A 61,750-nucleotide genomic window follows, 5' to 3' on the forward strand; every position below is an offset into this window, starting at 1 on the left:
ACAGCTATGTTAGTCCTGATAAAAATATCCAGGAGGACGGCACATTGCAGATGGCACTTCATAATGCGTTCACTTAAAAGCAGTCATTCGCTACCTCAGAGAGAGTGCAGCTTGATGAAGGCCATAGGACACTTGGTTCACCCTGTAAAAGCTGCTTGATGAGGGCATCTTTATTTAGTTAGTTAGTAACTTATTCATTCATTCATCTGATGCAGAAAAATTTGATGAAACTTGAAGGAAAAATCATAGCCTTGCACCTTCTTTGTGAAATTCAGAATTCAGAATCTAGTTCAAATAATGTCTGCTTCTCTGAGAATTACAAGTGTGAAAAATGGGTTAAATTGCCCTACACTTTCACCTCTGGAAACATGAGCTCAAACCTTACTTCCTATAGGCTACCATCAAAATTATTGACTATTTGTCAGCGCCACAAAGCCAATAAATTACTGGGCAACCTGATAGGACTGGTTGTCAAAAGATGCCCAGGAATGGAATATCCTGTCCAGGATAAGGTGCCTAAGCAAAACCCTCTAAGTGACCTTCAGGAACAGTCCATCTCACAGCCCACCCCGCTCTTATCTCCATTTTGCTTTTCAAAAGAAAAACTGTTTGCCTACAATATCATACAGAGATGTTAATAAATACCAAGTACAGAATATAATTTTCTTAGCAAACAAGATGTCAACTCAACAGCACAAATGTCATATTTACATTCATCTTATTAAGATTTATACCATTTAATGTTGGGCCTTAAGAATTACACTATAAATGGAATATAATTTTCATATAAAAGGGGCAGTATATTTTTAAATCAAGCCTGTAGAAACTCACTCATCAGTGGTTTGTGAAACTTGAGTACACTGATGCTTCAGTACTCAATTAATGTCAGGCAATATGGATTTCAATCTGGCTTGAAATATATTTAAACAAATGAAGTAGATACAAATGTTGGCTCTTTGGCCAGCCAGAGCTAAAAATCCATTTTCTACCCCATTTATAATAAGAAGTAATCTGAATGTAATTTATTTAAAGCACAATATGTTTCCTTAATTTTTACATGGAACCATTACTTATAGTTAAAGTAATAGTTATATCCACAGATCCTAGTGCACTTAATTGAAAATGCATGGTGTTAAAACATAAGACTCCATCCTTCAAAAATAAAAGCATTATTCTAAGAAATAATTGAAGTGGAGGAGCAGGGTCTGGGAAAAGGCAAAGGAAGGGAACGTTAACAAAAATCCTTAAATGCAAACATTTCTTCCCATTTATGTTATATTAGGATTGTTTTTGAATAAAATTAGTCTCTCTCAGCCCCATATTTCAGTTTAGATTACAAAATTCTCTCATCTGATTGTCACATCTTACGCTGAAGTCAAATCCTTCTGCAGCAGAGTGACATGTCAAGGGTGACAATGACAAATTGTCACTAAGTAAGGAATAACACATGACAGGGCGTTCGGCCATAATGAGATATATGCATGCCTCGAGAGCGTTTGCAGGCATGAGGCTGAAGGGCGAATGCTCCCAGCACTCATAATGTTGCTAGGTCTCATTAAGACTTTACATGCACTGGAATAGATTTCTAGTGATTAAAAGAAAAAAAAAAAAGATTTATGAATGAGTAAATCATGGCAGCAAGTTTTATTTTTATTGATACTTCCCTAGAAGTGTGTGTGGTTTATAAGGCCAGGTTGAAAAAGGAGAAAGGGTCTTTTATCCCTCTTTAAATTTTTTATGTTACTGTCCATCATGGCAACATACAAGTTCCATCCCCTCTAAATGAATAGCAACAGTGAAATCTTTGGCCTAATGGACTTGATGGTGCTCCCTGACACGTATTCATTTGTAGCCATAAACTTTACATGGGCAAGGTGTTACTCTTCAAATATATAATGATTTTATTAATGTCTCTTTTTGTTGGTGTGGGTTTAGATGTAATACAGGGGCATGTCAAAGTTCACAGAAAGGTTTTTAACTTATCCTTTGTGATTTGATTTCTAATGACTTTTAAACTTAGTACTTCTTAATTAATAATAAGCACAACCGGTAAATCCTGACAAGACTATCATAAGATAGAAACTTTTATGTAAAAGGTCAGGCCTGTGGTTAAAAGGACATAGGAAGTCATATATTCAGCTCGGTCAGTGTCTCTCACCACCAAGGAAGGAAGATGAGAAGATGTTGTTATGGGGTTTATTGTAATCCTCACACTATAGATCTGCTTGACCCGGGATTCAGGGCAAGATATAGGACAGTTGTTTGTGCAGAAAAAAAATAAGTCAGGTAACAAGAAGTGTGTAGAACTTATGGTCCCCTCACTGTCAAGAGCAGGTTGACTGACATTTCCATGCCCCATTTTCCTTGATTAGAAAAGGCTGCCATGAAATTTAATTTCTCCACCATCTGTAGAGCATAGAGAGCTTTTGGGAATAAGAATAGCCCCAGTTCAGAGTGCAAAACCTCTTGGTATTAATTTCAGTGTATGTGAAGTTTGTCACCATAAGCAATAGCAGTCAATAATTTTCTCCCCATTCAAGAGGGAAAAAAAAATCTAATTTTTGTCTAAATGTGAAACCAAAGTCTCAGCCCATTCTCCCCTAAAAAAACTATGTTGTCTCATTTTTTTTTAAGAATGAAGAGACATCAGCAACTTTGTGGTTACATGTCAGAAGTCTCAATATTTAGAAAACAGAAGTGTAACTCTCAGAAGATTTTACCATTGAAATAAGCAAGCTGGTGATAGTACGTTGTACCTTTTGTCCAATCTATGCAACATTAGGAGCATCTTATTCTAAACAGAACTCCTTCATCTCTCTAAAAGAAGGGAAAAACTATCATGACAGACAGTAAAATGGAAGAAAGGGTCACTGCTTTGGAAAAGAGAAAACAAAGTGAGCCCCAGAGTCCTGGCCCTGAGATTGTGTCCCTGCTTGATGCCTGACACAAGAGCACAGGCTTGTTAAAACAAACCTTTGTGTCAAATCATTTAGTTAGTCACAGTAATACTTAGCATCGGTCACTTACGAGCTTCACAGACCCTTCAGAGAAAAAACTCTTTCCATTTTGCTATCAGATATGCATCTTCAGAAGTTCTAGGGTAGTTATGAACTCAGCTCAATGCACGACAGAGCAGCAAGAGAGAAAACAGATTTCCCAGATGTAAGGACTTTTTCCAGCATGATATTCTTATGGGTATTCCAAACTTGTTTCCCAAATCTCAGTCACAATAATGCATAAAACCAGAACTGACCTTGAAAGCCTTGAAAACCTTGAAAGCCTTTAAGTTTGTATTTGAAATAGAAAAGAATCTGTGGGTGCTACCACAGTGCTAGGAATGAGGCAAATCAGAGACTTTCCATTCGAGAAAACAGAGCCTATCAGATTGGCCTGAGGCTTCGGACTGAAACCTCTACCCACTTGAATCACTCCTGCTGAGGTGTTTTTCTTCCTGCCAAAGAGAGAAGTCTGTGCCCTTACCTCTCATCCAGCATGTGCCCAGCCATACATCCCAGCCTCTAAGCAGCAGTGCCAGTCACCAGCCCCAGCTCTCCCATTCAAGCAATAAAGTCACAGGCCTCTTGGATCAGGGAACAACCCCTATGGCTGGAGCTGACAACCTTGGATTCGTTGCTCTCACAGCAATAAATGAGTTATGCAAGTACATAAATTTCAATTACTCACTGCTTTGGAAAGGGATTTCTGGATTGTATTATCTGTGGTTATATCCTTGGCAGTGGGGCCACCCAGGCATTTTTCAAACAAGAGCGACACCTGGGTTGTGGCATTCACTGGAATGGGCTGGTTTATACTTGCAACCCTTAACTGTCCCACAGAAATATGTTTCACAGATGGGATGGTCATTGAAACAAACTGGGAAGTGAACATGATGATGGCAGTTTTATGCATTGGCAACTTGTCTGTTTTAATTTTAGACTTTCTTGATGGCTGTGTTGGCCCTTGACAGCCATGGCCCCCGGATATTGCAGAACAGATTTTTTTTTTTTTTTTGGAGTGTACCATTTATACTTGTTATATCCCAGCCTTTTACAAAACAATGCAATTGCTGCTGCTATTTATGGAGAAAAATTACAACAATGAGCCTAATTTTCAATTTTCACCCATGAACTCTAATCTGCTTTAGCATATGGACGTTGTTGTTTGCAAGAGGCCTGTCCCAGAGCAAATACACAAGGAGCAGTCCACGTTGAGTGCAACAGAGTAGGGGGACTTGCCCCAAAGACGCTCACAAATGTTACGGTGTTACACCTTTCTGACCTCTCTCCCTACAGGGACAATATCTTCCTCTGCATCACAGGAAGCACATCAGGCTCTAGGAATTTTCCAGGTCTCTTGAGAAGACACATTAATGTCCAAGAGAAATGTTGTAGGCAGAAGTGGATATAGGAAATATGCCCAAATAGGTTTATATGCAGATCTGGGGGCAGGTCAGCTTGGGTTCAAAAGTGAAGGGAAGGATCTCCCGAGAGCTTTCCAGCTTCAGGAGTGTAGGACCTGGTGGATCCTCAAAGAGAAACATTAACACTAGATGTGGGAGGCCAAGTGCTTCTAGAGATCCAGTCTGCTCACTATTTACCTCAAAAAAACCAAGAATACTAACCAAAACCTCAGGAAGCTAATTGGACTCAAATAAATGAAGCTGCAGTAGCCAGAGAAATTTGAAGCCAAGGAGGCTGTGGATCGCTTCTCAAAAGAACGAGCAGAAAGAAGAACACAGGAAAAAGCGGAAAATGAAATTACAGCAGGAATACACATAGAGGACCTCAAACCACGTATAGATGAGCATATTTTGAACACATTTGGATACCAAAATATACTGAGAAAATGCAGTTTGGTTTTGATTATTTAACATTCCTTTATGTTGCCAAGTGTAATGGAAGAATTTTCCTATTCAAGTAGGGAGTACAGACATCGGTCTTAGTTAAGGTAAGCACTATAAATGGCTAATCAAAAAGAAAGTGGAAAAGACCAACATTCTGAAATGAAAATGTTTTGCTTCTCTTGAGTGACTTTAAAACATGTCTGGAAAGTAGATCCTAGACTCTTTCCACCTGTTATAGTTTTCCATTTTTGTAGTCTATGGTAATTGTGTAAAGCTTACACTGAGGTGAGAAAAGGCTCACTGAAATGCTCAACAAGTTTCTAATGGCTATTTTCTGCACTCACTCCCACCCTGTTCCCTGAATCTGAAACAGCTGCCTGGGAGAGTGGGTAAGGAAAAGTCCAGTCTGCATAGATGACTTTTCCAGATTTACCAGTCTTGTAGCTGAAACTTGAAGCTAAAAAATTTATGTTCGACTACAGTGCAGAACATTGTGGATCTCTAAAGACGAAGGAGGCCTGCAGGGCTATGCTGTGCCTTGTCCATCTGCTGCTGCCGGAACTTGCCCGTCACTCTGCCCAGGGATTGCTAGCTCAGCACAGACAAACAGGCAACAAGGGGAGAAAGGAGCATAGCAAAGGACTCTGCAGACCAGACAGCGCCACATTTGAGCCCTGAAGTTCAGCAGTACTCAGGGAACTACAGCATTCCTTGCGACAGGCAGGAGGAAGCCCACAGCCTTATTACAACAGTAGTTTCAGCCAGGCCAAGTGCAGGGAACAGGAAAAATGGTATGAAGTGATTTTCCCACCACCTCCAGCCAAGCTTAAAATTTTGTTTAAATGTGAATTGAGTCCTGAGCCTTTAGACAGAAACCTCTTTGAGCTGAGAGTGAACCAGAAACAGTTCTAGGGTTGTCTCTTTTTTTAGTTTGGATGTGTTAGTAACACAGTGTAACGCTACAGTCAGCTACACATCATCCCAACTGTAAAAATTAAGAAGAGCTGTTGAATGTCAAGTGATGAAGCACAAAGTGTCACAACTTCAAAAGTCCTGTTTTTCTGGCAATATTTACTTATTCGCATGACACATTAACATATGTAATAAGTACATAAAAGAACAAATGTCATATGGAGAAGTCAATGTGTACCCATAATTTACTGAACAGGATTAGGAAAACCTTAGATTTTTTTAATTTCATGATTTATATACCTGAAAAGTAATTCCTATGCTGCAACAGCAGCTTTTCCTCCTATGACTGTAGAAAACTTTACTTTACCAGGCTTCATGACTATTGTTCGTCTTTTCTGCCTGAACACACATTATAGAGAAGAGTTTCCTTTTCACTGAATTTGTAAAGGAGTTATGGGGAAGAAAAAAAAATTAAGCTATAAAGAAGAGCTGTTCTTTAGGAAGTTATCTTGAGCATTTTTAGCTCTAGCTTTGCTAGCAAAGGCTCATCCCATCAGTCCTTACCTTCTATAAACCGTGCACACTATTAAATCATGAGGTTGACAACGAATTATTGTGTAAGATTATGACCAGATCTTGAAAGTTCATTTTGTCTCAGCTCTTTCACTGACATACACTTAACTGCTTTGCTTGCTTCCAAATTATGTCTAATGTCCATTGCAAGTGTCATATGGCAAACATCAGCCAGTTCTGCAAAAGCTGTTTCTAAACATGTTTGGTTAGATTGTTTTTAAGGCAAGTTCATTTCCTCTGCCAAATTTGAAGAATAGACAGCCTGACATGTATGCAGCTTTTCAGCTTCACGGTCAATAGTCTTCATTCATTATTTGGGTGTGAAAATAAAGTGTAAGAAATGAAATGCTGCTACAGCCTTCCCTACATCTGATACTAGTAATCAGTTTCTCCAATTGGTGCATGTGCAAAGAAAATAGAAACACAAAGGCAAATGATGCAAATATATGAGCCAGGTAAAAATAAAACAAAAAATTAAAAATAATTGCAGTATATCTTAGGCTGGTACATCTTAAATCTAAACTCTTTTCTCCTCCAAAAGAATAAAGATTTTATTGCTATTCAGCTACTAAGCTACAACAGATACATTTGCCATATTAAACTTCTAAAGAGTGTGGAGATCCTTGGGTAAATAAATCTCCCAATTTTTAAACTAGCAGAACAGTAGCAAAGATGCTGACTGTGTGGTGTTCGTTAAATAAACTAATACATTTGACAACTGAACTGAGACTCTTACTGTTACCTTCAGTCTTGAACTTCGACTTGACCTAATCCCATATCAACTGATAACAGTTTACCATCTGTCCTTGGTCAGCCCAATGGAAGACTTCAAAGGCTAGATTTAATAGCATATAGTTTGGCCTTGACATACAGACTGTATCTGTTCTTACTTAAAAAACAATAAAACCTTGTATTTAATTTCTTCTTTTTTTTCTTTCTTCTTTTTTTTTAACAGATGGAGGGCTGGTGTCTTATTCCATTCTGTCACCCCATCTGGACGCCTTAAATGTGATACTAAGGGAAGCATGGGGTGAGCCCACCAAAAGCTCAATTCAAGTTGAGATACAGTGAGAAAGGAAAGAAAATAGACTGATACCAATCTTGCATCATGGCAAAATAAAGGCATTTAAGGCTGCCATAGGGGAATACGGAGAAGAAATCAGCACCGACTCCTGAACATAACAATGCAAGATTGGAGTTCACTTTAAGTTCTCAAAGAAGTACAGATGCTTCATTAGCAACACCTAATAGAAAATAAACACTTTTGTCCACCAATTTATGTGTCACATTGCAAAGCAGCAAACCGCAAGCCTAAACATCACAGGAATCATTTTCTGCTTACTATTCCTCCTGAGGCCTCACCACAGGAAAACCTGCCTTTGGGGAGTTCAAAGAATGTGTTTTACTCTCACTGCAAAATTAACTGGTTTTCTCTTTTCTATATGATCTCTTCATTATAATCTAGAGTTCAAAGGGGGGGTTCTTTGTGACAGACTCCAATGCTTTAATACAACAATGGCAATTTTTTAACTCAGAGTAGTAGATTTAGCTAACATTCTTTAAGGGATGAAGGACTCCTAAAATCTGAGCTACTATCTGTTTAACATAAAAAGCACTGAACACAGTAATTCCTATAGGAGAATATATTTTCCTTGCTATGAAAATGTAGCAGAGCACTGCATGATTTTAAATATCCTACCTGTGCTTGCTGACTCCTTAGTCTGCAAATGCTCTGCAGAGACAACTAAGGATGTCTTCTCTTTTCACAACTCTGAAGTAGCTACCATATTCAGCTATAAAATAATAAATAGCAAATGGGTTTATTTTTAGGGGTCCTTCAGAGTTTACATTGGTCCTTTACATAGGTGGACCCCAAAGTTCCCTTGAATTGCAGAACGGTGAAAAAAAAAACCTTATCAGTGGTGGAACACTTTCATGATTAAGTGATGTCCCTGATCCTAGAAGCAAGAGCTTCAGTCCCCAGTTACCTCTAAACAAATACTTTCATCCTAGTACATCCTGACATTAGGAAACTTTGTGGAAGAAATGAAGGATGGCAGGATAATATAAAAGCAAATTATTAACAAGTATTAGGAACTTAACTCTATCCCTTCCTGGGATAGAGTTAAATTCTGTAGAGAATTTAGAGAATAGAGTTAAATGTCTGTATTCATCTGTAGATATGAAAAAATCACTATCATTCCCTTTCGTACTAGCAAAGGAAGTTGGGTTATTCACCATGGACAAAAATTCATTATAATCTTGTCATGTTGATCAAAGCTTTGACAGACAATGCCAAGTCCAGTGATCAAAGCATTGTATGTAAAAGTATGAACAGGTTTCTGCTCAATGAATCTCTGCATAGACCCCTATAAGCATATTTAAGAATATTTTTTACCAAAATAAAAGAAGAAAATAAAATTGATCCAACCCACCTATATTTTTGTGTTTTCTGTGACAAAGATAAAACCCTTGTATTTTGTTTGGATTGAAAAGAATTATTTGTGTAACTTCTGTTTAATTTTTTTTTTAATGAAAATGCAAGTCTAAATCGTTACAATGTTGCTGATGCCAACTTTCCACTTTTTCACCTCTGACTTTTATTCACAAATTTCAATGTTTAGGTAGATCACTTGGAACACAACAACCCTATTTTCAGTCTTCCAGGACAGCACCCCAGCCCTGAAGCAATAAAGCTATTTGAGATATGATTATTTCCTATTGACACCATTCCACTTTGGGAAATAAGCATTTCTTAGATCAAAGACAGAAACTTGAGTGCATATCTTAAACACAAGACTGGGCAATTACTTTATATAAAATATATCTAGCTTGAAAGCTCCAATGTAATCTCAGCTTCAAAATGCACTCTGGCTGGGGAGTTATGTACTCTTTTGACATACAGGAAGGGCTTGATTTAAATCCCTGTCATCAGTTCCTCTGTGAGAGACTACAGGATAGCACTTCTATGGACAGCAGCTCCAAGGAGACAATTTTTCAGGAAATAATAAATGAACATGCATCTGTGTATGTGCTTCAACTTCTGTGAAGTCAAGAACTGGGAAAGGAGGATTTGAATGTGAAAATGTCTGTCCTCTGACAGCACCTTGGGCACTCAGCATGAGGCAGACCAGCCAGCACCTAAACACACAAATCTCCAACCCCCAACTGAATCATGTGGGAAGAGCACCTGCCGGCATTACTACAAAGTGGAAATCTTCAGAAATGGTTTTGTTCATTGGTACAGGGTGTTTCTCCCATGTTTCCTCTAATGGACACTTCTCCTGTTCACTAGCAAGCCTGTCTGCTTTGAGATAAAACCTGCAATGATGCTTGGAGCAGCACCATCCTGGGGGAAGGGGAAGCATTTCAAAGCCCTTTACCAAAGCCTCCGCAGATCTCAGAGACTCAGTCTGCATCTCTTCCAAAGGAGTGAGGCCGGGGGATCTGTTTGAAGGCTCCAATAAGGTAGCGGTCCCGTTTTCTTAATGATCTGTCCTTCCTCAACTGCAGAGGAAAAGCAAGTCAAGTGTGTCCTTATACACTACTTTAGTAAAATGGATGTGCAGTACACACTTCATTACAACCACCATGGGAATTAAAAGTAACTTGAGCAAACGGCCCCAGCTCCATGTAATTATCTTTTGAAGTCACTCGAAGAAAAAAGGAAAAAACCTCACCAAACTAGCTCAAGAATAGCAGAGTTGTCCGAGGGACAGGTGAGCTGACGATGGCCTCAGCGGTTCCCCCATGAGCCAGGCTCTCCTGCAGTGTCCCGGGTTGATGGCCGGGGCAGCAGGTCCCATGAGACCGGGAGCGTGCAGGGGCTCTCAGAGGAGGAGCCCTTCCAAGGATGTGTGCTGGACAAGGCTGAAAGGCGCCGGGCTGTGTGTCTGAGCAATGCTGCCCTCCCATGGCACTTGCTCAGCCCGCTCCCTGCTGAACTCACACCCCTCAAATGCTTCAGCGGGCCCGAGCCCACAGAAAGGGCAAGAGCAGGGCGGGGGTGATGAGCCTTTACTGGGGGTTACTCTTTCAGGCTCGGGGCCTCTGAAACTGTATTCCCAGACGACTGATCCAGCTGGCAGTGCCCATACTCAGCCCCACCACTCACAATGGACCACAGCCCTTCCCGGCCTTCAGGTCCCTTTTTCTTATCAGTCTCCCGGCTTAGTAGCTCATTCTCCTGCTAACTCTTTCAGAGGTAATAAAACGGAGAAACAAGAAGCTGAGAAGTCTGAGAGCATAAATATTCTTTGAAAAACAGAGCTTCAAATAATGAAAAGTACAGGGCTGTGAGAGGCTCCTGATGACATCCAGGGGGACTGCAGCCCGACCCCAGACCTTGGGCAAACCCAGAACTGAGCCATCCTTCTTCTGATGGAACAGTGAGACCTCCCTTCCTCTAAGGATGTTTTTCTTTTGAAAACAGTTTCTAGCTCCTTTTTTACCCACTTACTTCTTTGTTGCCACAGAGTGGCTGAAAACAGCTGTGGTTGTAAGTGGCTGTGAGTCCTGTCAGTAAAACCTGAATATGTGTGAAGATTTTTTAAATAAACACACCACTTGTCTGAAATGGGGATCAGAAGGCTCAAAGGCCAGCAAGTAGTTCAGTAACAGAGGCACCCATGGCCGAAATGTCTTTATGTGGACAAAAGCCCACAGCTACATTTTTGTGAATGCTCTTTGTGTAGAAGGTGACTTGAACTGGGTACAACTCACAGGTTTACAAGCAGCCGCAGAACATTGAAAGTATAAGGAAAAAGAAGTTGTAAATTGAAGAGATTTAGCATGGCAGGAGAAAATGACAATGACTCTGCTCAGATCCAGTTGTACCCTGGATGACAACTGCATATTTTGTGCACTTAATGTAGTTGGCTCCATAAGGCAGTCAGAGGCATAGAGACACTTTTAACTAAAGGGGAATACTACTTCTCCCTCAAATCCCTGGGAAATCACTTCTCCAGCACAGAAATAGGTCTGCCTTAAGCCACGCCAGCCAGCTTTCTAAATCCACTGTGGTCAGAGCTCTGCAGTTCTGAGGCAAACCAGTGGCTTTCATGTTATATAAAAGTTACTGACTTTGTGTTTACCACGTGCCTTCTCAGATGCTTCTCGAATCTGGATTGTTTCCAGTGTACATATATAGTTTATATATGTTTATAACTTTATAAAGTTTTAAAAGCTTTGGCAGTCGGTCAGCCAGAGCTGTGGTGTAGGTCTAGGTGTGTTTATGGAGCCTGAGCTGGGAAGTTTCAAGTGTCTTTATGGACTTGCAGGTGGAGGTAAGTAGAAGCTGTATCCCACATGAAGAGGAGTTCTTCTGTGTATTAAATTTTTTTTTTTCCTCCAACCACAAATTCCTGACTGAGCTTCACTGTAATCACTCAAATCACCAGATCCCAGGAAGTGCACTCCTCCTGGGGACCTGCAGAGCCCCACAGCTCTCTGACTGAACACACAAGCTGTCATCCCCCAGTACCACCCCAGGTCTCACAACCCCCTGGCCTTCCTGCAGCCCACACTGCTTTGCACTTGATGACAAGCCTGAGCTGCAGGCCTGGCCCAACCTCCAGATTCCAGCATGCCTTTGGTGCCATGGCCATGGTCTTCCTCTGCCAGGCAGGAGGGCCCTTTGCATGACTTAGCTCTGGCCTTGCTCTGTGTGAATTGTGGCAAACCCCACTGGGGGGTTGGAGAATGGAGTATCAGAAAGTCCACTACTACCTTTGGATGCAGAATTTATCCTTAGTTTCAATTTTTTGTCCCACATCCCACCCCCAAACTTTCCTGGGCTTTTCCTCATGGGTCCTCCTGCTCCCAGCTTTGCTCTGTCCTTGACCAAAACCATAGGCAGGGATATACCCCACTCTGTGAGTACCTGGCAGTGCTGTTTTTACCACCCCACTATGACATGCTCTTGAAACCTGATACATAGCTTTTGATGGTAGGCCACAGCTGGCTTCCAGCAGGCAACCCAACAAGCAGTGGAGATTTTGCACATAGAGCTATTAAAACACTAGGTAATGAGAAGTGTCAACTTCTTTCTGGGCTGCTGTAGCAAGCACTGAGAAGAGGAAGACAGAAAATGTTTCTGTAATGACCTAATTACACTTAATACAAAAAAGCATGGAACATCTTCTTGGGGAGGCTGTATTCAACAATGATGGATCTAGGAATGCTGGACTCTGTAGTATGTATTCTTTACAATACCTGAGCATCAGTTTCAAACCATTTCCTGACAAACTAATTTCCCCCTCAAAATTTCAGAAGATGGAGGCATCATTTTGTCTTCCCTCATTACCCTCAGAAAGTGAAGCACAGCTATTTTTACTAGCATTACAAAACACCTTACATTTAACCCAAACTTGTAAAAACAGTGGAAGACTTTTACTGCTCTAATACACTAGGTTGAGCATTGTTATTTCCCTTTCTGAGAAAATATCCTCTATGAATATATATTTAGAACTCTTCTTAAAAACTGGTGACCTGATTGCAATCATGGAATTACTAGAAAAATGAGAAATTGTAAATAATTACTTCAAAAGGTAAATATACCTGTTCTTTTACTAATGATGTACTAGAAGCTTCCTATAAAAATAGTATAGACCATTTTGCAAAGACCAGATCCTCAAAATGCAAAGAAAAGTTATGTCTGTTTAGTGTGCTCACTTGTTCCAAGTGGAAGGTTTCAGGAATGTAATGGGAGTTTGCAGAAGTTGCAAATAATTAAGCAATCAGAATTTGCTTTTGCACAGAATTCTTTGTTTATAAAATGCAAAGAACTTCTCAGAAGCAGGCTATGAGTTTCACCATTTCTTAAAGAGAGGTGAGAAATCCAGTCTCAGCAACAGAGACAGGCACTGAAGCCAGCAGCATGTTGACTACCTTGATGGAAGCGTTAGGAAATTTACCTCAGATAAAAAGGCAGAAATGTGCGAACTCTGCCCTCCATAACACCTACAGAGTACTAGCATTATAATTATGTTCTATTATGTTCTAGTCAGTCAACCATCTCGTGTCCACACAGATAATTATATTTTAACTGCTAAAGGGCTTTGGGAAATTAGCAGCCATGTGAATGCTTGGTTGGTGCAGCACATACATTTGCCATCTTAAGGTGATTAATGTAATTCCTAGCACAGGACTGGCCAGATGATTAGTTCAGTGCTACCCCTCATATTTAAAAGCAAACGGACATGAGAAGTAATCCAGAACATACACTAGTCCTTATTTGTGCCTTTTAAAGGAGTTTAGAGAAGAACCTGTATAGTTTCCACTGCAGATAGATAGCTCCTTGAATTTGACTGAATAGGCTGAAGCTGGTTTACTTCACAAGGCCTCTACAGGACATTAACATTGTACCTAAATAATTTAGCTTGACAATTAATCAAGAACAAACACTTTTCAGGGCTTGTATGAGGGACCAGGAGATGAAGTGATATGTGATGTCTGGGAATTTTATATGCAATTTAGTACCTGACTTAGCATGTGATGCTGAGCAAGCTGAACTCTGTTTCTGGTCCCCTGTTTCCCTTTAAGGGGAAGAGGGTACCTAGTTCCTAGATATGAGTTTCTCCTACTGATGCTCAGTGCTTGTAGAATAACTTGGGATCTTTGGAAAAAAGATGTACAAAAACATTATTGATCCCAAATGTTTTGTATACTCTGTTGCTGCACTCAATGAAACAATCAAATATAGAACATGTTTCTGCAAAGCCAGCATGTAGAAAATTCTCTATTGTCTCTTTCTGCTTTACCAAGCAGCCCACAGAATTCTTTAGAGGACCTAGTCAATACTATTTAAAACATCAAGACTCATTTTGCACTCCACGTTCTTTGTAATTTCTCTTTCTCTCAAACAGGTAATATACTACTGGGAAGAATGCCTTCCCTTCATAATTACAACACACAAAGCTTCAGACATGCACATTTCAGGTGAGGCCTAAAATTTTGAAGGCTCTCATTATCCTTCTAACACAAAGAGACTTTCTGGGGGACCACTATTTTGCGAGAAAGGATGTGTGTTTTGTTTCCACTTGATGTTACAGTGAAATATAATGTCATGACCAGCTCACAGACTTACTGGTAATCCATTTCCTGAAAAATCAAATCCACCTATTGTATATGCATGGCTTTATGATAATGCAATGACCCATACAGGATAGTCTAGCAGCAACTGGTTCCAACTTGTCCCTGCCAATCACTGAGCTTCTACCGCATGTCTCTTGCAGTCACAGGGCAAGCATGTGCATCTTGACAGCCCTGGAAATTATTCTAAACCACTTCAACACATTCCAAACCAACACTTACTCTGATTACAAAGTTAATAGCTTTAAATGGACATTCTAGAATTAACCCTGTGACCTGCTAAGTTGGTGACAAGGAGACAGCCAAATGTGATGCAGGCACCAGGCTGAGTGACAATGCCTGATGATGCCTGAGGCTCCACTGCTAGAAGCGATGTTGGAAAATGGAGGTAATTTTAGGGTTTTCATTTCTTCTTTTGGCCTGCAAACATTTGTTTCTCATAATTGACTTTCACATCTGACTTAATGTGTGTATTTCTCAAGAAGAAAATATCGGTGATGAGGCACAATGATGCAGTTTGATTGGATACTTTGCTAATTCTCCACTGTTCAAAGGTAGAAGGGAATTTCTCAGAAAGGCATGTGGAACTCTTGGGACAAAACACGTATTTAGAGCTGCCCAACAACTACTTTTGGCCAGTAGCTGAATGGTTTACATCCAGCCCAGTAAAGGATAATATTAAAGTATTATGAGCCAGGGAAATAGAATTATTTCCTAATTAAAAAGGGGCTTTAAACTTTACTTCAGAAAACAAACAACGAAAAGTCCTAAGCCCTATTTTAACAAAGGGTTGTACATCCAGCAGGTTTAGGTAGTTCACTGCAATGAGCAACAATACTGGCACTGCAAATGGGACAGGAACACATAACCAGGGAGCAGCAAAAGAAAATGGGACTGTGCTACTGACCCCAGATGCCCACTGGATTGGCTTAGTTGAAAAGTGAATCTATTCTCTGACCGATATCAAGCCCATCTATAGAAACATGTGAGACAGGAATGAACCCAATGAGTCTCATTCTCTGAGTAGAAGACTTGACAGGTCTGAATGTGGATTTTAAATGCCTGAACAAGGTAGGAAAGAGATTCTGGTGATGAAAACTTTGCAGAACAAAAATATTCCAACCTGAATCCACATAGTATAAAGCATTAAGGACATCTTTTTATCTTTGGAAATTTTACAGTTATCAGACTAACAACTCTGAAAATAAGGCCTCTTTTAATTCTCTCTCCTTGGATTTGCAATGGGAAGGATTTAAAGAACTATATTTGACCTATTAGGTTGAAGTACTCACAGTACTGTACATTGTTTTAGCGTACTAAATTTAGTTGACTTCTGTCTCTTTCAATTACCCTTCTAAAAAGGATAGGTGAAAAATAATGTCTCTCATTATACAATTTGGTTTGCTGTTGATTAATTTTTCTCTTCTAGTGCTTGCTTATGTTTTGCAGGGTAGGAAGGACAAAATAGCTTGGGGGGGGGGCAGGAAGCTCTTTTTCTGAGTTGGAGCTTATAGATTCTTCCCTTTCATATTTTTATCTCATCAATATAATGTCAGGATCATTGAAAGGAAAAAAAAGTCAAACAGAGAATGGACTGAATCTTAACCTTGGTAAAATAGACCAATTGTAAGATATCCTGAAAGTAAAAATTAATTTCTGCACATGCTATCCTCATCATTAGTATGAAGCAAAACTTACTAAAGTTTTACATGATTAATCCACTGATTAGTCCTCTTTTGGCACAGCAAAGAACTGTAGAGGAATAGCATGCCCTAATTCTTAAAAGAACCATGCTCTGCATCAGAGGTACTCCTCGATATTTCAGAAATAGTTCAATTCCATTTGGTATCACTTATGTGTATTCCCTCTGTAAGCTATGTACAACTCTTAACACCACTCAGCCTCTCTAAAGGAGGTAGAAACCAGGCATGGATTCTGGGGCAGGTCTTGAACTCAGCTGCTGCTTTGCAAAGGATGCAGCAGTGAGAGCCAAAGGGTTTCTGGCTGTGATGTCCTCCAACCATCAAATGGTAATCAAATACTTTGATGAGGAGGAAGCAAAAAAAGATTAATGTATTTTAGTGATCTGTTTAAATTTCAAAAATAGTAATTGTTGAACTCGACTGCTCTAAAAACCTTTGTTCTGAAAACAGAACTAGGCAGCAATGACTTGCCCTGAATTTCTGCAGAGTCTGAATGATCAAAGATCTGTTGAAGTTTTATTCACCCTCCTTGTTTCAGTGTTTAGACTGGGCTGATACTCCACAAAGACAAAAAGAAAACCCCAGGCTTTCAAAAAGGAAGGAAGTGCTCAATTCAGAGAGACATTAATTCTTTCCAACCTTCTTTTCTAACCTTTCCAACCTTCTTGTTGGACTTATAAGTCTCCCTTACTACATTTGATAGTGCTTCATTAATTATCAGGATTAAACTCTCACTAATATTAAATGCAGAAAATCAGCAGTCATCATGTATGTTTGATTGAGTCCTTCAGAGAAACACAGAGTAAGAAATCCAGATGCTGTAATAAGACCTGGAAGAGCTTATGACAGAATGGAAAAACATTCTAGTGCATCCTATGACACTAAATGATAGCAAATGGGTAATACCCTATAGTATCAAAGGCAGAAGTGATGATTAGCAAGCGTACATGGAACTGGGACTTATGACTTCCTGGAGACAAGTGTCCCTGGAGCAGCTTTCCTAAAATTCCTCTTTCCCATCAACCCACCAGATGTTCCTTACCCTTCCTCTTTACGAATGTCTCCTTCAGACATTGGGATGCCACCAGGAAGAGGGGAAGAACAGACCACACCTGCACCATAGCTTGTACAAACATAGTTAACTGGCAGTGCTCACAAATTCTGTTAGAAGGTGTGTAGTTATGCAACTTTGATAGTCTTTTGTGGGCTGACGGCTTAAATAACTTGCCAGCAGATCATACACTAGAAACTTGTCACTGCTTGTGATACAAGAGCACGTGTGTTCTTGCCCATTACTGGAATGCACCTACTGGGGCAGGGTTTAAAATTTACCAGTTCAGACAAAGATATCTTCAGGTTGCAACAAAGGAAACAAAAGAATGGAAATCTCTTAGTAGACATTAATTTTTTTAAATTATGAACATTTACTTAATGAATGCTGTTCCTGTTAAAGCTCCACTTTTTGAACAGGCAGCCATTCCTAAGACAGAAAATGATGCCATTCCCTTTGCCACCAGATGTTTGGATCCCTGTTTGACTGGTGTCCTACTAGAATTATCAGTTGCTGGGCACATAATACCCCCTGGCACTTGTCTGAAGAAGTCTTGCAGTTAGAAATATAACTTGCAATTTTTATTTGGACACTCCATTACTTGCTGCTGACCTATATGGGCTATCCATGCATTCAGGCAGGTTTCCTCAGAAAAAATAACCTCCCAGTGGAATGTGACATGATTTACAAAATTCTTTGTCCATCTTTCAATCTAGATACTTGAGACTCCAAGAGATAAGCAGGGGCTCTCCATTGGGGACTATTAAGCTATTAAGAAACTCAAGCACTGCTGAGAAGCTTAGATGATACATATACACAGAAAACTATCATGCCTATGAAGTAAAGGAACACTCTGGTGGCTGAACACTACACAATTGGATAAAACTGTTTTCTAGAAGAAATCCCTTCCTTGGTACACTTAATTACCAGTTTGATGGTCTTTCAGAAAAACTAATAGGATTGTCAAAGGCAACATGTTAATGTGGAAACACGGTGAGTGTGGGCTTCTCTGATGAGTTGTCAGATGTTTCTGTAGGAGAGAAGTAGAGTGAAAATGGATGGAAGGGACAGAACAACATCTGTAGAACCTATAACGATCTGAGGAGATGCTACAGTGGAAAAAAACAAATCAAGGGAAAGGATTTAGGGGAGAGCAAAGAGGAAATGCTTATGCACTTTTTGTGTCTCCTTAAAAGCTCCATGTAATATTACAGCCCCTGCCAAGCTGTGAAACCCAGGTGACCCACAGTGACCTAGTGGGCCCCCTAGTACCTGTGCAGGACTCAGACTTCTGGTCCGATAGCTCTGAACATTGCACGAGTGATTGATTAGAACAGTGTCGCAAATAGCATTGTCTGTGCTGAAATGGGGAAGAAATCAGATGCTGCATAGGATTGAAAGAGACAGATGAAGGAAAGACCCAGGGCAGATGGCTTTGTCTTGCTTTTGCCAGGCAGATATGATGAAGAGGAAGCAGCAAGGCAGCCATGCTTTCAGGAAAGGCCCACACCTTGAATCATCAACACTGGGCAAGAGAGGCTGTCCAGAACAGCCATCCCATTTCCTCAGCTATAAGCAAAATGTTGTGCCCTGGCCTACTCCAATGCCTGCCAGTGCCCCAGGTTTCCCACGTCTCCCCTCATTTTCTGTGGTCTTCAGGGCAACATGAATTTCAATAATTTCAATAATTAATCTAATGAGGCTAAATAATTAGTCTAATAAATCTAAAATACTTGTTGAATAATCAAAATATTCCCTTGAAAGGCAGAAGGAAGAAGCATATTGCCATGAAATAAACAAAATAACTAATAAAAGGAAATTAATTTTATCACAGGCACTCAACTTCTCACATTCTAGTGCAGCAGGTATTACACAGAGGGGCAAGAAGATTCCCATGTCTTGAAAGAGCTTATAACAAAGACATTATGAAAAAAACCTGTCAAGAATGCAGCAAAAACACATATGCATTTCAAAACATTTTCTTCTCACTCCTCCAGTTCCTCATTACCTTGGACACAGTATCCTTAGTTAATCAAGAAATGTTGAGTTCAAGCACAAGTTCTGTGGTTCAGCTCAAGTTACGGGTTTGCAGCATGCAATTTCACTTCTGAATTACTCATTCCCTGTTAGGGTCTCTCTTGCAATTTTGCTCCTACCCCTAATCTTTAAAGATAATTCAGCAGTGTGCTTAACAGCCAAAAATATCATTATCTTCCTAACAGGCAAAGGATACATTTTTAGAGGAACATAAACTTGATTTTCAGATAGAGTGGTTACCTGAAGCCCTTACTGGCTTCAAATAATATTTTGGGCACTACTACCACTGAAAGGGCAAAACAGAATAGTTTCCATGCACTGAAAAAAGTATTCTGGGCAGATTTAGAGAAAATCTTGGGCTACACTTTCACCAGAAATGGATGACAAATTTCAAAACTGTTTTTAGGAGGGCTTTGACATGAGGAAGGGAAACAAGAAATCAGTGACACAATTCACTGCCACAAACATCTCACATATAAAAATAATAAAGGCAAAACCTGTTGTCAGTCTCCAAAGAGATTTATCAGGTGATACCTGGTCTGGATAAAAGATGAATTTCAAATTCCTCTTCCACATTTGACCACACTGATTAAAAAAGGCCTGCTGATGACCAGCTCTGCCAGTGACAGAGGAAACCAGTTGTTAGACCACACCCAGATATTTTCAGCACTACATTGTCTTCTAAATGTGGTATTCTTTGCTGTATATTTTTTGCTATGGCTATTACCAAGTATTATTAGAAGTGAGTCAAGGATTGCACATTTGCTACTGCAGATCTACCCTCACCATTCCAAAGGAAACAGCTCCACAATGAGAGATTAATGAGAATGTAAGAATAAAGGCTTTTTTTTTTTTTTTAATAGATATATCTCTTTTCAGAAAGGAATTCAATTTATTACTTACACTATTTTTGTTCAGGTTTAGCAGCAGATAGACAAAATTAGCTGGAGGGTTACTTACTTTCAAGTAGATCCAGTGTTCCACTCCTCTCCTGGCAGAAAGAGAAAGGAAAGTATCTTCAGGTTTTCAAGGCACAGATCGTGTATTTCTTGTGGTATGAAGTAATTTCTTTAAATATTAAACTGTGCAATTCACCAATTCCCAGAACTGCATGTTAGAGTTTGCATTCTGAACAAAGCTAAGTACCTTCCCTTCCAGGGCTCTTTTGTCTTTTAAATGCATCCTCCTTGGTTGTATTTCATGTTATTGTGTTCTCACTGCTTCTGTATAAATGAACATATTAATCCTTAATTTTCTGGGTTTCTAGCTCCATTTGCCAAGGAAGAATTTTTCTTCTCTCAGAAGCTGCAGATGCAGATCCCCACTGTACCAGCTTCTTCCAGTCTGGAGTGGTCTGGCAAAAGGAATTAGTTCAGGAAACTTCATAAAAATGTATATTTTCTTTTCACTTCTACTGTACTTCACAGCTGTCTCACTGTGTTCTCATCACTTTTCTTTTGAGTATACTTATGAAAGCCCATAACAGCAGCTAAGGTCTGCAGGGTTGGAAAGCTGACCTTCCAAGACAAGGGGTAGAAATACAGGAGCCAATCTTTCTCGTATCAAATGACAGTTTCTCCACAACTCTTTTACTTTTTGGGGTACTCCTGAGAAAATGCAAAACCTCAATTTTGACTTGTTGCAGCATTCACAACAGGGAATAAAAATCTTCACTTATAGCAGCTTAGGCAGCTGTGAAACTTGAGGGCCATTTGACAAGTTGAAGTATTTGTATGCAGAACTAAATGCAAGGGCATTAAAATCTGACATGGAAGACTACATGGGCAGAATATGCTCCAGTCTGGAAGAAGACAGGTTTTGGCTGGGATAAGATGAAACACAGACACTAGAAAGAAGTACAAATGCAATACTGTTTGTGATTTAAAAACATGGCACATCCATGTAGAGAAAAGTAGTCCATTTTTCTAAACCCCAAACTGGTGCTATAGATACTATTCACAGAGATAATTCATGGAATTCAGATGAATTCATGGAATCAGCTTGGGCTGCTGAATCTCAAATATATCAATGAAGAAAACTGAAATGCCTACAATTTAGCATGCAGTTGCATAAAGCTATCTGACATCCCAACTAGGACTCTAGGACTTTTCAAAACAGTTGATCCCACCATATCTGCCTTCTCTCCGCCTTTGAGAAAGGACATAATGAAAACCACTTCTCACAAAGAACAGATTCCTTCTCCCTTTGAGTACCACATCATTGCAAAGAGCCCAGCACCCCCAAAACAGAATGGGAGGTAAAGGAATTGGCATTTACTGCCACAGAGCTTTTCCAATCAGTTTGATGTTGCAGTGCAGCTACAAGGAATGCGATCTGACCCATGTTCAAAGAGCATCAGCTCTATGTGCTGTTTTACAATGGAACTGGTACACTCTGGAAACCCTAATTTAGATGTCCCACTACATATGCTGGTAAAAGCACATATATACTGGTTATTCAGACACAATCTGGAGTCTGCCTCCCACCTCCTACAATGAAGCTACTGTTACTCACCTATCATCACCTATGCAGGGCACTGCAAACCATCCTTGAAACAGCTCATCAGCAACTGGTAGACTCTCTGTTAAAGCTGTAGCAGTATTAATATCTGATGTCTTCACAAAAGATTTTTTTCTTCTAAAGCAGAAAAGTCTGAGAAAGACATTATTTGTCACAGGATGAACCAAAGGCTGTTAATCTCCTGTCTACACCTTAAGAAAGAAAAGAGGAGAAAAAGCTAATTTAAACAAATGCTACTAGGGATAAAAATTCAGACTGATGTTAGATTAAATTACATGGGAGGCTGAGGTATCCAGCCATGGTCTTCAGTAAAAAAGAAAATTATAGGGTCTATCAATTAGAGAAGTGGTGCTCTGAGCCTATGTGCTGGCATGCTTACAGTTTTTTTAATATCTGGCAGGATGTTTTACAAACTAAACTCAGCAAGATGACAATTCCACCAGAAGGTGCTTCAGATGGTTTTGCTAATAATTTTGATCAGCTGAAATGGAGAAAAACATCACTTTGTTTATTTGGCTTTTCCAGAACATGTCAAATCTGAGCAGAACCATTAATTGCCCCCTTCTACACCTCCCCCCGCCATCTCTCCTGCCTTCTTCCAGAAAAGACACATTTCAATTTATTTTTTTTTTCTACAGGTATTCTGCATAATCAGCCTTTGTTCCCAAAACAAACTTTGGTCATTCTTCATGCACTTCCTTTCTAGAAGGAAGTGCCATTTCTTGAGAATATTCATTGGAGGCTGGTACTGCTACTGCTGCAAAGATGTAAGTGCTAACCACCATATATTGGCTTTTGTTTTAATAGCCTTTTAACCAACTTTGTTAATGGACTGAATGCAATTTAGATATGGAACTTGGCTAAAATGTAGCTTCAATTGGCTATTAAAATTTAAGAGCCAACTAAGATAGCTAATTACAAAAAAGCTCCGGTGATAATGCTAAGCAGAATTAGTAATAGCAAATGACAGTCTGTCTAGTCTTATTCCCAAAGGGAAAGAAACTCTTAACTGAGAAGTCAACCAGACAACGTGCAGAAAACCTAATTGCATTACTGGTATTATGGCATCCCAAATCTGGCAGCTCACTGGGACAAAACAGTGAGAAAAGTCTGTCAAACTACTCAGGAAAGCAACTGACCCCCTTCTTAATGCTAGCTGCAGCAAATATTGGGAATTAATTTTTTATATTAACTTATTGGAAAATAATCCTGTAAAAATTATCAAACTGGCACCATCTAAAAAGTATCTTATATCCACCCTGAATTTGACTGTCTCTCCAGATATTTTAGATTAGCAGAAAATATAAACAATCTGTCTGCAAAATGTTCAAGCACTAAAAGAAGCATTCTGTGCTTCATTATCAATATCCTCATTACACCATCAGCTGAAGTGCCGACTAGTTCTCCTGTGAAGATTTATCATGTATGGTGGCCACTTTGAAACATAGGTAGCGTAGTCTTTAACATTCCCTACTCAAGTGTCTCCCTGCTGTGCCTGTAAATGTCAGTCCAGTTTTTTCACGGCTGCGCGCACAGATTAGAAACAGCAGGAGAGCTTGGGAGTATGACTACAATACTAGTAAGGACACTTGTCTTCATGGCACTGCTCAAGTGATTCTTGGAATGCAGGACCCTGCTGTTTTCTAATATTTACACACAACTGGAGTCATCAAGAGCAGTAAATGCAGTCTAAAGGCAGCTTGCTTCTTTTGTGTTAGGGGCTTTACTTTCGAACAGGGATGTCAACAAAATCCTACTGCACCCTCCGCCTCCCATAAAGTGCTGTATTTCCCCATCAGTGCTTTGCAAAGCAGCAAAACACGTGTGTGCAAGCACACACTGTATGTGATCCATATGGTAGCGCTGCGGGTACAATCACAGCCTTCCCCTCTGCTCCTCCTGGCTGTCCCACACTTTAAACACTACTGCAGTTACAGCAAGCTGGAGCCTGGGGTTTTGCAGTGCCTTGTGAGCACAGACAAGCCCTGAAACAACAGTCACCTTGAATAAAAAGCACCCCTTTCCTTCACAGAACACTTGCCAGGACATCTTTTTCCAGGACATTTTTGGGGTGGGAGGAGGTAGGGGTGGCTTATGAAATTCGCTCCTCAAAACATTTTTTTCAAATATATAGAAATAACTGTTTGTCGCACTTGGCTTTGGTAGTGTCAAAAGAAAACACACACCGTGAAAACTTGGAAAGTAATCAAAGGAAGTTTACTGGTAAATAAGTTACTAAAAAAATAAAATGTCAAACAACTGAAGTACAAAAGAATGACATTAACTTTGAGTATGTGACAAGGAAGAGAATACCGTATGCCTTCCTGACAATAGCTATTCAGAGCAGTGTAACATACTTTCTGAACAAAATGATTAAACGAAGACATTAAAATGATAGTTTGATTTGAGGAGTTTTAAACATGACAGAGGCTTTAGCAGTCCTATTTTTACATCTGAAATGAAGAGAATGCTATGCTTAAAGTTGTCAGCCACACTTTGCTAAAACCCAGGAAAATGAGCCTAACAGTCAACAGAAATGAGAAAGCACCTTTTAAATGTGGTATTCCAGTTTTATTTCAAAACAACGGATTCCCTTGTTACAAAACAAAACCTCATCATTCATTCATTCAGCATTTCATGCTACAACATACTTATTTAATCTCCTGAGCAGTTACTCAGACATTATACAATCAAGCAAGCTGGACATCCACACAGACACACTCTCACTGGCTCATATGGATTCCTTTTGATTTGCCCAACTTTCAGTTGCCCTGATAAGAATGATGTTCATGCCTTATGTGTATGCTGCAGTAGATACATGAAAAGTGGTAGTGTTTCACACTGAAATTCAACACTATTTTTTGACTTACAACTCTGAAGAGAGGACTGAAAGCCAAGCAACAAAGTACTTTTACAAAAGGATTTGGAAGATTACATGCTCCTCAAGTACTGAAAAGGTAAACCATTATGTTGCTATGAGAACTGGAACTAGATCCTGCACAAAGTTACTCACAATTATAACTTTTCCAGTCTTTTCACTAATATAAAAAGAAAACCTGAGGGGGTGGTTGAGAATAGGCATTGGTTTTTGGTTGGTTCTTTTCTTTGCCCTTGGCCCTTTGTCTAAAATTCTGGTCTCTTTCTTCCCAGAGAAATTGTAAATAATTGGAAAAGTGATATAAACACAAATACTATGCAAAAAAAAAAAGGCCAAAATTCAGTACCTGTCTTTCAAAGAATTGTTTAAATGCATTTTATACAAACTAGAATGGAAGGACATGATTTTTGCCTTATGTTCTGGTTTTAATTCAAACACTTGAAAAATATTTAAAAGCTATTTCTGCTTTTTCAGACTTCATCTCAGTGTACATCTATGTGACCACCAATATGACTTTACTCAAAACTGTGAGAAATCAGATGCAACACTGCTGTTTCTTATATAGTATCCATAATGAAACTATTAAATAAGGCTTTATCTCTACATTATAAAGCTGGAAAAAGGGACTCTCTTTTAGTTTGCCTTTAAGACATGAATTCATGTATATAAAGAATAAAAATGCATCCCCACTTCAAAAGTTGGCAAAATTTTGCATTAGTATCTAAGTATACATAAATTATGCAAATATTTTAATAAAACATTCAAAAACAGGTACAAACAACAGTCCGTGTTTTTATAGGAGTCATCATTTAAAAAGGAAAGAAATAGATTCCAGTGCTACAAGAAAAAAAAAAAAACCAAAACACAGAAATGAGCCACTGAGCAACTTAATTTGTTGCTCCATATATTATTTACTTCTGGAGTCTCTTTCTAGTTGCTGTGTTTTTCTTGAGTTTTGGTAAGGTCATCTTCTGGGTTCTGGCAGCAACTGCATCTGCAATGCAAACAAAACAAAAAGACTTTTTGTTAAGCAAAATAACAAAAACAGATCACAAGAAAATACTTTTAGTCTTAAAAGGATAGATCAACTCAACTCATTCATTGAGCTTTAAATGGGGATGTGGAATATGACATGGACAGAGGAGAATCTACAACTATTTCTGGGCACTGACCGTCTCCTAAAAAACACGTTGTTCAGTTCAACTTCTCCAAGAGTAGCATCAGATGGAGTTGAGTCATTTTTTTAGCTCATCTTCACCAAAAGAATTAGATCCTCTATAAAACCTACACTTCTCCTTCCTCCTCATGTGCCAACTTTTCATTTTATAATGCCTTCCAGTATTAAGCCATTTTTTGGACCTTGTGCTAAGCTCATCCAGCTCTGGGATCATAGTCTAACCCCACTCAGTAACTACCTACCATGCAGAGCTCATTCACGCACTCCCCCTCCTCTCCCCTCCCACTGGGAAGTGGAGGAGAATTGAAAACAGGAAAAAAACCCCATGGATTGAAATAGGAACAGCTTAATAATTACAATAAATATAATAATAACAAAAGTAAAAAGAAACAGATTAATTACCACACTCACAAAAAAACCTCACTGACTGATGCCCAGATCACCCCCAGCAGCAAGTGGTCCCTCCCAGCCAATTCCCCCATTTTATATACTGGGTATGACACTCTGGTATGACATTCTCCCCCCATTTATATACTGGGTATGGAATATCCCTTCGGCCAGTTTGGATCAGCTGACCTGGCTGTGCTCCCTCCTGGCTTGTTGCACAGCTCCCCATTGGCAGAGCACAGGAAACTGGAAAGTCCTTGACTTAAGGTAAGCACTGCTTAGCAACAGCCAAAACATCTGTGTTATCCACATTATTCTCATACTGAATCCAAAACACAGCACTGCACCGGCTACTAGAAAGTAACTCTATCCCAACTAAAACTAGAACACTTAGCAATGAAATTTTGATCTGGTATTCTCACAGTTTAGTGAGCTGTGGCATCTTAGAGCATTCTGAATGGAGCTTATACAAGAGGAGGTGGAAGGCACACAGGTGTGAAAAAAAAAAAGAAGGAAGATTTCTGATTGGCAATGTCAGCTGTTACATCAGCTCAGCTATCAGTGCAACTGTGCCCACAGATTCAAGCTATCACTTGACAATATTTTATTAACAAAGGTAACAAATAATCCCATCTAAATAAGATTCCTAGTAAACCTGGCAGGCAGGTTGTTCAAAGAGACCATACCTAAAAGCAATAATAAAAACCTTCCTGCACTTTGATTCCTTCCTGCCTACTACCAGGGAAAAGGAAGAAAACAAAGCACCACAGCTCATTTCTGTGAATTGTATTCAACTGTAGTCACTTTGACAAAAAAATATTACACATAATAAAAATTTCTATCTTTTTGCATATACAGGAACAATGAAATATTTCTCATCTCCTCATGTAGTTTTTAATTATTTTTTTCCTTCTTAATCCTAAATTCCTCCTTGAAGATAGCATGCCTCATTACTTCAGTTCTTGCTTGTAAAGCTATATATAATTCCACTGTCCATGTCAAGAGTACAGGTAAAGAAAAGTAAAACTGAATTTCATGGAAGTCCTTAAGAAAGAAGCTGCTTGCTTAAGACAACAGCCTTTGAACAGTAAGAGTCACTGATCATTCAAGCTCAATGAGTAAATTTGGGGGAATCAAGGAGGCAGACAACAATGCAAAACAAAACAACTTTACAAAAGAAACCCAGCAGTATTGTGTATAGCTCTGGGCTCTATCCTACAAAAAAGGTCTGAGAAAAATGCAGAGAAAAAGTGGTCTCCAGCTCTCTAACAAAACAACAAGAAAAAATTGAATTTAACTAGTTTATCTGAAGAAAGTAAAAAAAAGAAAATTGGAGACATATGATGTGCAAAAAGTTGCTGCATAACATGAGTGTGATTTTCATGTCCACAGCAGCTAGAACAACCACTAAGCTTAAGGGAAATTCATATTAGGTAATAAAAATATCAAAAGAAAATACTTCCTCTTATCAAATCCTTTGTAATAGTAAGGATAGTTAAGTACTACAAGTGGTGTTGACCAGGGAAGTTTTAGAATAATCACACAGGTTTTAAGATAAAATATTAGCATGTATGAAGATTAACACCAACATAAATTGATTAGATTGGTGTATAGAGCAGATCTCCTCTTGATGTCCCTTATCTCATCTTCCAATCCTACGTACACTGTTTTAGAAACACACAAGTCTTAAAAGAAATAAAACTGTGCTTGAGTCAAAAAATTAAAATTTCTATAAAATCACAGAAGTTCCTTCGATAAAACCAGAGTCACAACTTTCCCATTTAAATTGCCTTCTTTGATGAAAAGAAGGACAGTGAGAGATTTGGAAACATGAAAACACAGCTAACGAGCAGATAAAATCAGGTATTATTTAGGTGACTTCTAAGTTACATCATAGGTGAGAACATCTGAAAACAGAACCATACAGAGATTTTAGACTCTCAGCAAACATCATGTAACTGAAAAATATCTAGCAGCAGACATGCCAAAAGTTAGCAACTGCATCACTTGCATATGCTGAATCTACACCTGACAAAGGCTAAGCACATGCCAGTCCCCAGCTAATGGGCTGAAGAGTTCCAGCAATTGTAGCTCTTAACCAAATTTGTAGTCATCATCATTAAATAAAACAGCTAACATCAAAAGAAGCACAAGTGGTGGAGTACATTCATCAGACACTACAAGGTTTCCTTTCTCAAAAAAAACCCCCAAACCTAATGTCCATGCATACATGCGCATAATCTTACACACATATTTTGCTCGACCTCTTTAAGAAACAAAGGTCAGTAAACCTGGAGTGGTGGATGATAGGGTGGAGAGTTCTCCGGAAGAGATGTGCTCAACTGGTACCCACACGGATGAAGTTTAATCATCTTTTCTGTGTGGACACCCCAAGTGCCACAGCAGGACAGTCTCAGGACTGACGTTGCTTTAACTACATGCCAAATGTGTTGAATTGCCACAGTTAACCTGAGAAGTGATAAGGTAGGAATGAGACTGTCCCTAATCTATGATCTTACATATGCCACTGCATCAGATCTCAGTGCAATTTTATTCCCAAGAATAATTTTGTTACTAATTTAAGTAATAAATACAGACTTGTGATTTCCAAAGCAGATAAACTTAGAACTGCCAGTTCTTCAAATCTTCCACTGATCACAGTATCCCTTTTCTCTTGCAAAATGTGCTTCAGTCGTATTTCAGCTGTCTTTGTTGGTATCAAACAACTAAGTAATTTTGCTAGATGGGTCTCTAGGAGACCTTTTTCCTTCAACTGCCCCTTAAAAAAGTTCTACAGTCATCAGATTGAAAAAGAAAACAAGAAAATGGAACTCATACGTTTGCTGTTTACATATGGAAGGAATAAGAAAATAGTGTTGGAAGACTATGTTCAGCAACCAGCTGCACACATCAAATGGGAACTTAGGGCAGGCTGCAACATTTAGTGAGTTAAACAGCACCCTTCTCCAATAAGTTTGGGCAGTTTGAATATGGCACCAATGAGGAGATATTTTTAAGAAGACAAAAGAAGAAATCGTCTTTTAAGAAGATTTTAAAAAGATGAAGTCTTTTAAGAAGACTCTTCTTTCTTTTAAGGAAGAGTCCTCTGACAAGCTCTTTCCCAACTCAGACAGGGAACCCCTGCATAACTGAAAAAACTGGTGAATAACACTTCTCAGACAAGCGTTTTTCAGTACTCTGAAGCCGCTGAAGAAATTGCAAGGGCAACAAATAGTAGTTGCGGCTAGTTGGCTTTTTCTACAAGAGCTAGCAGCTCTTTTTCTACAAGAATTCAGAAATGACTCAGAAAAAAAAGAATGGAGAGACCAGAAGAATGCAAATATGGACTTGAATTCCAGTAAATATATGTCTGTGGGGTGGGGATGAGAGAGAAAAAAGTCAGTAAAGTTATGGGATGGGGCTTGGCTTTAGGTACTCTGTTCGGCCAAGTACTCCTTTTCCTGCAACAAATAAAGAAAATGCTTTACATATTCTCATAAGGAAAAACATCAGAACACAAGAATGTATTATTTATGACTTTATGCCTGTGTATTTTTTACAGATAACATCAAATATATGAGTGTTCTTTTAAAAATTTTAATATAAAATTGTTCCAGATGAAACTAAAACTGGTTTACTTCTATTTGTAAAAATTGCTTCACTGAAGATATTCCAAAACATAATTGTACATACACAGAAACCATTTGTCCCATTCAGCATGTGTCTAAAATTAACCCTCCTCTTCACCATACAGCAATTTGCAGGAGGAAGGCAGTTTAATTCAAAACATTACTTGCAATCTTGAAACAGGTTAGTTTCCTGTAAAAATCTGAGTCACTGCAGTACAATTTTTCTTTCCTGTAGAAAAATTTCACTTGCAAATTTTATATCTGAGTTCGAATTGCAATACCTGTTCAACATACTGCAATTCATCTTCAGGTCACAGAAAAACAACCAAAAAAGCAGACATCACTTTTTTTTCTTAAATTACTTGATTCTACATGTAAAGTCATTTTACAAAACCTTACACATGGAAAAGTTTTGTTACAAGTTGTTTTCTTTTAATTTAATACTTTTTATTAGCAGCAAACACAAGAAAGTCCCATGAAATGTAACAAGGAACTTAAATTACTTACATTTTAAGTGTGTTTAAGTGCTAGAAATGGTCTGAAGATCTTGTACAGAAATAAGCTTAAAATACAAAGGTAGACTCAGTAAAGAACTGTGTTCCAAGCACACACAGAAATACACAGTAACACTCTCATACTTTACATGTTGGACACTAATTTTTTCTCTTTATTGTAATTAGTGGCACATGTTCAAATTAATTCTCACTGAATTTGTCACTTGCAAATTGTCAAAAAAACCCTACTATTTGTGAAGAACCATAAAGAGAAATTAAATGTAAACCAAATCTATTTTAACCTTCCTATTCAAAATATTTTAAAATCTTCAAACTTAAAAGCACCTCCTACCACACCTTTTCTAATTTAAATAGCTTTTGAAAAGCCTCAAACAATCTTTGGACAGGTCATAAAAAGAGAGATCACTTCATACTGTGTTTGAATATACTTAATGCAAAATACAGAAGTGAGTTTGTCAATTTTTCAGGCAACTAAAAACATTATTTCTCTGCTTTAAAACCCAGATCTTCCTGTTAATTTCTAGATATAACATTGCAGCACTTTTAATTGCTTTTAACTGCTAGAACCAGACCACATAAGTCTTATACTAGAACATTTAATTTGCAACACTCCTGAGACAGGTAAGGGAAGATGAAGAAGGGCACAGAAAGGGACAGATCTTTCAGTCACTAAACACAGAGATGGATATACCACTTTAAAACTTACATCTACTTCCTCCTGGAGTCTGTAACAGATAGTAGTCAATACCAAATCCTCCACAAGAAGGAAGAGATGAATTACACAATTAGAATTATTGTGAAGCAAGTTTCACAGAAAATAAGGTTTTAGGGTACGAAATTGAGATTAAAAAAAAATCTACCTCTAATGTGGGCATTGGTACAGAGTAGAAAGACAAGTCACAAGTTGCACCATAAAGAAGCTCAAAAAACAATATGATTTGCTTTCTCCTAAAGCTTGGTGACAAGGCCAATAATTCTCTAAATGCAAAAATGCGCTTAAGTGGACATTAAGTAACGAATCTTACTTGAATAAAGAAAAAAGATTTAAGGCAATAACCCAGATACTGATTTATGCAAAGGCATGCAAGGTAAATAAACATAAAGCTAAGTACCTATTAATTGAGAAATACTATTAAACCACCATTTTGGAATGTTCTTCTAACCAATCCATCAGTATGACTGTTTTCATATTGGAGTGGTTCCCATAGTTCTTTATTTATACTGCAAGCGTAACCAAAGACCCCAGTTAAGGCCTTAACACGGTGGATGCTATCCAGCAATACTGACATGCAGAATTCCTACCCTCAGTAGTATTGCCTATTTTAAAAGTACATTAAAAAATACAGTACTTTCATTGTCGTAGGTATCTTAGTATTTCTCTTTACATGTCCTATTTAATAAACCCCAAAACTGTCTTAAAAAATTCAGAACAGAAAAAAGGCTATTCTAAAAAAATTCTGTATTGCAATCTTCATCAACCCCGAGATTTAAAAATACCTGCCAGGGTAGTCATTTCTATTGTAGCTTTGAACCTAAGATTACTCACAAAACTCTTGTTTTTGCAGCATTTATGTGATTTTGACTGAAGATACCTGTACTATCTGCTTATTCCACCAAACTGATCAAAAATAAGCATATTAGTCCTATCATATTATGCACTACACCCCTGCACGAGCGTTGGTGGATACATACAGTGTATGCCAAAGTTTGGCATTCTGCTTTAACAGTATCGTCGTTTATAAGACTGTATTTTACTACTGTACTTGAAGGCAGCTAATACTGAAAATGGAGCTGCAACAGAGTGGGGAGAAAAGCTTCTAATTTAAATAGAAATCATCTCTTCTGACAGCATCCTGGTGGAGATACATTGGCTAACATAATACTTCAACATCTTCCATATTGCTTTATAAGGCTTGCAAAATTCCACTTTTCAGGAAAGCCTATGGTTTCATTATGTCAAGGAAAAAAAAGAAAAAGCTGATAACATGCTAATATAAATAAAAAACAATTTAAGAATGTCACAAAATTTCATGCAACTTATTTTGGAGTCCAATACAGTTTGTTTCTCAAGCAAGTTTCTGAAATTCTGTTTCCAAATAGAGTTGCTCAACAGCTCTAGAAACACTGATGGCTGACAGAATTGGAGGAGGAGAAGGCTGTTAACCACCTCATCTGATATGGCCACTCTTACACTGAGAACAACCAGGGGCAGCTGACAGCAGAAGCAAGAATTTTCAGATGTCTGTCCTTTCTCAGTGCCATTCTTTCCTGCTCCTCCAAGTCCACAGACTCCACAGGCTCCCCAGCCCCAGCAGTGGCAGATTTCATTACTGGCAGAGTTCCCTATAGCCACTGAGCACCTTAAGGTACTCTACGTGCCACACAGCTGATCAGGATCTTTTGGGGATAACTAATCTTTTGAACTGGATAAGCCAAACTGCTTAAAAATCTGGTTAATGCTGATGAGCTGAACTGCAAGAGGCTGCACAGCTCCTCTTGTCACTGTTTTATGTTCAAATACTTACGAGATGTTGTTTGAATACCTGAAGAGCAACCACCATTCCACCATATTTATGCCCCTTACAAACCAACAAAATAGAATTTCAACAACTTTTAAAGCATTCCGGTATGACTTCACTTCAAATTGTACAACTAAGAGGTATGAAGAAAACATCCATTTTTACTGAACTTCAAGACTTTTTTTTTAGTCACAGGAAAAACACAAAAACTAGTCAGATTTGGAAACAGAGTTTTAAGTATTTCTATAATAATCAGACCTTTTCAAATTATAAAAGCATCAGAATCAGAAAAGATTATGAAACAGTTGCCCCTTCCTTCTACACAGGTTTATGAATCACATAATAGTTGGTAAAGTTTTTAATTCCAAATTTGGAGAGAACCAAATGAGTAAGTACATGTATCACATTTCACCTGAAATCATTTCATATACTCCCTCTACTTGGTATTCATTAAACTGAGTAGTGTAAATTAGAGCCATTTCATCTGTAGCTCTATTGAACTAGCAAGAGTAAGTTCTTCTAATTTAAGCTTATGTTGAAAATCTATATAGCCTCCCAAATACCTTTACTTGGTCTGAGAAAACCTCATTGCTTACAAAAAGCTGATGTTACCAACTGGATTGCAATTCTTCAAGTTCTTTTCCATCTCCTTCTATAAGAAATTCAATCTACAATCCCAGGAAAAGGTAGTATAATATATTACAAGAAAGGAAAATATGTTCTGCACATGCATTTTAAATCGCAACCAGAAAATAGTCAGCTGTATTAAGTATTTTGTTAAAAAGTCTTAAATTATATCTAAAATGCTAAAACTATTGTCAGCATCATATAAAATAATTTTATTGCCTTGAAAGTATAATCCAATTACCACTTCTTCAGCCACTGACAGACTAGAGAATTTATAATAAATTGAAGTAAACAAGTAAAAAGGCATTCAAAAAAGAGAAATAATCACTGGTCTTAATGATTACAATTCTATAATATGAACAGCTGAAAATGAACAAAGCAGTGTCACCTCCTGGAATAACATTAGCTTCATTCCATGTACTTTGTACCATACAGTTTGAGTAAATATACCAGGGTAAATCCAGAACCCACCAACATTATTACTCTTTGAAAGGTTATAGTTTCCCATCCTGCAACACTCCTTTGTCAAACTGTTTTTAAACAAGGATATTTGTTTTGGGGTAGACTTCAGTCCTACTGCTTTATTATTTTTATACTAACTGACCACAGACAACATCTGGTATTTTAAATGAAATTATAAACCATAAATTCTTGAGGAAAAATATCTTTGCTATTACTTGAATTCAGTTCACATTTACATAAAGGCATTACAGGGTTGGATCCATAAAGCAGTTTGACTAGACACTCGCCATCAGCTTACCCTATACAGATCTGCTGAAGATTTCTCACATTGCATTTTCAATAATCCTACTTTATCTGTCCATGACTTTTTCCAGACTGCACTGAAACTATGCCAAACTATGTTGAAAAAATAGCTTCAGCATTTTCTATCCTTATAGCTAATCCTTTCCTTGTCTTTAAACACGCTTGCTTTTGGAAGCTGCTGCTGTTAGCCCTTGGCTTTAACATTCTGTGAAGAGGAATCCTGAGGAGTCAGCATGTTCTAACAGGGAACTGGACAAGACAGGAGGACAAAATGAATGAGCAGAGAATGAATGATGGCAAAAGAACAGGGTTCAGCCACCAATTTTTATCAGCTAGCAATTCTACCAGCTTTAGGCACTACATAATTGGAGCATAATCCTTTCTTAGACAGAAACTTGAAATATTTTAACTTTATAAAGTTAATCTAAAAAATAAATTGTGAAAGATCAAAAGCACTTGCACTGCTAAAGGTAAATGGTTCTATTGGGTATTTTATGGCCACGTGGCTAGGTTTTGGTAAGCTGAGGTCAGCTTCAGGGCTAGAATCTGTAGGGAGAGATCAGCTGCTCTCCTGTGCCTGACACAGCCCTTTCCAGATGGCTCCAATACAAACACACTGTAGGCCAAAGCTTCAAAACAAACCCACTGCAGGCCAAAGCTGAGCCAAATTTGTTTGTGGCACCTCTGTGGAAGCATTTAAGAAAGGGGAAAAACCACTAGACAGGCAGAAAGGAAGCAGCAGTGCAGGGAGAAGAGTGGGAAACAGCAGACAGAACACCAAAGTCAAAGGTGGAAGTGGTACTCCACTGCACCAGAGAACATGTTCCCTGTAGCTCAGAAGACCCAGAACGGAGGAAATATCCCCTGCAACTCATATGAGAGCCCAACCTGGAGAAAATGGATATTTCCTGAAAAAACTGGGCCACTTCCCCCTCCCCCCGCCCCCACAAAGGACTGCAGCCCAAAAGAGAGAGCCCACACTGGAGCAGGGGGAAAATGTAATGATGAAGGAGCAGCAGACACCACAGCACACTTCCCCTCCAGAACCCCTGCACCGAACAAGGAGAGTGGTAGAGGAGTTTAGGGTGAAGTAGTTAGCTTGAGTTTTAGAGAAGGGGAAACAAAGTTGTTTGTCACTATCCAAATTTATTTTAAATTTGCAATATATTACATTTATTTTCCCCAAGTTGAGTCTGATTTGCCCAAAACAAATAGTAGATAGTAATAAATTTCCTCATCTTTGTTTTAATTCATGGGTTTTCTCAACCTATTTTCTCCTTCTGTCCCACTGAGGAGGGGAGCAAGTGGCTGAGTGGCGGTTTGGACTTTAGCCAAAGTATCCTGCCACACCAGTACATGGGACTGCCAGAACAATGTTTTGACTTACTAGAAGTAGCAGCTTTCTTTTTTTTTGGACTTCCTGTATCTTCCATTTCCGCCTCAGTGCCCTCACTGGCTGCAGCTGCTGCCTTTCTTCTTTTCTGAAGAAAAAAAAAAAATTTTAAAAAATAATAGCAATTGAACTCAAGAGCAGGAAAGACTACACAAAGTAGAAAATATAAAATAAGGAAATACCTTGTGAGGATATTATATTATAAAATGTCTCCAGTCATAGAGAAAATTTATTCCTGTATTAAAACAAGAATACTAGTACTAAGCTATACACAACTTAAAACAACAGTTCCCCAATCTGCAGATCACTTTAGAAGTTGAAATTTTAATGTATGAAAACATGAGGTTTTGTGATCATAACTTGGGATGTTTTTTAACTTACACTGAATAACTGTCACAAAAGGAGCAATCTGAAAAACTTAACACATAAAAACATTTTATCCTAAGTTCCTATTAATTGGGTTTCTCTAAAGCAATTACACCACATTAAATTCAAGTTTATCTGGATTCTTGCTTCTTAAGGCTTTCTTTGCACAGTTTAAAAGTAGCTAATACCCACTTACAGTACATTTTTTTTTTAATAGCAACGATGGGTTCTGTTCCAAAGAGAGGTATTTGGGAAATCTGAACTGCATTCAAGGTACATTATCTTAAAACCTCTAAATGGATAGAACTCTTACTATCTGTGTATTACAATTAATCTTACTATTGCAAAGTATTCCTGAAGTGGTCATGGAAAATTATTGTTTTAAGCCACGATTTTTGCAAAGGATGAACTGACCTGCATCAAGCATACATGAAAAGCATTGAACACTGGAGTTTTACCTTTCCTTTTTCTTTATTTTTTTATTTTTTAATTGTGTGAGACTAGAGCTTTACTAACACAGCTTTAAAAGTGGCTACAACTTCACACAGCTCACGAGAGAAGGGGAGAGTGCATTACATCTTTCCTTTCCAAAGTGTTGCTTCATGATTACCATCTAAACCCTGCTGGGCTGAACAGATTGGTTCGATAATTACATACAATAACTGCAGTGGGCAGGTAACCCTCAGCTGGCACAGGGCAGCTCCCCTGTGAGAACTTCCATATGCAAACTGCACTGATGGAGTGCATTAGGTACATCTTTCCTGTCGGTGCACAGGCCTGATTACCGCCAGCCAAGACTCCAAGGTTAGTATGTCAGCAGATTTGTGATGCATTAGGCAGGAATAAACACAGACACTTTTGTTCATTCTGACCAAAATTAAGGAGGACTATTTCAGCACTGTACTGCTTCTACATGAGAGATAATGCATTCCTCCCAATTGTACTAGGAAACATTTTAAACGCTCATCAGAAAAACAGATATTCAGTACATGTTACACAAAAGCAAAATACATTTATCTTGTTTCTAAGCTTATTTAATAAAAAGTGGTTTCTTAATCTTGATGCAGGTGAATTACCTAGCAGTAGAAATCAGGGAGCATTCATCTGACAAAAGCAACACCTGCACATCTGAACCTGAACATTAGAAGGAACCACAAATCACTAAGACCTGTATTTTTCCAGGCTACTTTACTCCAAATATTACCCAGCAACTCTTCAGCACTGAACAACAATAAGATGTGGTCCTCGCTCTAAATAATTTAGTCGAGAGCTTGAAATACTTCCTTCAACACATGGTACTGCTAGCTTCTTGTTTGGCTAGAACTGCTATAGAATACCACACTCACAAACCAACATGCATTTACTATTTAAAAAAAAAAAAAAAAAAAAAAAAGAAGAAACCTCAAGCACAGCTGTGAACTGTGTTTCACATACTTATACATCTGAGGAAACTTGAGCCATGATACAGAAAATAAAATGCTAACTTTTAATATAGCAGACATCTGTGACTTTTACCCAGATACCAATACTGGAGAATGACTCAGATTCCAGAACAACCATGCTTATATGTAACATATAATGCCCACCATGGCTCAATTAGCTGACAGCACAGGAGAATCCTACATTCTAAGAATGTATTTACATAGAAGCTAGAAATATTATCTCCTAGCTGTGAAACAGCATAGCTTCAGAACATCAAATAACACTGTTTTAAGAAAATATTATGGTAAATTGCACCACAAGAAATGGAGAATAGGTGTGTTAAGACCTGTTGTGATTAAATGATCAGTAGAGCCAAAATGTCATAGATATTTTGTGTTAGAGGTCATAATCTTCTCAAGGAGGGATGCCAGATTGCATTTTTTTCAAATTAGGTATTAAGCATGCCAAACAAAATTCAGCACTTGTGATCCTGGCTTTCAGAGGCGAAATGCTACTAATCAGTGGCAAATTATCTTTATGGAGAGTAGTTTTTAATGAAGTTTGGAATTTGGAGCTTATCTTTAAAACACTAAATCATCTTCTACCCTAGCCTATACTGCAGCTGCTACAAAGCCTACAAAATCCAGTATAGAAGGAAGAGTCATCTGTCCTGGTGTTTGGACAAAAGCAAGAGGGTTATGTTAACCTGATGTCCATCAATCTTATTCTGTCCAGACACTCCAGCAGTAGCTGGCATGAAGTAGCATTAAGCCCACCGAAATATGAAGCAGACAGCTGAAAATGCTCACTCAAGGAGGGTGGTAGCACTCCCTTTTTTATCTAAGTGCTTGAACATATTTGTGACAACTGAGCAAGCTAACCACACATATGGTTCTCAAAGTATATAAAAAAAAAGAAACCCAATCAAAAGGCTTACTTCTATTTGATATCAGGAGGTAAGAACCTATGGAAAAGTATTATCCCACCCTTTGGGAATGGTCTTGACTAATATAGGCTAAAAAGGTGTCGCTAACCTATGACAAAAGGTAAGATTTTTTAAGTTTTTATTCCATTGAAAATGTGCACCAGACATTTCTGCTGGACAAGGACATTAAAGGTCACAGCTGTTGGCTCTGCAGCAGGCCAACTTATTCAGCAAAGAAACCAGCCAACCATTAAAACCAGATTATTTATGTCCCCAAAATACAGGCCTCAAGCCTTATCAAACCACAAGGGGAACAGAACTTATGTTATCAAACTCTCCTTTTGGAGAGACCTTTACACTCTGTTCAGCAGAAAATATTAGTACAGAGACCACAGCTGTATGATTTTAGCCAAAATACTATTTACTGGGCAAAAAGAACTCAGAAAAGCTGGACATATATCTTCAGAAGTCTTTAGAATACCACAGGTTTTTTTCTTTCCTGCTTTTCCCCCATCTTTAACACACTGCTGATCATGTCAGTAAGCAGGCAACATACTTGGACTATTATCCTGTACTGTAATTCTCAGTTCCCCAGCTCATGCAAAAGGAACCAATGAACTGCCCACCTGCCATTAACAAATGCAAACAAAGAAGTAATAAATGCAGTTTGAAGTATAAGATAATTGTCATTATTGCCATTATGTGACCACTTTTTCAGGGTTATAAGCTGTTTTAACATACACCTTCCCTAAAGCCTAAAAAGTTCTTAATGCCATATTCAAATAAGAATTCAAATCCAGAGTTTAAGGCTTCTTAAATACAAAGAAAAAAAATACCCCTAGCCAACCGATACAGTTAAGACTCAAAAGTAACATATTGGATCACAGCAAAATCAATATGTAAATTTCCAGAATCAAATACTTGGCATAAAGATGTTTACTTAAAACTAAGCTTTGAACTAGTCATGGAAAAGAAACTAATATGGAACAAAAACTAGACTTATCTTACCTTACATGTACTTTGATCCATCTGGAGTTTTACCAAATTAAAGAAATAAGTAAATTAACCAAATGTTCATCTGTTCAAATGTCATTATAGCTAGGTATACAAATTTTGTTACCCAAGGTACTATCTACAATGAAAGTACCTCTATAAACATCACTCTATATCAAGTTTTATTAAGAATTAGTGAAGTTGAATTAGAGAAATAACGTGTGCAACCAGGACTTAAACAAATCACTATTTAATTATTTGTTGCTGGATGAAAGTATGACACCTACTTCCAACACCACTAACTCTTACTTAGCTCAACAAAATGCAATAAAAGCTGACATTATTAATTTTTAGAGTAAAACCTTTTGCACGGGATTTCTTTGAAAGTCTCCATTCTCTGCCAAGCCAAAGTCAAGCACGCCATCATCTTTTTGCCCAATGGCCTTGAGACCTTGCAGAAGTATTTCTCGGAAATGCTGATAAACAGGTGTCTCTTCATAGCTCAATAGCTTCACCTTTTCCATATATTTGGCTATTTCATCTAAAGAAATGGCACCTCCAATTAATTTCTATTTGAAAACATTTTAATCATTCACTTTTACTAGAAAAGAGACAGAAATTATGCATGCACTACTCATGCTATTTTTGAAATGGTTATTTATAAACTTATAATAACTATGTTTTTACTACAACACATTTTAGAAAAAAATTATACCAAGGTTCATTACCCAGTGATGACAGCATCACTGTTTTTTACATGTTTATTGCAATGAAGAAAACAGTCAGTCGTAAAAAAAGGTAATAGGCTAATCTTCACCAATGAATGCTTATTTACATGGTATTTCTTATGTCTATATTTAAAAATGTGGAAAAGGAAATTCAATGTTATCTCAGAACTTCATCAGTTCAAGACTGAAACATATACTAAATAACACATGAAACATCAGACCACTGAAAAAACAGACAAGTCACGGTTGACAGAGAAAATTCTTCTAATCACCAGAAATAGCTGGAAATAACTAAATATTAAGATCCCAAGAAAGTGTATTTGTAATAGAGTCAGTTAAAAAAAATAATGTACTCAGCAAATCACCTCTGCAAAATAGGAACAATCTATACTTCAAGTTTGCATTACTTACTAAATTTCCATATCTAAAATTCACTTGTGAAAAATCAATTTACACATCTCATGTTTGAAATTAGTACTGTCCTTAACCAGAAGCAACACAGTGTCTGCAGTGCATAAAACTGCAGCCAAAAGGAAGAGTCTAAACTTCTCTTAAGCAACAATCTAATTCATGCCACTTTGTTGTTCCTGATTGAAAGGACGAATTAAAGTAGGTACAAAGTTCAGTGAACAAGTATTTTAAAATAGTTCCTCTTACCTGGTTTATCTTTCCCAGGAAAGCATTTGTCCATCAAAATGGAAATATTATCTCTACATCTGAAAAACAAAATTAGTCAAAAAGACTGTTTCTTTTGAATTTTCAATCTTGTCCTGCTCTGATAAACTATTTAAGTATCCAGTTTGGGCCACTGTCAGATACAAGAAACATACTACATAAACCTCTGGTATGACTTAGTATGGCCATTTGTAGGTGTGCAGCACACTTGAGAACCTGATGAATGCCAGGTGGGCTACCTGAAACAGTTGCTGATTGTTGTAAAAGCAAGTAGAAGACTGAAGATAAAGAACTGGTCCATTTTAAACTCTCACATACCAATGCTAAGGAAGCCAAATAACAAATACTTGTTAATGAGATAGTAACTGCTATGCTGGGACAGCTCTCTTCATATTAAATATCTGACAAGACATGGTTGATCTGGGCTGAGGGGAAGGCATGTTAACATTGAGGCTGAGGGACAAAATGAAAAATAATTTTAAAATCCCATGATGGTAGTCCTCTAGCTGGAATGATGCTCAAAGATATCTAAGATTCTCCTTTAGCCTTCATTTCTGCCACATGCATCAGAGCATGGTGTTAAAGGGACTCGTTCTCCACACTTTTCTTCCCGTAAAGCACAGCTGATGGTCACCTGCATCCTGCTAAGAGTGCTTTTGGCTTCACTATGGCAATTCTAAAGTGACAATACCGCAGTGCAAAAATAAACATTTCACATACACAAAAGAAGACAGCAGAACAGTACAAGTGAAGTTTAATTACAAGTCAAGGATACATGAGACACAAAGGGAAAATGAGGGATACAGAAAACAATAGCTACTCACCGAGAGGGAACATACTGAAAGTACAAAGCATTTCTACGGAAAGATATTTTCATTTTCAAAAGAGAGAAAACACGTAGTTTCTCACCTGATTTTTGAGTCTCTGACAAAATTTGGATCTTTCAAATTATCTTCCCATGGTAGACGGCCACTAAGCCAATGAATCATACAGTAACCCAAGATCTCCAGATCGCCACGTCTTGATGGTGCTAAATATAAATACACATATGAATAAACCAACCGTAACACCAGCTAATAAAGCACACACAGTTTAACAACAGTAAAAATTTATAAATATGTTAAGACAGTGCTAACAACGTAACACTACCATATCTGTTACTTATATCTTTATTTTAGCATGAAAGCTAGGAAGGAAAAAATATTGTTCCTACATCTGGAAGGACAACTTCATTTTCAAGTCCTTTATCAATCTCCTATTCAAAGACATGACATGCTGCAGTTATCCCAATTTGGGAAGCTTTTTAAGTACTCAGGTTGTGGAAAAAATAGAACAAGTTAGTGAAATGATTGACTTTCTGTTCAAAATAGTTTTTACTTCCCTTCTTCTATAAAAAGGTAGAAGTGCTGAGACCCCACCTCCCCCAAAAATAATTCCACAATGCTGAACTATTTTATGTGGCCTGGAAACTGAACGGAGGACAGTATGAGATCAGATCCCTAAGCCTTCACAAAAAAACCCCACCCAGAAACAAGCAACCACAAAAAAAGCCTCACCAAAACAACACCACACGTACACTGACCACGGACTACACTAGAAGTATAAATTGGCAAATCAAGTCATCTTTGGTTATGTTCAGCTTTGAGTATCCTCAAGCAAATAATAATTTTCAACAACTATTATTTTTTGCAGAACACACTCTTATGCTAATAAAGCAAAATTTAAGAATTAAGAAAATGAAGTTGATATTCACTATGAATCTTCAGTGATTAATCAGATATAGACCTCTCCTTTCCATATTCAACCTTTTCTCACTCCTTGCGTTTTGATGGTCAGTGACTATAGGCATAATTAATTAATTAAATGAAGTTTATTGAGTTAAAATAAAGAATATTTTCACATTGATAACAACAACTATTTTTCTCCTAAAACCAGGACCTATTCTTCCATCAAGATCTCACAAGCACGATTCCATTTCTGCTTGGTTAATATGAAGCAATATGCTGAACCTCTTAACAGTCTTTATAAATTAAGGAGCTCTAGTTAAGAAAGTTACATTAAAAATACAATTAGTAAAAGTTAGTAAATGAAAAAGAAGAAAAATGCCATCATAGCACATAAGGAACTAAAAAAAAAAAAAGGAAAAACATTTTTTTTTACAACCAGAAACCTGGTTTGTTTATTTGCTGCACTGAGTTTTGTAAAGTCTCATTTATACAAAGGGATACACAAATGCCTGTTGCTGAGTTTTACATACTTACCCACACCCTTGTGTGCATCAATACTGGTATATTCAATAGTTCCATCATGGCACCTTTTAGGATCTTCTTTATATACTTTGTGAGCTCCTTCAGGACAGTATCGGTAGGCGAGTCCGTAATCCACCAAGTACACCTAGTAATTTCCACAAATTATTCTAAGGTTAAACAACTATAAATACAAAAACTACACAAATGATAAATGCAACTCCCAACTATTCTCATAACTTCCTTGAAAGTATTAAGAATGGTGAGTTGTTCAACTTTGAATGATTCTCCGTACTTTATTAATCTTAATGCATATGATTTGAAAACAATGTCAGATAGGTTTTATTGTTTTCCATAAAGCAGTCTGATCTGGAAGTCATTTCTTGCTGCTACAGAAGGCAAGTACAGTACAACAATTATCACCAATAAAATCAAATTTAAAAAAATACCAAAAAAACCAAACCAAAACAACTAACAAGCAAAAAAAGAAGTAATGTCCGTAGAGTTATAAATACAATCACTCTGCTACCCTCTTTAAAGCCAGTTGACCCATTTGAACAATACTACATACTACTACTACTCACTAACAAGGGTTACCTTGAGAGAACTGAAATTATTTTACATCTTTCAAAAGCTAAAACATTTGGGCAAGAACACATACATAATTCTGTAACTCTAATATGCATTGTTTGAATGGTAAAGAGAGTTAAAAATGCAGAAAAATGAAAGACTTCCGTAAATCAAGTGGAACAATCAACACTTTAAAGACCAATTTTTCCAAGTAACAGAACACTTATGTGATGGATTTCTTGAACAAAGCAATGAGGTAACAATGCAGACAGGCAAACATAATTTACCAGTGTGCTATATAATTTTAGGCTTCCACCTGCAAATACTTATTTGTGAGTCAATTTTTTTTTAATCTCAAGAGTTTCTCTAGAATACTATTTAGGCCAAATAGTCAATTGATAACTGTCCAGCAAAATGCATTAAAAAAATCACAGAATATTAACTAGATATAAATGTCAAGCAGAAATAATGTTACCATATACATTCTTAAAAATGAGCTTCTGCTAGATTTCACAGGTTCAAAGCACTTTCATTGTTGTCAAATAGAAGGTTTAAAACATGAGGAGTAAAATGCATTATAAATACCTGATTAGGGTTCTTGTAACTCAGAAGGAGGTTTGCAGCCTTGATGTCTCCATGCACATATTCATGCTCATGGACATATTCCAGAATATCAAGCTAACAAAACAAAAGTCATGTAAATGCAGTACCGAGGTCCGCCCACCAGAGGACCCGGACTCGGCACAAAAGTGGGACTGAACTGAGAGACTTACAGAGGGAAGACAGATTGAGAAAACAAAATGTATTTTTTAAACTTACTATTCTCAGGCCTAATTGTAGTACAGTTTTATGGGGAAACTGCTTTGCATTCTCTTCATATATCTTCTGAAGATCTCTGCCAAATCGGTCCATTATCATAAATCGATAGCTAAATGCGAGGACAAAAAAAAATAAACAAACAAAACAAAACAACAAAAAAACCCCACCAAAAAAAACAGCAAAGTTACTGAATTGTACTTAGCAAACTATTTTATCTGTGTTAACTGTACTAACTAGTGATTGAATATGTCTCTCAAAAGAAACTGTAGGAAATACGTGACTTTTTTTAACGCTGTACATCAATTCTTACCTTTTTTATATCAGCTACTCAAATGCTCATCCATCAAAAGAACTGCTCTTTATTCTAGTTATGCAACACAATAACAAGTACTCACAGAGGAAAACATCCCTATTGTAACTCACTATAGGTAAAACTAAGCATCATCTACTTACAAAAATACATTTCTTAGTTTTTATAAATGACTTAACATGTCCACTTACAATGTTCCTTCACTGAAATCTACTGCAAACTTTTTTTGACCTACTGTTAACAACAAAAACCTCTCACTTGCTGAAGGTGTTCTGCTATTCACTGCTATGGACAAACTGGTTCTAGAGCTATAAATGTTCATAGTGGCTATATTAAAGAAATTTATGCACTAAACACTGAATGCAAAGTCACTTTTATTTGCAGGATAAAATAAATGATAGATTTACTTTTGCCTCTCAAAATGAATGTTGTTTTTACATTAGGTTAGTTTCACAGTTGAGGACCTACTGAAACACTGATATTTCCGACATACTAAGGCATACACGCCGACCACACAAAGAAGTCTGACCTACTGTAAGCTCTTCAGTAAGCAGAGAATTACTAAAACTCCTTTGCAGCACAGCTGTTTAGAGAACGGCCACTAGGAAACAAGGACTATTACATAAACAGGCATTAACATTAAAGACCAAGTAACAAAAACCTTTCCTGGCATGGAACAATACTAAAAACTATCCCTAGACTTAAAACAAATTTAACATGGGAGTAGCAATTATTCTAGCTCACAGATTAAGCAAAAAAAAAAAAAAGCCCTATCCCTAGGGAAAACAGAACAGGTTTGAGTGAGTACTAAGTCCTTAATATTTGTGAGTGAAAATACTCTTTAAATGCACGCAACAAGAAAAAGTTTGAAGGTAGTCATATTATTCCAGGACGTGTACATTAGAAATTGACTTTAATTAAAATATAGAAAGCTTCTAAACCACATATACATAAATAGCATCATTGTATTACAGCAACGTTCACAAAAATTATAAAGACTGTAACAAACACAAATAGAAGTAACAAAAAGAATACAGATAAAATGTATCTATTTATATAGTCCCTAAACACACCCCACCATGAACATGAAAATTTGTAGCAGAAGTGAACAACATTAAAATAAACAGAAAATACACCTTATTAAGTAACTTAGGCTAAAAGAAAGAATGGTTGTGGATGAAATAAATTCCAACATATGTCAATAGAAGATATATTCACCTGTTTCCATTTCTTTCATGCAAGCCAGAACCCCAGTATCTTGGTACACCTAAATATTTCAGTTTATGGGACTTAGTCCACTTCTGAACTGAAAACACAAATAAAGTTAAGTTCATGAATTTGCATGAGTAGAGACATACATAAAAAGGGAGCAGTCACATTGCTTACTGTTTCTGCGTACTCTGAGCTGTTTCTTTCATGGAAATATGTATGCAAAGTATACAGTAAAGTTAGTCACATATCCATTGTAGGGACAGAGATGCAACTCAAGTTTAAATTTAGACAATACCACCAACAGAACTACAAAAAACTTCTTACCAAAACCCTCTAATTTACTATATATATGAATTAGATTTCAATAATTTAAAAATAATTTTGAAAATAACCTAAAGAGATTCTCAAAGTTCAGCCTTATTTCTACAGGCTCTATTTTCCTAAATACTTGTAGTTCATTAAAAACATTTTAATAGACTGCTTACTTTCATCTGGCTTAGCAGCTCGCATGTAGAACTTTAACTCAGTAAAAAGAGGTCCATTCTGGCTGGGTTCCTTTAAGACAATTTAAAATTCATTAAAAACTGCTCTGTTAATGACTAATAATTATTAAAAGCTCATAAAATGTAACATCCACCCTATAAAAACACATTCTCCCTGAAATGCTCTACCTGATGCTGATAAACTCAATAGAATATCTTGTTTTTATAAAAGAAATTTAGCTCTAAAAGCTATTTTTTATTATAAATGGCTTGACATTAAGGATATCAGAGAATACTGCCCCATAACAAAAGACTAAAGAATAAGAAATTAACTGAAAAGTATAGAAATATTAACAATTATTGGCAGAAGTTTAGCAGAGAACATTAAACAATGTTATCTCAGATTTTCCAGATTACAGCTGGATTGCATCAGTTGTAGTAGCCTTTAGTGATCTTAAAATAACACCTGAAATGATTCAATGAAAAAATCTTAACAAAAGTTAAATTCTTGTTGAACATAAAGCATTTTGTTCCCTTATACAGTAGTTGACCAAGATAAAAGTAACAGAGGATTTCAAAATTTTTCTAAATTACAAGAACTACACCTATTTTGATTTCAGAGTCTACCTTGTATTTAATACATTTCAGTTCCATTTTCAAGGGACAAATCTACAGGAAGCATGTCTTACAAGTAAAGCTCAAGAGAGAAATTCCTATGAAAACACCAAAGCTTTGAAATACTGCAAGAACAACAGATGGGCAAGTATCTTGACTGTACACTTCCAGAACTTGGTAAGGAAAAAAGAAAGTAAAACATGTTCTCAATTCTTGTAATTTTTGAGTGATTGATTTTGAGATGAGCTTAAGCAATATATTTTTGTCAAGTTACTCATATATATCCAAATTCATTCTCTCTCTTGAAAATACCTGTTTTAGAATATCCTACACTTAAAAAATAACAAAATGGATGCAATTACTGGCAAAAAAACTCAGGAATAATACAATCACATGACATTAGATACACATCAATCTTAAATGTGTTTAATCTTGGCTTTTAAATGCAGATGTAGTGATCCAGCAAATTGCTAAAGGCCAGGCTGTAGTACTGAGCTAAGAGAGGCTCGCTGCTGCTCTCATCTCACCGGAGCAAGGCAGAGCTCAAATGCGCCCCTGACCGCGGGCTTTGGTGCACTGATGTGAGGGCTCGGAGGCACAGCTGGACAGGGACACGCTGGAGCAGATACCACCAGCTGGGCACCACTCCTGGGCCTGGACACTTGATTACAAAGCTACAGCCTATCTCCACCTCACTTTCTCAGCAGCACTGCCCTGATAAACAACGGAGCCAAGACAGCTTTCTGGCATCTCCTTGTGAGAAGGAACCAGGAAGAAGTAACAAAACCAAAGACAGTCAGATCAATTGATCAACACAGACAAACTTTGGTACCTGCACATTAACTTTCACAGTTCGTTTATTTATCCACAATGTACAACAAATTAGAAATACTGAGATTATATATGCAGAAAAGAAGGGTTAAATAGCTGAATTCTTCTATGGCAGCTATCTCGAACACACATTACTTGACCTATTCACTTGATCCTACGTAACATAATCTATTAATACCCTAACTTATTAGAATATGAATTCTTATATACAATTTTCATTCCATTTACACAGGTTTGAACAACGTTGTTTTCCTACTAAAATACAGAAAAAAATTAGGTGTTAAAAATTCATACAGTATTTATCTATAAATAAATTATTCCACAAAAATTTATGTCTCAGTGCTGAAAAAGAGATGTATCTTTCTCTGGTCAGAAAGAAAAATCTGCTGTCTTTTCATACTTGGAGAATGGATAAATGATTTAGCCATAAACCAGATCTTAAAGTTAACTATGAACGTGTTTTCCCACAGTACCATTAATTCTACCTACAGATAAATAAATGCATATGTGACGCTAAAAAAGCTTACACAATGTCCAATATTTGCCATAATAATCCAGAAGGAGTGCAAACAAATTTCTACAGCTTTATGCCCAGGGTCATTCTAAACACATGACTTATAAAACTGAAATTAAACTCTTATTCAAGAAGATAACATAATGAAAGATTGATTATAGAGTACATGTCAAAACCCAACAAATTTCAAGTAGTGTTTTAAGAATTCTGATCTTTTTCAGTCAGAAATGTCATGAAATGTAATTAAGCCCTGCATCCACTCCTGAACAATGACATCTGAAAGGTCCACATGTTAAAAAGCGCTTTTTTTTTTAATAAAAGCTATGATCCATTTCATACTGCTCAGACATCAATACTATGAGGACATGTCAAAGACTAAGCCAATTTCCATCCTGCTTTAATACCTTTATTTGAAGAACATTACTTATAGAAGCACATATTTTGTTAAATACTAATAATTGTTCAAAGCTGTTAACCACTTTGCTTCAGCTGATAGAAAAACTAGCAACCACCCAGGCACCAGAAAATGGGCTCTTATCTGTAGTTGTGTTCTACTAGACTGTAGAGGCATAATATGTTATGGGTCATTTGTGAGGCTAGCACAAAGACTGGGGCTATTCTTTACTGCCATAAAGACAAAATTACGAAAGGCAAATTAAAAGTGAGTAGTCATCTGGGATATTAGCAACGGAGGTATTTACAAAATGCTGCAACAAAGTGAATCTAGCATAGGAGCAACCCAAAAGTTGGGGCAACTCTTATATTCAAAAGTGGAGAGAAGCAAATGGACAGGTTTCAAACTCAGGAAAAGAAGGGGACGGGAATTACACACAGCATAAAGTAATGAATATCTGATGATTTTCACAGCAAGTCAAACCAGATTCTTCCATGAAAGTTAAATGGTGCTCTGCTTCCTGATCAGTCCAAACTCAGCAGGAGCCAGTAATTAGAAGCCACTGCCTCTCACAGGCAAACCACTGCTGCTGGTCTCAATGTCTGCCTCTAAAACAGGCCACAGCTCCAGTACGATGGACACCCCATCCTCAACAGTACAGGCTGAACATACTAACACAGGTTGCCACCACACAGCTGCAGGCTGGGGCTCCTGGTCTGTCTGCAATTGCTGCCCACGAACACCTAAGGCAGCAGCAGCAGGCTGATGTTGAAAGTGTGGCAGTCTGATATTTGCGCAGCAAGCACTGCTTTTTTCAGCGAGAGACAACACTTCGGAGGGAGGGTCATCACAAACTGCACCTTGGGGTGGAACAGTATCAAAACCAGTATTCTAAAATTTCCCCTTAGTCAGCAGATGTAAATACCAAGATTAAAGGCACATACTAACCAAAATGTATTTTACTCTAATTTAACCTAACCTTATAGTTTCAGGAACAAATGTTAAAAGCACTAACATAGATACAAAGTGGCTAGCTACTGCAGCAAGACATTTCAGTATCATTATGTAGTTTTACAAATAAAATGTTAAAACAGTGCAGTTCTGAACTGCGCTGAAATACTAATCTTTCACACTGTGAAGCTCTTGTACAGTTTTCTGGTATTTACTTTTATTGCAGGAGCAGAAGTGCCACCAAGATAATGAAGGGTCTGGATCTCCTATGGCTATTCCCATACTCCCTGTTTGTTCACTAAGACTTTGCAAGATCTTACCAGACCTATACAAAATACTCTGGCAAAATTTAAGAAAAAATACTTTATACCTTAGGAAGAAAAATAGCCAAATCCAAGTAAATAACTCTTTTTTTAGACTAAAACTGTAAGAATATTTCAAGTAATAGAAAGAATTTGCTGATTTGCTACAATGGGCTAAAAATGAGCTATCAACAGTGCTTTTTCTTCTCTCTAATCATTAGGTTAAAAAATCGTGTCAGTGATATTTTAATTCAATAGCAATTAGAACATGTATGTGGGTTATGAAAAAACATTTAAAGGACTTTGTGGAGACCTCAGGAATCAAAGTTTTGCTGTTTCTACTCATGAGCCATCTGTCAGTTTACCAACATCCAGTGGTGAGCAACAGTTCACAGAGACTCGCTGCTGAATCACAGAAATTCTCCAAAAGCTAGACAGATTTCATTCACTTGGTGATAACTGTGCTGTTTATAGGAAGCAAATGACAGAGAATCTGATCCATCTCACGGATCTTTTTCAATTCCACTGATATTCCATAATGATGTTCCTCATACACAGGAGTCCCAATTCTCAGCAGCATGTCTCTGTATCCCCACACTTTTATTTTAAATAGTACTTTGCAATGCATTATTTTCAGAAGTTGTTTTAAATTATACATTCTATTCTAGAACAAATATTTTCAAGTTGTGAAGTAAAAATTCAAATGCTCTCTTACCACTTTTGCAACATAAGGGGCATCACTGCCAACCGCCTTTGAAGAATTAACATCAGCTGTTAAAAAGGAAGCTTTCATTAGTAATAGGAAAGGAAACTGTCACAAAGCATACACTTGCTATGCAGGATGGACAAACGTACAACAAAGTAACTAAGTACTGACAAGAACATAGACCAGTACCTTAGCCTTTGGTAAGAAAATCACTCTATAGGTGAAGGCTACTGTATATGGATATTGCATTCTTGCATTCTCCCTTCTGTTTGAGGAGTACAGGCAGTTTACTAAATGAATGAGTTCATTTTTATTATCCAATAACTTTTTCCTACTCAATAGTATTCCTTTTGCTTTCTAGGACTATTATAAACATACAGATTGGCGGACATAAAGAAAAATAAATTTCATGTTGCCATGTCACGTATCCAAAGGTGACTTTCTGTTGCTACTAAGTTGTTGGTATTTGTGACAAAAGACACAGATATGAAGAACATCAAGTTAGGCAAGTATGAAGTACAGGAACAGTCAGGGTCACAGCGTTCTGCAAATGATGGGGAAGCAGAGAGCAAGCTTTGGCTTGAACAAAGCAGGAATTCGAGAGTTGGAACTCCAGTAAATTTAATAGCTCATTGAGCGAGGCTGAGTAAGTAGTTGAAAGCTTCTCTGGCAAAAAGCCACCCACTGGTCCTGTTTTTCTCCTTAACCCACTTATGCTGCAGTCTGTTCATTTTAAAAGCAGGACAGATTTTTTTCCTGTTTTCCAACTCAGTATGAATCCAGTGCAACCTTTTCCCCAAGATGAGGAAGACCATATTATAATGATCACATTAACTTTCATCCCTTCAAAACTGTTTGAAAAATGACTAGGGGCAATCAAGCAGAGAAGTCTCAAGACCTCTCTTATCTGTTCATGTGTCCAAGTAAAAGAGGTACTAAGTATGGAACACTATTGACTTTAAAAAGTTTTCCTTGTAATAGTATTGCAAAACAAGACCTGAACTGAGGCTTTAAACTGTAAGTTCTTTGATTTGTTTTTAGCATTGGTCACATTAAAAAAAGGATATGGCATGCCAAAAGTTCACAAGGCAATGGAAAAGTAAATGCAATACCAAAGTCTAAACCAGTCCAAATACTGGCTGACCAGTAGCCTCCAGATAATATGCACTGACAGTTTCAGTTCAGAATTCATCATTATAAAGACACTCATGCAAAAATCCAGTCTTTCAGCCAGAACAAAATTCAAATTTAAATAAATACTAAACTATCCTTTCCATGGCTAAAAAGTAACAAAGATTTTGATTTTTAAAAAGAATGAACTACCACTGGAAACTCATAAAACTAGTATTTAAAATGACCATTTATCTATTTTCAAGATTTTTTTCCAACACCATGACCCAAGCTAACGCTCTAGTAAAAAAGATCACGTGAAGACACTTCATATTTCTAACTTAGGGTTAACTTTTCATTGTTTTGAATAGGGATAAACATCTCACTCTCCACTGTAAAGCATTATCAAAGATAGCTACACTTACCAAGGTATAGGCGTCCAAAGCCTCCCTGCCCTATAGGGGCACCTAATTTCCATTCTTTTCTTGATGTATCTGCAAGAACCTCCCCCAGACCAAACACTTCAGCAAGTTTCCTCTTTGCAGGGGCTCTTTTTCCAGCAGTTTTCTTATTATTTGGCATTTTCCCTAGAGAAAGTGAAGGGAAGAAAAAATAAAAAAAAATAGGTTACATGTTGATCCCACTTATTTTACATAAAAATCTGTTAGAAGCACAAAAAAGAATGGGTTGTTTAAGTTATAATTTATTACTACAAAGATACTTGAAAATAAATGCAGTAAGCAGTTTCATTGGCATGAATTCTAAGTGAGAAACAACTAATTTTTCCAGGCATCACAAAAAATTTGACAGCAAAAATCTTCACAAGAGAAACCTATTACAAGACCTTGTATAATACATGCTAAAAAAATCTCAGAATCTATCATATTCAATCAATCACAACCAATCATAGGTCTAAACTTAGAAAAAAGTAAACTTATGAAATAAAGCTCATCAGTTCTCCTGAAGTTAAACATGCATATTGAAAAACTGCAAGTCTTCAGTAGTAATATGAGGAATTCCCCTTACCTGTAAAAAATAAAAAGTCATTCAAACAATTAATTATTTTTTCTCCTATATAACTGCAAGAAAAAAATAATGGAAGTCTGGTTATTGTTTACAGGGCAGCATTGAATAGGTCATCACAAAAACTAGCACATAAATACCTATTTTGAGATCCCAAGTGTGAAAGTACTACTGCTGCCTTCTCACAACCCCCGGTTTCAGATAAGCAATATTTGCAGAAATAACAGCCCACTAGAATACACCTCTTCTGCCAAACTGAATCATAGAATCATATCATATTGTGTATTGCAAAGAACCTTTTCAATGTCATCTAGTCCTTCTGCAATGAGCAGGGGCATCTTCAAACCAGATCAAGCTGCCCAGAGCCACGTCCAATCTAAACTTGAATGTTTCCAGGTATGGGGCACCTACCACCTCCCTGGGCAACCTGTTCTACTGTTTCACCAGCCTCATTGTAAAAATTTCTATCTATTCTAAACTTTCTTTTTTTGAGCTGAGAACAATTACTCCTTGTCCCATTGCAAAAAGCCCCGCTAAAAGGTTTGTCCCCATCTTTCTTACAGCCCCCCTGCAAGTACTGAAAGGCTGCAAAAAGGTCTTCCTGGAGACTTCTCTTCTTCAGGCTGAATAATCCCAACTCTCTCAGCCTTTCATAACAGAAGTGTTCAATTCCTCTAATCATCTTTGTGTCCCTCCTCTGGACTTGCTCCAACAGGTCCATGTCCTTCCTGTGCTGAGGACCCCACAGCTGCATGCAGCACTGCAGATGGAGTCTCACCAGAGCAGGGCAGAGGGGCAGAACCCCCTCCCTTGCCCTGCTCCTTTGGATGCAGCACAGGATACACCTGGTTTTCTGAGCTGCTTGATGGCTCACGTACAGCTTCTCATCCACCGTCACCTTCAAGTCCTTCTTGGCAGAAGGCCTCGTTTTGAGCAAGTGTTTTGAGGTTTTAGTAGAGCCAGACTTTGCTGCACTAAAAGAAAGTACTGCAAATGCAGCCATGACACAGCAAAGAGTGCACTAGGTCTCTTTACATGAAAGGCCTTCATAAATTGTTTTACAAAACACTGAGCTTTCCCTCTACCTTATGCAGATAAATGTCATACAAACAAGTCACATTTATTTTCTGAAAGATACCATTCTGATTGGTGGGATTTTATTATTTTGCTGGAAGTAGGAAGCAATATTAATACACAATTTGGGAAGTTTTTGGATAGCAAAATAACTTTTTCATAGTAGTCTAGCTACTCAATACAATAACCCTAAGGCAAACTCAGTTATTCGGCATCAGTTTTCCTCCTTCATTTCTAATGTTCCTCTAGGATTTTAGTTTCCCAAATAGAAAACTACGTAACTGTGACAACTGTTCCAAAAGCACTCCCCCTCCTACAAAACTGGGTACATTCAGCAAATTTTCTTCCTCAAAAAATGACTGTCACCCAAATAGCAACTGAAGAGAGAAGCCCATAACCACTTCTCTACTTACTAAAGACAAGAATAACTGTCAAGTTGCCTGAAAATGTTCTTCTGTCCACTAATACTCAAGTCTGCAGCTGTGACTGACCAAACCCCTCGAGGTGGAATGTGACAGAATAAAGCCCAACAGTGGATAAAACACTCCGTGGAGATGGAGAATGGTGATGTGCCCACGGATCTCTGGCAATAATGCAAAGGAACTCACAGGAGCGCAACACAAAGGGGGCCAGTGGGTGGCCTTTGTTTTAGGAAAGCAGCTAAATGACAGTTGAGTGGAGCTCAGAATTGCTAAGTGGATCAAATGGAGGTGTAAATGTCTCCCGAGATTAGCCAGGCCATCTTGGGAGCAGTGAATAGGAGGCTGAGTCCAATACAAGCATGCAAAAACTAAATAACTAGGAAAATAACTTCGAAAGAACAATGGGCTTGGGCTGGTTGCAATCCAAATATTCCTTCCCGGTGGTTGGGGACACCAGCATCGTGACAGTGAACATATTACAGAGACCAGTAATGAGAATCACAAGAGCTCTGTGACTGAACTGTGCATTGCAATTGCTGTATTTTGCCAAGTGTCACAATTATCTTGTTTTCAGTATATTTTGTATCATTCTCCTAAATCAGAAATCTCCCATAGCATCAAATATCTTCAAATAAGTAAGTTTAATACTAAATATTACATCATTTATACATTGAACATCTAAAGTAACCTAGTCAGAGAGTAATGGACTCTGGCAGCAAGCAGTCTCCAGACACCACAGTCACTCAATACAGGAATAAATGCAGAAAAGAAGGTGCATCATTACAGGCCAAAGTTCTACTTTTTCAGTGTCTTTGTTGATCTGAGAAGTATCTTCATGTCATAGAACCACATCTGAATACCTTCTGAATATCGTACTCATATCTAAATGAGTAACTTCAACAAAGCACTTTTATGAAATACATCATAGGAAAATACTGGTATTTATCAACACCTACATTGCACAAGCTTCCTCATTATTACAAAATAGGATGTTTTAATTCTGCATTACTTTTCCATATTTCCCCTTCTATACAGTAACATTCTTCCCTACAATCAACACACATTTTACACATAAATTTTAAGACTAGCTTTACTCACATCATTATCCACAATCTCCAAGAAACTCCTCTCTACATCCCTTTGTCTTTCTTTTTTTTTAATCTTCAAGTGATACATAGTTTACTGTCTTGAAGGAAGATCCTTCCTCCAGATTTTCTCAGGAGAAAAATGAGACTTTCAGGTACCAAAGACAATTCCAGCCAGCTCAGATAAGACCATACCAGTGAGAAAGCAATGGTGTCAAAGTGACAGAAAGAACAGAGTGGTATAAAAGGCTACGCGTTGACATCACTTACAAGAGCAGGCCAAAAAGATCACTGCAGACCTTTAAGCAGCTTCACAGGACATCCAAATCAGGAAATGGATTAAAACAAAGGGGAGACTGAAATTATTAGAAGTGATAATGAAATAAACCAGAAGTCTGGAGCCCCAAGGCTGACTCAGATAAAGTGAAAAAGAAAGTGCAAAAATCAGCAGCACTGCCCAGTGACTCAGATGTGGGACAAGATCACACACACTGTCATCTAAAGGATACCAAAACATATCCAAAATGAGCATGCTGTCCTCAAGCTAAGAAACAACTTATTGTCAATGTAAGAATCATGCAGAGGGCTTGAAGGACTGCACCCCCTTGATCTCTGAGTCATTACAAATAATTCGGGCAAGACTTGGACAGACATGCTTAGGTGCTTGACTGCTGGACAGATTGTTGCCCGTAAAAGAAAAATGTGTAGCCTCTCTTACAATAAAGCTAGCAGGCCTGTGAAACAAACCTATCGATACACTCCACATCTTTGACATTCACAGTGAGACTCGATAGCAGCCTCGCTTAAAAGGGAATTAAATTTACTTAAAATAGCTCCTCAAGAGTATCAAAGGAAGAGCTGGTGCTTCCCTCTTCTTCCACACCCCCACTTATTTTGTTTAACATGGTCAATAATTGTACGCCTGAAGGTATTTATTTTTTTTAAAAATTGTTAATGACAACTTCCTTTATCCATAAAAGCAAAAATTCAAAATGGACATAAGTTTGAACGTCCCCAGCTGGGAACCCTGCCCTTAACAAATACACTAGATACACATACATGGTTTCTTGGCTGTCTGTATTCATACCCATCTGTTAACATGGCACTGTGCCTACTTACAAGTTGGTCAAACTATCAGCAGGCCATAGGTGCCAAACACTGATCGCTTGCAATGGGCAGCATGCACAATACTAAGCACTCACTCTCTTGCAAAAAAGCTGTTATCCAAGGAAATATTTAAGCAATGGCTGCACATGCTTTCACATTTATTTGGATAAATCCATTCAAATATCTTCCGTTAATTGAAACCAAAGACACCTGGACACAGCAGAAATTTTCTACATGAAAATACAGAACTAGGAAAAAAAAAAACATGATAAAAAATGAAAAAAGACAATTAAAATTTAGTGCAAATTCTATCTTCTATGTGCTTTTCAACCCACAGTAAACATGAGGGGTTTGTCAGGAAACTTAGGCACCAACAAACATAACATAGAGATGTCTTCTGTACATTGCACAACTGGAATAAAGCCATCTACTTCTCCCTAAAATCACTTTAAAAATTCACCACCACTACCCCTTCAAAAAGAAAAAAAAATCTTAAACTTTCCTCTCAATACTTCTTCCCATCAACAAAAGGAAATATTTTCTACCCACAGGTATCGTGAAGTTTAATTCATTAGTTCCTGCAATCATGCTAAAGTCCTTGGAAACAGTGCCATGGATGTCAAGTACTGTACTATCATTCAAGTGTCAGACCTGACCCTACTTAGCTAAGGTGCCTGACAAGAACAATTTTCAAGGTGCACGATTGTAAACAGCAGCATTTTATGTTGCTACAATGTGCTCAAAACAAAGGTTTTCCTACTAAGAAGTATGAATAACAGAAGTCTATTTGTCTAAACTCTCTCCAAAAGCCTCTCAGTACTACAAAAGCCTCTACCTAATAAAACATCCTAGAAGAAAAAGATTACACTGTACTTGAGATAGCACTATTGATGCAAAATTGTCTGCATATCAGTGGTGTTATCTTTACAAATGTTGTCTGCAATGGTTGCTACTTGAGCAATACTTGAACTCTTAGAATAAATATGAATAGCCACTTCTCAATTCTTGTTGCCATTCATTATCAACAAAACTCTGAAATGAATACAAAACAAATTTATTTTGAAGGAAGTATTTCTGCTGTGTGTCACATGAAACTGATTTCTTCCTGTTCTTCCTCTTTTATTTTCTGGAAAATGTAATTTTTACAGCTGTCTGTCTTAGTAGGACCTGTTTTCATTGTCAACCCAGAGAAGGCATGCTGATGACCTGTGCTCCCAGATGAGCAGGTAGTTCCAGCATGACCTGAAATCTATGTATCATTAAAACTGTTCATTAATCAAAGCAAGATCTATGTCTGCCTGAAAAAAAAAACCAAAATTAAGACAAGGAGAAAAGAAAACTAAATTTTTGCTCAAGGAGTGGGGAAAAAAGAACATGACACTTTAAGACTTCTGAATACTGTAGAACTGTTTCATAGGAGGGATCTCACAAAAAATAACTGATGTGTCAGTGACTTGTCACACTAAGCAAGGTAGACCGTGAACAAAGACTTTCTTGCATAAATCAGACATCCTGTGACTGGTCTGTCATTGTGTTACGTCTGTGAAGACTTCTCCAATCGAAGTTCCTGACCATTAAGACACCTGATAATTAATGGCACTTATGGAAGAAGAGGCACTAAGGTTCTTTCCCCAAGAAATACAACAAAAATATCTTTTTAGACAAATTAATAAATGCCATTGATGTACCACAATTACTGAGAAACACATAATCACAACAGCACCATACTGGAGCAAGGCAATGCCTTTTTTTCCTTTTTTGCTAAACAGACCAATATGACAGTATTTCAGAATGCAGGTTGTTCAGAAGTAGGAAACAGCCATTTACAAGAGCAATTACTGTGTTACTAATTTAAAATTGCCTTCTCAAAATCCATTACCTTCTTTTAAAGTTATTTTAAGGTCATTTAAGGTTCTCCTGAAAATCCTAAACATCACTCAGTTATCGCAATAAAAAATAGTGAGCATTGTAAGGTACCAAATCATGTCACTCCCAATCACCTCACCTCTATACCGACTGCAAATACCTAAAATACATGTGAGACACTTAAAAGCTTTTTGATAATTTGGCACACTGTATAAAAAGCAGCAGCTCTGAAGTTCATCAGGAATCCTGCCTCATTTGGGGGTTATCCCCAAGAATTTAGTGGACAGCTTATTCCTACAGAGGAAGGCTCAAACCCTTTGACACAGTAATAGTTACAGGAAGCTTCACAACACCTTCTGTATTTTTGTTAGCCATAAAAAGGGCCCATGGATTCCCTTTAAATTAATAAAAGCCTTTAAAGTGCTTAAGCACAAATTGAGAACAACACAATTCACCCTGCCTGCAACTCCTTAAGTCTTAAACAAGAAAGTTAAATATAGCAAGAAACAGGACGTGAAGAAAAACCACAATGACAGAAACCAGCTTAGCCCAATTCTTACACAACAAGCCTTTCCTGATCCTAAAATCGCATACTTTTGTGATCTGTAGGCCTGTATTTTAAAAAAAAGTTTACTTCAAAACAAAACTCAGGAACGCCTCCCAACCAAGGTGATGGCACACCGGGATGATCCTGAAGGTGACAAACCTCTAAGTGGCACAGAGTATAGCTTTTACTCAGCCTCCTCCACCTCGCCTTAGCGCTACAAAAAAAAGAAACACGAAGGAAAACAACTTAGGCCGCTGCCACCGAAGGCAGCTTTAGAGCCCACAGCCCGGGAAGGCGGGGAAAGGGAGGAGTCCCCATACCTCAAGGGTGAAACTGAGGGAGCTCTGCCCCACCTGCCCCCGTTCTCTCCCTCCCTGCCGGCCCAGGAAGAGGCCTCCAGCGCCACGGGCTGGGCCAGGAGAGAGAAGAGAAGAGAAGGAGCCTTCCCTACGCCTGGGGAGAAACAAGGCCCGAGCGGGCCCAGGCGGTACCACCGGCCTCCTCCGCGAGGGAAGCGGGGAAACCGGCCCGCAATACGCCAGAAGAGCCGGTGACGATCGGCACGGCGAAGGGGATACGAAACAATGCCTCAAAACTCGCCTCCAAAAAAAAAAAAACCCCAAACAACTGCACCCCAGAGGCAGCCGCTGGCTCCAAGTACCTCCTGCGCGAGCGGGCCCGGCGCCGCTCCTTCCTCCCGGTCCGAAATTCCCGCACTGCCCGCGGCCCCAAGCGGCCCGCCCGCCCCGGCACCACCTCCCAGCATCACCCGCGCCCATTGGTCCGCCGAGCGTGGCCCTCCGCCCCCGTCCCTCCCTGGTCGCGATACCTGATGGGAAGTGTAGTCCGTAGGCGCAGCAAAGGGCCACAGGAGGGGCGGACAAGGACTACACTTCCCAGCAGGCACCGCGGCCCGCGGTGGGCCAAGAGCTGAAGTTTTTAGCGTTACGGAACCGTTCGGGTTGTAAAAGATTTTAGACCCGTTTTCACCAGAAAACCGTGCCCAAGTGCCACATCCACGTGTTTGTAGAACATTTCCGGGAGTGGTCACTCTACCACTGCCCTGGGCGGCTTGTTCCAATGCTTCACAGCTCTTTCAGTGAAAAAAATTTTGAGCGTTATAAGAAACCTTGGTGTCTTACGCTGTAGTACGTTCGGGAAGGCCTTTGTCAAGCTGATACCACAGAATCAATTAGGTTAGAAAAGATCATCGAATTCAACCTATGACCGATCACCACCAGGTGAACTAGACCATGGCATTAAGTGCCATTTCCAGCCTTTCCTTAAACACCTTCAGGGACAGTGATTCCTCCTCCTTTCGTTGTCAGATACAAATGTCCGCACAGCTGCACCTGATTCTGCCAAGCTGTGAAGTGAGAGACAGATGCAGAATACGAAAGACACGGCAAGACAGGGAATTCAGGGGATGGGGCAGGAAAATAAAAGGACAATTGTTTTGTTTTGTTTATTTACTGGGTGTTTCAAACCTTTAAAAGGGCATTATGTTTTCATGGCCACCGTCTTCACATGCTGCAGTTTTAATGGTACTAAATAGCTTCAAACAAAGAACTATCATTCTGTAGCATGTTCATCGTGACAGTCCTTACATAGATTACCTTGAAAAACTGGGCTACAGTAAGAACAATAGAAATGTATTCCTGAAATACTAGGTACTATTAGAGATGTTCAAGAATCTGAACTGTTCTGAATGTTCTAGGGTATTACTGTTCATAGGAAGGACCAAAAGTTTGTTTAAACTAAGTGAAAAACACTACCAGGCATGATAGCGTTTCATTGCATTACCTTCCTCTTTAGTATTGAATTACTGGAATCATGAAACCATTTTAAGATGCTGATAGAGAAAATTAAATGAGGAATTTAATAAATATTCCACTTCTACACATGAATCACATTTTAATTTAATAAAATGTAGTATTCAAGTTCCAAAGTAAATGATCTTCACATTACTGTTCTTCCAAAAATTGTAGAATTAAATGTCTTTTAATTCCAGCATGTGTTCTCTTTCTGCAATCTTCTTTATTTTTCTACTTTGCAAAATGAGGAGAAAAATGCTTATGCATTGCTCAAACATCTTGTCATACTACACACAATGCTTTAAAAACACAAAAAAAAACATAATTTAAAAAAAATTAGGAGACAATTATAAAATGAACAGGGAGACTGTGTCACCACGGATACTCGAAAAAAGAGTACACGTGCACGACACTCAGCTGTCCTAACTGGGGTTTGAGGACCACAGATTGGAGTAGAGATTAAGGTTATTGTACCAAAAAATCATAACAGTATTTTCTTCAAATTGCAGACCTCATGAATGTCTAGACCACAAAAGGTTTTGATAAAATCCTTGTGGTCAGGGACTGTAAACAGTCTGAAAAAGAACAGTGGTATGATCACATTCCAAGGAGAAAGTTTTTGATTCAGCACCTTTTTTTGCCATGCACCCACAGAGCACTTGCTGGGGTGTACAAGGAATTATACTTCCCATCATATCCACTTGTTATCCTGCAGTGGGAATATACTTACACTAAGGGAAAAATGCGTTTACTGCAAACTTTCTTTTTGTCCTCCCATTCACATTTCACACTATTTTCCTCAGAGGAAAGAGGTTATGTAAATTAAATGAAGGTTGTGGCTTTTTTCACTTAATGTGCTTTTATCAAACTTCAAGAGAGTAATCGCTATTCTCTGAGAATAGCAGTATGGCACGCTAGAGTTGTCTTGTTTACCATTAATATGCATTTCAAGAGAATTTAAAGTAATGTGCCCAGTAACCTCAGAGCTTGTGTGTATTTCAGGAGACCAGTACAGCGATTG

The 61,750-nt window shown here is 38.0% G+C and overlaps 1 protein-coding gene across 2 annotated transcripts; it reads right to left on the reverse strand.

Annotated features, from left to right (window-relative positions):
- Positions 1 to 23,925: 23,925 nt before the first annotated feature.
- On the reverse strand, positions 23,926 to 59,672 carry VRK1 (VRK serine/threonine kinase 1). 2 transcript variants are annotated; one of them, XM_048307786.1, is made up of 14 exons: positions 59,577 to 59,672; positions 52,217 to 52,378; positions 50,691 to 50,746; positions 46,372 to 46,441; positions 45,893 to 45,980; positions 44,365 to 44,473; positions 44,131 to 44,223; positions 42,991 to 43,123; positions 41,639 to 41,759; positions 40,712 to 40,770; positions 39,689 to 39,867; positions 39,342 to 39,362; positions 35,615 to 35,708; positions 23,926 to 25,602 (listed from the first exon to the last, which is right to left on the reverse strand). In XM_048307786.1, exons 2-14 carry the CDS (start codon positions 52,371 to 52,373, stop codon positions 25,520 to 25,522), a joined length of 1,263 nt encoding a protein of 420 aa, XP_048163743.1. In that variant the 5' UTR covers positions 52,374 to 52,378; positions 59,577 to 59,672; the 3' UTR covers positions 23,926 to 25,519. The 2 variants fall into 2 exon arrangements, with proteins under 2 accessions (XP_048163743.1, XP_048163744.1); XM_048307787.1 differs by lacking the exon at positions 39,342 to 39,362.
- Positions 59,673 to 61,750: the final 2,078 nt, after the last annotated feature.

This window comes from Corvus hawaiiensis, chromosome 6, assembly GCF_020740725.1.
Source record: "Corvus hawaiiensis isolate bCorHaw1 chromosome 6, bCorHaw1.pri.cur, whole genome shotgun sequence".
Taxonomy (NCBI): Eukaryota; Metazoa; Chordata; class Aves; order Passeriformes; family Corvidae; genus Corvus; species Corvus hawaiiensis.

Bases quoted from the DNA above. Each gene is read 5' to 3' on its own strand.
- VRK1 (XM_048307786.1), bottom strand. From the start codon at position 52,373: ATGCCAAATAATAAGAAAACTGCTGGAAAAAGAGCCCCTGCAAAGAGG. The intron at 44,224-44,364 runs GTAAGTTTAAAA...TTGTTTTGTTAG, and splicing joins TACAATTAGGCCTGAGAATA to CTTGATATTCTGGAATATGT. The intron at 39,868-40,711 runs GTAAGAGGAACT...CCATTTCTTTAG, and splicing joins TCCTGGGAAAGATAAACCAG to ATGAAATAGCCAAATATATG.